Raw genomic sequence first — 72,089 nt, 5'->3', positions numbered from 1 at the left:
AGAAAAGAGTATATACCTTATAATATGAACAGATAAACTTTTGTAACTCATACATAGCTTAATAATAATAATAATAATAATAATAATAATAATAAACTTTACATTTAGAAGACAATAAAGTATACATCTGGTACTACTGACATCTTTTCCAAAAAAATAAATAAATGATATCTTTTCTAAAAAAAGGGGGTCATTTGTGGGAAAAATGATATTCTATGCTTTCTTAATATCAAGAATAAATTATTTTCAGAAGTAATATATATTTCAATATAAAAATAAAATAGAACAAGTTTCCATGGCACACACTTCTAATCCCATTGGATTGGGAGGCTAAGGCAAGATAATCCTGAGTTCAAAACTAGCCTGTGAAATTTAGCAACACTGTAAGCAACTATGTGTGACCCAATCTCTGTGTGCCCCTGATTTAAATTTCCAGTAAGAAACAACAACAACCAAAAGAATACAGAATATTGATGAGGAAACACAACAAATTCTCATGAAGTAAAGATGGAGTAGAAATTGCTGTTATTTCCTCATGAAAACGGTTTATGTATATATGAAGTACTCCTCTCCAAGCAGCATAGACCTGTAGAAATTATAGTATGTGTGTACCATGACAGTATACAGTTACATGATAGCATAAAGCTAGAGCTATACTTGTCAACACAGTGGAAATCTAGGGCCTAGGAGGAAAGAGGAGGTACATTCAAAAAAATTAAAAATGATAAAGTTTGAGAAAATTGGTTTCTAGATGTCAGAAAGATTTTTCATTTAATCAGAGTACAAAAAAACCACAGAAAAGTATTATACTGAAGTTACATCTGTTAAATACATTACATGTATAATGGCTTTCAAGGAATATATATATATATATATATATATATAAAATTTTAAAATAAAAACATATTTATTTGCCAAGAGACAAAAATAAAATTATATTACTTCTTTTTTCTCAAATAATTCAATGGAATACTGGTTATCCTTCAGGTTCACATTATAACCAAACCTAAGCAGAGCCTGCCTCACCAACCAGTTGCCCCATTTTACCCAAGGGAGTAATGCCAGACAGAACTCAGCAGTATGTCTTTCTCGCCCCTCACTTCCCCATTCAGTGCACTGTAGGAAGGGAAAATTCCACCCCAGTCCAACACTCTGAGTCACCTACTGCAGGCATCCTGCAGCAGTTACATTGGACCTGGACTCACAGACACTGCTGGGTGAAGAGGTGGAAGTACACCAGCTTAAACCTGGAAGCTGCCACATTGAACTTGTTAGAGTCTGTAAACAAGTCGGGATGGCTCCTGGCATTTTGCCAGAGGGAGTGGTTTATGAAGTAACGCCAGCAAACCTTTAAGTGTGGAGATTCCTTATTGGTTGACTGCTGTATGGAGTTTATGTTAATTAGATAAGCTGTGTGGAATGTATAAATACCTCTGTTGTCCTACAATAAATGGCTCCCACTCTTGCTGTATCAATGTACACAATGCTTGTCACCCCCTGGTTATTTTGCTGCAGCCAGACTGCAGCAAAACTTTCCTCAGCTGGGCCTGATCAGGGTGAAGATGCTGGATTTCATACTTTCAGAAAAACCCAGAGGGAGGCAGAACAGAAAGGGCAGGGGATCATAACCAGGAAACATGCTCATCCATAGAGGGTATAATTCTTTCTGTACATATCTAATCCCAACTTCAACAGTTGCCAAAAAGCTCAGTCCTTGTCCCTGATGCTGACCCAATAACAAGGGCACAGTTTTGAGAAAAAGGAAAAAGCTGATTTATTTCCTTGCTAGTAAAAGAAAAACACAGGGAACTCCTGTCACAAAGACTGTGATTCTGCCCATTTTCAGAAACAAGGGCTTTTATAGAGATAATTCAGAGAAAATGAGATTATGAAGGAGTGATCAGGAAAGAGAAGATCAGGGAGAATAAGATCAGGGAGGAGAAGGTTAGGAAAAAGAAGATCAGAGAAGATCAGGAAAAAACATGATCAGGGAGAAAATGAGGAAGGAAGTTTAGTGAAAAGAGGATCAGAAAAGATCAGGGAAAAGTTAAAGGAAAGATAAAAGAGAAGATCAGGGAGGAGTAGGTTAGGGAAAAGATCAGGGAGGAGAAGATCAGAGAGAAGATCAGGAGGAGGTTAAGAAAAACATTAGAGAAAATCCGGGAAAAGTTTAGGAAAAAAAAATTTGTAAGTTTCAAAGCCAGAAGGGATATAGTCAAAGCATCAATGGAACCCCTGTTATACAGCTGCAAGGAATGGGCCAAGTCATTCTGTAGAGGTAGGGGAGCCTCCCTGAGGGGGATCAGGGGTCTTTCTGGAAAGAACAGAGGACATATGTTGGCCATGCCCACCCACGTCAGCCAACACCAGGAACCCCTTCCACTCATGGGCAACCTGGCAATTACAGGACACTAGGGCTATCTTTTGGCCAATAACAATGTTATTCAGAACAAAAAAAAATTGGATCATAAAAATCTAGAATTAGTGTTCTTCTGTTGAACACTATCAGCAATGTTACAACAAAATAAAAAAGAAAGGAGAGGGAGAAGATGAAGACCCAAATGTGATTTGTTTTACTGGGAAACTCAGGCAAAGCCCTTGCAATTCCAATATAAAGAAAAGTGAAGCAAAGACACTCACTCTGTAGGAGTTGTAATTCACTTGTTAATTTTTTTTTAAAGAGAGAGTGAGAGAGAGAGAGAGAGAGAGAGAGAGAGAGAGAGAGAGAGAGAGAGAGAATTTTTAATATTTATTTTTCAGTTCTCGGCAGACACAACATCTTTGTTGGTATGTGGTGCTGAGGATCGAACCCGGGTTGCACGCATGCCAGGCGAGCGCGCTACCGCTTGAGCCACATCCCCAGCCCAGTTAATTTTGAATATAGTAATTTCTGAGATCTGTAGCCATTCCCAAAGTCTGAATTATTTCATTCTTAAGGTAGGTGTGTGCTCAGGGACAGATAACTCCGCCTAGCATGGGGAAGAAAGGTAATCTTGTTTCCTTTGGGATTAGGGATTAGGTAGTAGAGATTAGGGAGGGGCTGGGAGAGAGGAAGAGATAGAAACAGGTCTGTTTTACAAATATGTTACAGTGCGACAGCAGTCAGGGTTATGTTCAAAGCACAATATGGACCACTGTTACAATGGAGCACATTTTGAAAGGTTAAAGTGGCAGAGAAGAACACTTACAAATAGCTTCTGGGCAGGATCTGTTCAATATTAATAATGTTCTAAGTTGATTCTTGGAACCTAAAAGAAAAAGAGGGGCTCTGTCATTAGAGGAGGTCCCAGAGAGGGAAACTTGACTCAGGACAAGTGGTGTTCTTGGCATACAAGAATGAAAAAAAAAAAAAATCAGTGCACGCCAATCAGAGACACAAATTTATTTAGGAAAGCAGATAGATATCCAAGGGAGAATGCAAGGCATTTTCAGAGGGAGAAACAGCAACCCATTGGTTGCAATAGCTAAGGGCTGAAGACAGAAGACAGAGCTGTTACACAATTTCACACCAGTGTTTCTAGCACTAGCTTATTTTCCTTTTGTCCTGTTACATTTTGCAGGCAAGGACCTGGGTCAAGGGCATGGATGGGTTGCCCAAGTGTTTCCTGTTTTGCATGTCAAATGTTCATGGGTGTTTCCTGCATTCTAGAAGTTCTTGGGCGCTCTCTTTCTCACTCTCCTCCCCCTACCCCCCCCCAAACCTCCAGTACTGGGGATTGAACCCAGGGGTGCTTTACCACTAAGCTGCAGCCCCAGACCTTTTTATTTTCATTTTTTTAAATTTGGAGACTAGGTCTCACTAAGTTGTTGAAGGTCTCCCTAAATTATTGAGGCTGCTTCAACTTTGGCATTCTTCTGTTACCAAAAATTTGCTTCTTGCCCCTGTTGCCAACACAATAATGAGACATGGTTTTTGATGAAAAATAAATTTTATTGCTTTGTTAGAAAAGTAAAAACACAGGGAACTTCTGTCTCCAGAGTCTGTGATTCTACCAATCAGTGGGAACACAGGATTTTTGAAGGTGATCCAAAGGATACATTCTAGATGTGTCCTAATAGGGGTCATAATTCACTTGTTAATTTGGGAGATTTCTTAGATCTTCTGGATCCAACTCCCCAAATCTGAATTACTTTATTCCTGAGATAGATGTGTGCTCAAGGATTGATAACTTGGTTTAGGATGTGGAAGAAGTGCAATCCTGTTTCCTCCAAGATTAGGGATAAAAAAAAAAAATGTCCATTTAAAAATAAGCCTTCATGGGCTGGGGATGTGGTTCAAGCGGTAGCGCGCTCGCCTGGCATGCGTGCGGCCCGGGTTCGATCCTCAGCACCACATACCAACAAAGATGTTGTGTCCGCCGAGAACTAAAAAATAAGTAAAATTCTCTCTCTCTCTCCTCTCTCACTCTCTCTTTAAAAAAAAAAAAATAAAATAAAAAAAATAAAAAAATAAAAATAAGCCTTCAATGGCAGAGCAGCAAAGCATGAAATGGACAATTATACTCCTGTGTGTCTCAATAGTCACAAGTATGTGCCACCTGTCCATTTAGGTGCTTCTCCTTTGAGACTCAGTAGTAGCACTGCAAAAAACCAAAACAAAACAAGGAGAAGAAAAAAACACTTTCACTTATTTTCCAATGCACTTTGGAATAAAATCTAAATGCTTCATTATGCATTAAAATTGTTCTTAAAAGCCAGCTGCAGAGACACATGCCTGTAATCCCAGCAGTTTGGGAGGTTGAGGGAGGGGAATCACATAATTGAAGCCAGCTTTAGCAATTTAGTGAGGCTGTATGCAACCTAGTGATGCCTTGTCTCAAAATAAAAAATAAAAGGGCTGGGGATATAACTCAGTGGTTAAACACCCTTGGGTTCAACCCTTGATTAAAAAAAAAAAGAAAAAGAAAGAAAGAAAGAAAGAAAGAAAGAAAGAAAGAAAGAAAGAAAGAAAGAAAGAGAGAGATGGTACTTAAGGCCATTCATGTTCTTGCATTCACCTACTCTTTAGCACTAAGCTACTTTCCTCGCCCATTTTGTGACAGGGTCTTGCTAAAATTGCCCAGACTGGCCTTGAACTTGTGTTTCTTCTGCCACAGCCTCTGAAGTAGCTGAGAATATAAGCATTTATCATCATGCCTGGCTGCATTTTCCCACTACTTTTGACATCTTCTTTTGCCTGTCTCCACCATAATAAAGATGCTGCGGCCTTTGTTTTTCTTTTTGTCTGTCTTTCTTTTTCTTCCTTCCTTCCTTCCTTCCTTCCTTCCTTCCTTCCTTCCTTCCTTCCTTCCTTTCTTTCTTTCTTTCTTTCTTTCTTTCTTTCTTTCTTTCTTTTGTTCTTTCTTTCTTTCTTTTCTTTCTTTTTTTTTTTTTTTAAGCTTAGAGTTTCAGTACATTTCCTTTCCTTGAAAGGCTCTTTGCTTAGCTGGCTCTTTAAAGGTTCCATCTGAAAAATCGCACAACACTGGGAAAATTTCCTTCACCACTCAACTGCATCTTAGTTATTCTCCATCACAGCTCTGGTCCATCTTTGCAGCATAAATCACATTTGTCAGTGGATTTCATGACATAATTTGGTGCCAATGAAGACAGATTTAAAGATAGGTAGTCAGTGCAGTTAGGTAAATCAGGTCTAATATCTAGTAAAATCCAAAATGAATGCCACATTGAGAATGGAGTCAGAGAAAAGCAGAACAACTCTTGGAATGTTAATGTCCCCCAAGGCCCAGAGCGGATCCCCAAGAAATGTTAATGAAACAGCTCCCAGCAAACTTGGAGATGCTAATCCAAAGGTCTTTCCTGCCCAGATTACTCCTTTGGCCCACCTGTGCCCCACACTTTGGGCCTTCACACTTATATTCCATCACTGAAAGGTAACAGAACAGAGGACAGGAATGTGGGAAAGTTAAAAGAAGACCTTGAAGCCAGATTTAAAGTTAGGTAGTCAGTGTAGTTAGGTAAATCGGGTCTAATACCGAGTGAAATCTAAAATGGAGGCCATGCTGGGAATGACTCAGGGAAAACAGGACAACTCATGGAATGTTAATGAAGTCCTGAAGAGGCCCTAGGCCAAAGTCCACCTGGAAGAAGTATTAACCAACAGCCCCAACAGATCTGGAGATAGCCCATCTCAGAGAAGTGATAATCCCATCCCAAAAGATGATAATTATGTCCACCTGTGTCCCACCCCTCGGGCCTTCCAACCTACATTCCATCACTGAAAGAACTATAAAAAGGGGAGACAACTGCACTTCCACGGATTCCACCTCTTGGGTCCCCTTCTTCCTCCGGGAGAAGTCTTTTCTTCTGTCCTTTAATAAATTTCTAATCTCTACTCTGACCTTGCCTCGGCGTGCTTCTTTGGTGTTATTCTTCAACATCGGGGAGCAAGAACTCGTCACCGGTCAACAGCGGTCACATATTGGAGGTCCCACCGAGATTCTACACCGAGGTAAGTGCACGCACCCCATGTCTGTTTGAGGTGCATCTTTCTCTCTTTCTTTCTGGAGGGTAAGGTGGGCACCCGTCGGCTACTTAAACGCAACTAGTGCAGCCGCCACTCTACAAGACTCGGGTGAGAGGTTTCTCGGCCTAGGCAGCTCTCAATCACCTGTTCGGTACAGAGCAGGCATATTGGGTTCTGTCAAAGCCGCTTCCAACTTTTCTGTCTGAGGCCCGGAGAGCAATTGGTGTGAGTACACAGTGTCCGGAATCCCGATCTGCCTCGGATGCGTGGAGGTGGAGGAAGGAGTTTGGAACAACTGCGGAATCCCGGTCTGGGCTACTCTCAGACGTTTCCAAAGGTTCCTTTCTCTTGAGCCCCCTTCCGACAGCCCCCAGGGGTATCTAGGGTGATCGGTAGATGAACGGCATTGAGGGAAAGCCCCAATCACATTTGCCTCCGTATGGGCCATGCAACACTCCCAACCCCGCATCCAATCCCTCCTGGATGTTCCCCTTCCTTCATAGGTCAGAAATGTTAGCAATTCAGGTTGTAAGGCTGAGAAAAAGGCATGGGATAATTAGTGAGATCTGCCCAGGTTCCCTAAGGTGCATAGGTAACTTTCAATAGTCTGTTTTACCACCCAATGTTTAAAATGTGCTGTGGTCCTTAAGCTGCTAAGAGAAGCATTTTTTAGAATCAACTCCTCCAGTAATCTGCTAGTCTACAGAGCACAGGCAACAAAGAGCACACGATTCAAAGGGATTTTAGTGGTCGGGAGGAAAGCAGTAAGGCCCTTAAGTCTGAATCCTCCCAGGGTCTCTGGCACAGGGCAAACTGAGACCCTAGCACTTTGCTAAAGGGGACCAGAAACCCCTTGGCAAAGCCAGGTGAGAGACGGGTTTTCTGGACCGTTTAGGAAGCTCAAGGTTAGGGAGACGTCCCTAAGGAAAACAGTTTTCTCCGGCGCAGCATGGGCGCCTGAGTCCTGTTTTCTTCTCACTCAGACAGGAGCTTCTCTCTCCAATACGCTAGGTGCACCACTAGCCTGCGTATTGAAAAATTGGGATAAATTTGACCCTCAAACACTCAAGAAAAAGCGCCTCATTTTCTTGGCCTGGCCTCAATACAAACTCTCTGATGGAGAAACCTGGCCACCAGAGGAAGATATCTTTTTACAGTTTGATAAATTTTACAAAAAGAAAGGGAAATGGTGTGAGGTGCTGTATGTTCAGATTTTTTTGCTCTAAGGGAAAACCCTAAATTTTGCCAACAATGTAAAGTAGACTTAGCTATGATATCTTGGACTCACTGAGGAAAAAGAATCAGAAAATTTGGGCTGATCAAAGTACATACACCCTTCCCCCTTCAAGACTTTAGGCAGATAAAAACTGACTCTACTGGAAGGTTAGGAGATATGCAGATTGCCTAGGATTGGATCTATCCAAAGGAGCTAATCTTGCAAGTGAAAGGGAAACTGAGGAATTCCCAGCAGCTGCCAGAGCCTTTTTCGCTTTGGGGAAATTTCCTCATTCTTTCTCTGCACTGTAAGGATTACTCCACCCAAATGCAGTAAAGTCAGTCACACTGAGACCCTTGATTTTACACTTATAGTTGCCCCTATGTGAGAACATCTGGTCCACTCATGGGAAAATCTAAGGTGCCACTGATAGGAGTCATAATTAAATGGAAGTTCAAAACCTAGAGAGGTATTTTCTTATCTGGTCTATTTTAAAGGTTATTATAGATTGTTTCTTGGGGATAATCTAGGCTAAATGTGTGTCTAAATGATATTTCATCTGGTATCTAAATGAGTTTAAAGCATTGCATAATCTTGCAGTTAAAAGTTAGGGTTAGGTAACTGTTTAGTTTGTGATTTCAGATAATTCATGCCAGAGAACTTAAATACTTAGGATAGAAAATTAAAAGAACTCTACTTCCAAGTTGGCAAGTAACTCCCAATCATTCAGTTTTATTTTTTATCAATCTTTGAACTGGGTAGCCTAAGGAGATTTCACAAGGTATACAGTGCATTGATTTGGGCAAGGATAGTAAATTATGATTTGGTATCTGTTTCTCTCAGTGTATAAGATTTAGGAAAAAGTGTTGAATTAAAACGTTGGTCTGGCTTATTGAAATGACATTAATTAGCAACAGTCTTGGGAATTTTCAAAGCTTAATTTAGATATACATGGTAGTGTGTGGTTCTCATTTTTCAGGTGATTTAATGTAACTTAATACTACTTTAGGAACTTCAGGACAAAGAAAGTAGCTTAATGATCCTGAAGGAACTTCTTCTGATGGTGGCTTTTATATTATCAAGAAAAGATCCTATTTTCAGTTTTGTGTGAGCAAGTTTTTCTAGCATAGGAAAATAAATTGTGACTTATGGTTAAAGTGCCTCAGGCATGTAGTTTCTGGTCAGAATTCCGGTTTCCCCAGGTCCTTCCAGACCTCAGCCAGGACTTAAGTTGGTATGCAAACAAAAGCAGCTTGGAGCTCAGGCCCAAGAAAAAAAAAGGGGTAAAAGTGTCTTTTACCTGAACTCAAACTAGACCAAATCAAGAAGTAAATTGTATGGCATTTACTAATTACTGGCCGGTCAATTTTTTCTAGGACTTTTGCCTTTTCTTAGATTCTATGTTTTTTGAGCTCATGATTTTGTTCCTACAGACAAGTTAATGTTTTTCTGATAAGTTCTATTTTTGATCAACTGGATTTTTTTTTACATTGCAATGAGATTTCACCTGAGAAATCTACAAGGCCTTCACCATTGTGCTATGTGTTACACTTGTGTTACGTGTTGTATGTCGATATGTCTGTATGTGTATGTCCATATATCATGCAGTGATTGACAGACAAATGACAGATGAGGAGCGCTCATGAAAAATTAAAAATGGATCCAAATATCTTTGATTCACATGATTCAAATGGCTCAATTTAAATTTGGTAAACAGATGAAAGTAAGGAGGTCTTAAATTAAGCTTATAAGTTTTTCTAGGTGTTCAGAAAGACCCTAATAAGATGTTGATGTCTATGAAGTAATCTGCTTAGATTCAAAAGTTTACAGGTATTGTTTCAAAATGTGAACAGAAGGAGGTTAATAGATAAAAGAGAAACTAGAAGGTTCTAGGTATGGATTTAATAGAGGGAAAGTGTGTTTCTGGATAAGAGTCTATATGATTAAGCAATTAAGAGGGTTTAAGTAAGTGATAAGGAAAGGTCTGTGCAAGTTGGTTATAAGTGTAAGTTTTTGAGCAAGTAATCTTAAAGAAATTAAACAACTGGTTAAACAAGTGCTGTTGTTTTAGAGAATTGTGCTATGTTATTTCTTTAAAAGCTAAACTTGGTTAATATAAAAACATCAATGTAATTGGTGCCATTTTTGTGTTCATATCTTCCAGGTATACAAGTCTGTAAGGTAGAAGCTTTAGAAAGAGCATTATATCAAACTGGTGTTCTAAAATTGTATGGTAATTTTAGGCTTAAAAAAACGTGTTGGAAGTTTATTTATATCATTTGTGTTCTATAACTGAACTTGTTATCAATAAGTTATGTAAAGTTCCATGTTACTTTTTACACTGAGATACAATTTAAATGTATTTTTAAGTTAATGAGAGCCTAATCTATGTAAAAGTTTTATTGCAAAACACAAAAGTACTTTGCTACTTTTCTACAAAGGGTTAAAAGCTTTCAGCCTTTCTTTAATTCTTGTTTTAGATGTGATATTATGTTGTGTTTGCTCAAGTTCACAACAATTTATGTAGGCTTTGTAAAATGATGTCCAAAAAGCAAAGATCAGCTTCAGAGCTATAGCATTTAAGACTTATCATGAGCCCTGCCTTACTTGAGATAAGGCTCTATGTCCCATCTTATGTGAAAGTGACTATGAAAGAAGTAGACTAGATTTCAGTGCATTTAAGGTTGTGTCCAAAAGTTGGTTTTTGTCACGATTGCCAGGACATCAAACAGGGGATTATAATGTATAACTTTGCCAAAATTCAAGGTAGCTATTACATAAACTAAATGTTTTTATCTTAGTTAGTTTTGTTTTGTAATTTGCTTTTAGATGATCTAAGGAGTGCCTGTTAATGTTTTAAAGAGGTACTCCTTTAAGAACTCACAACCTGGGTTAACTTAAGATAAGGAGTTATCACCTACAGGATAGAGAGATAGGTACTAAAGCCCAGTACTTAGTATAAGGCTGTTAAAACTTATTTGCTAGATGTTTAAGATTAAGTTTTAAAATTAAAGTTAAATTAAAGGGCCAAGAAAACCAATATTTGGCTCTTGCCCTCTGAGTCAGTCTGAATCAGGGATAGGGTACTTCTCCAAAGAGCTCTGCAACTCTAGGCCACATAACCTCCCGATCAGGGAGATTAATGAGACCAGTGGAGGACAGAAAGCCAATCAGTGCATTTGCTGTAAAGAGGAGGGTCATCAAAGAGGGGAGACATCCCTGATGCTTCCGAGGGAAGCCACGTGGTCAAGCAAGGCCTGGACCCATCCCAGCGCAAATGGCACTAGCAGAACTGAGAAGCTGCTGTGAAGTTCCCGAGGACTCCCAGGAGAGACTCAGCTGACTATTAACAATAGATGGAAACAAAGTCAGTTTGACTTACTTCATCTTAAACACTTAGCAAAGACAGTTAAAGAGCCAAAACACAGCTATTCCTGGACATTTTAAATGATAATAATAGTTAAATGTAACTTCCAAGAATAAGTAGACTGGAGGCTACAAAAGAGATTCTTAGACAGAAATGCCTGATAACTGTCAAAGGGACTGTTAGAGTAGTTTTAGTTTAAGGCCCACAGATATTCCTAACCTACACAGGTAGGCTTAGTGTTTGCTAGTATGAGTATCCAGCCCTAAGTAACAGAATTAAAGATTTCTCTATTAGACACAGGTCATACTAGTAAAAGGATTTTGCAGGATCAGATGACATTAAATTATTATTGAACTGTACCTTAAGGAAAAGGACAACTGTAACCCTAAAAGTTAAATGTTGTGTTTACATCGCTGACATTTCTGGTAATGTGACAAATATCCTTAAAGATTTACATGCTCAGATAGAAGCTATGTCCTCAGCAACTTTGTCATGGAAACAATATCTTAGCTCCTGGTTCTTGGTACTTCCTGGTGGAAAACATTGTTAGTGTTTGTCTTTGCCATCATACTCATTGGCATATTCCTGTGCTATGGCATTTATTGCTGCATCAATATGGTTCCAGTACTAATGAATTCTTGTTTCTCTTATAGACCACCCATCACTCAAATGGCCCTCCAGCCTATCATGGACCACTCGATAGACCCGATTTTTAAAGGGGACTCCAAACTGCTTGCCCCAACATCGCCCCTTTTGTCAGCCTGAAGAAGCCAGAAAGATCTTCTTCGCCCCCTTTCCTTACAGCAGTAAGGAGCTCCCCAAATTAGAGGGGGGAATGAAGCCAGATTTAAAGTTAGGTAGTCAGTGTAGTTAGGTAAATCGGGTCTAATACCGAGTGAAATCTAAAATGGAGGCCATGCTGGGAATGACTCAGGGAAAACAGGACAACTCATGGAATGTTAATGAAGTCCTGAAGAGGCCCTAGGCCAAAGTCCACCTGGAAGAAGTATTAACCAACAGCCCCAACAGATCTGGAGATAGCCCATCTCAGAGAAGTGATAATCCCATCCCAAAAGATGATAATTATGTCCACCTGTGTCCCACCCCTCGGGCCTTCCAACCTACATTCCATCACTGAAAGAACTATAAAAAGGGGAGACAACTGCACTTCCACGGATTCCACCTCTTGGGTCCCCTTCTTCCTCCGGGAGAAGTCTTTTCTTCTGTCCTTTAATAAATTTCTAATCTCTACTCTGACCTTGCCTCGGCGTGCTTCTTTGGTGTTATTCTTCAACATCGGGGAGCAAGAACTCGTCACCGGTCAACAGCGGTCACAACCTTAGCTATAAAAGGGGAACACATTCTCCCTTTCATGGATTCCACCTCTTGGGTCCCCCTTCTTCCTCCAGGAGAAGTCTTTTCTTCTGTCCTTTAATAAAGCTTTTACTTTCCACTCTAACCTTCCCTCAGCATGCTTCTCTGGTGTTACACTTCAACATTGGGGAAGCAAGGACTCATCACCCACCGGTAAACACCGGTAACACCATGGCTTAGAATGTAATTGTTAAATGCATCATTATACTTGGCTATTTGTAACACATGCTATTTTATTAGTTTATGTTCAACTTCAAGGCAGAGACCTGCTGAATAATTCACATTAACTCCCATCATGGCCCAGTTCAGTATATGGTTTAACTTTGCTCAAATTTGCTTTTTTAAGTTGTATATGGACACAATACCTTTATTTTATTTATTTACTTTTTTTTTTTTTTTTTTTTTTTGTGGTGCTGAGGCTTGAACCCAGTGCCTCAGATGTGCTAGGCAAGCAGTTTACCACTGGGCTACAACCACAGCCCTCAGATCTACTTTTTGAAAAACATCAACAGGTACAAGGATAAAGGTGGGTACACAAGTGCAAGAGAGGATGTAGCTAAGCAGAGTGAATTTCAAAAAAAAGTCAGGTGAGAAGGAAATGAGAGAAGTCAATATTGGAAGATAGCCATCTTAAGGTACTAAAAGCCTGCACCTCCTCACAAAACATCTGACTACCCTTTCAGAAGATATTTCACGGGGAAAAACAAAACAAAACTCTTGAAGCAGACATCAGCCGATGCCCCGCCTTCCGTGAGCCCCACCTACTCCTCGTCTTCACTCCCACCTAGAGTCAGCCACCTGTGAGTGACATCAGAAGTGGATGTGGCCACAGCAACGCTCAGGGGGCGGCCCGAGGCACTGGAAAAGGAAGTGGTAGGGTGGTCGCTGCTTTTGCGCCTACCACAGTCTCTCTGGGCTCGCTGCGGGGCGGCTGTCTCCAAGGCTTCCTCGGGCTCTTTTTCTACTTCCCTCTACGTGCCCTGGCGACGCTGCTCCGCCGGGTCTTTGGAAGTAATGGAAGCACCTCTCAACCTGGTAAGTGGCTGCGTCCACAGTGGGTGCCTTTGCCTCAGTCGTCGGGTACAGTCCCCAGAGTGCAGGTAGACCCTTGAGGCCAGGGGGTAGTCTTAGCAGTGACAGTCGCAGAGGCTGAGGACCACCGGCAGGCCCTCAGTTCAGAGAGGCTCTGGGCAAGCCGCCTCAGAGTTTGCCCTCCTCTGAGATCGCAGGGAAGCTCCCCATGACGTCGGTCGCCCCCTGTTGCAGGGCCCCTGGCGAGGGGCTGCCGCCTCCTGGGGATGCCCTCTCCTCTGCTGCAGTGGGGGAGATGCCTCCAAGCGCCACGCAGCAGCCTCTCTGAAACCCGGGAGGCACGGAATTTGGCTAGGACAGAAATAGTGTGTATTGCTGATTGTAAGTTTCAACACACGGGGAGTCTAAGCTCCCCGACTTTGGAGAGGTGGAGTAAAACCCCTAACTCAAGTTTTCTTTTCACCTACTTACTGTATTGGTTCTGGTTCATAAATAGTCTCTCTTCTCCCCGAATAAATTAGGGATAGCTGGGGGAAGAAAACACGACCGTTCTGTTTTTAGCTCAGTTTCATCACTTTAGGCGTCATAAAGTATAAAAGCTGTTTGTTGTTCTCAGAAAAAGTACTGGTAGTCTAAAGTCTTTTAAGCAATAAGAAACGGTTCTTTCCAGACTGGCCGCTGCATCTGTGAGTTTTCTAATCTAGGAGATATATAGATATAGATATAGATATAGATATCTATAAAACTTACAACACCTAAAGTTGTAGACAGGACGAACTTTTTAGTCATGGGCTTGCAGTTCATTTGTGCTGGTGGAATTGGGAAAAAGGACTATGGAGGAATAATTTCTCACATAGGTCTTCTCAACCCTACTGTGTTGGAAGAGCCTTGAACTGGTTCACACTATATAGAGAAGCAATGGAGCCTGGTGGTTTAGGAAAATAGTTTCTGAAGCCAGACTGCTTGGGTAAATTCTGACTTTGTCACTTAATTGATGCCTAACCTGGGGTAAATTACTTGACCTCACTCTATTTCAGGTTTTTTGTTAGGGTTAAAGGAGGAAATAGGTGCAAACCACTTAGTACTGTATCTGATACATAGTAGAGTATGAGTTAGCCATTATTATAATGAGACCATAAGCCCATAACTTAAAGTCTCACTTATACAGTTTTGAATTTGGTGAGCTTTAAAGCCTAAGATTCTAACCGGCAGCTGTGGTTCAAAGTCACTGGTATCATCTAAAATTATTATTCCAATTTAACTTTGGCAGGTTAGCTGTTCTGAGAAACTCTTCCAGTTTTATTACTTTGGCCCCTCTCCCACCCCCTCCCCCCTTTGTTGTTTACCCTTAAAAACTTTGGACTACATTAGGGAGTTTTTTAAAGCCAGAAAACTGTCTTGTACCTGTCTTGTTTTAAGGTGACATAGTTTGCAATGAAACTTGGGTGACTCAATACTGAAACTTAATAGGGGTATTAGAAATAATCAGCCATTTACAAAGTGCTTCAAAGTTCAAGTGTCCTTGCAAAATGACCACTGGTTCAGTTCCAGTTAGCTTTGCTTTATTTGGCTACAGCCTGTCGCATAGCCCCAGTCAGCTGCTCTACAGGTGTGTCATGGCTTAGGAGAAGACTGAAACTGGTGATTGTGGTAAAAATAAAGCACAGAGTCAGCAGTTTAGGAAAAATTAGTGGGGGCATGTAACCACTGAGCCAGATCCCCAACCCTTTTTTGTAATTTTATTTAGAGACAGGGTCAATATAAGTTGCTTAGGTCCTTGCTAAGTTGCTGAGGCCAGCTTTGAACTCAAGATCTCCTGCCTCAGCCTCCCCAGCCACTGGTATTACAGGCATGCTTCAGCATGCCAGGCTTGTGTAATCTTTTGAAAATAATTATATTTAAAAGATTAGCACAATTTCATAATCCATAAAGTATGTGGCAAGTAGCATGTTTGACATCTTGAATTCTTAAATCATTTGAAAGATCTGATTTATTACCTAGCTATTTATTGGAAGATAATAGTGGAATAGAGGTTAATATTTACTTGAAGGGTTTTAAAAGTGAGCCAGGCTCTGGTGGCTAACACCTATAATTCCATCAGCTCTGGACTTGGAGGCAGGAGCATAGGCAATTCAAAGCCAGCCTCTGCAATTTAGTAAGGCCCTAAGCAATCTAGCAAGACCTTGTCTCAAAAAAAAAAAAAAAATAATAATAATAATAGCAGGGCATGGTGATGCACGCCTGTAATTCCTGCTGCTGGGCTTGGGAGGTTGAGGCAGGAGGATTGGGAGTTAAAAGCCAGTTAAAAGCTAAGCAACTCATTGAGACCTGACTCTAAATGGAATACAAAATAGGGCTGAGGATGTGGCTCAGTGGTTGAGTGTCCCTGCCTTCCATCCCCAGTACCTCCCCAAAATAAAAAGGATGTGGCTCAGTAGTTAAGTGCCCCTGTGTTCAGTCTCTGGTACCAAACAAAACAAATAATTGTGTTACTAAGTAAAATTGAGAGGCCTCTATCAAAATTTTGCTAAACACATTCTAGTATTGACCAAGTTTATTGTATAAGGACTTAGTACAGGATTATTATTACATGGATTTATAATCATGTGTCCTCAGGGATCCTTGGGGTTTAGTAAGAACTTTTTCCTGGTTTTACAGATGAACCTACATTGAGAGAAATTAAGTAATTACTTAGGTATTGACCTAATATATTCTTGGGTACTGAGTAAAATATTGATCAAACTCATGCTTTGGATGCTTTTTTAGCAGTGCTTCTCTATTAATTTTCTCATTTTCATTTCACCTTGGCCCTTATCTATATTGAACTCTAGATCCTATGTCAGCATTTATTGCCTCTGCTGTAGTATTGATTCCTTTATGTTAGTTTTACAGTAAGGGCCCTAAGGCTTATTTCTCACAATTAAATTTTCTAAGATATGGAAGAATTTGAAATAGTCATTCCAATGTTTAACTAGAACAAGCTGGGAGTGGTGGTGCATACCTGTAATCCAGTAGCTTGGTAGGCTAAGGCAGGAGAATCACATGTTTGACACCAGCCTTTGCAATTTAGTGATACTGTGTCTCAATGTTAAAAATAAAAATGTCTGGGGTAGTTCAGTGATAGAGTACTCCTGATTCAATCCCCAGTATTGCCAATACAAGGGAAATAAAGGAAATTTGTACAAATAATGCATCTTTCCCCCAAAAGTTGTTAAAAAGAAAAATAAATTTCACTTCCATTGAAGAAAAAATAGTCTTTCAACTTTGAATATGTTTGTTTCATCTGGTTATTATTTTTTTTTCCCCAAAGGGTTTCCTCTCCTTTTTGTCAATATGGAAAGATTGTAACATAAAACTTCTTAGTGTCTATTTAGGCATTTCATTTCATACATTTAATTTTGGTATTGTGAGCTGGTAAAATGTTAAAACTTAATGTGCGATAAATGGTGCAAAGCACATACCTGTAATCCAAGCAATTTGAGAGGTTGAGGTTTCTTGAGCTAGGCTTGATAATTTAGGGAGACCTTGTCTTAAAATTTTACAAAATTGGGAGAAAGGACTAGTAGAATGTTTTTTAGTTTTCCAGTACTGGAAAAAAATTACATGAGATTATTTCTATTTCTTGGTTTGTTTGCTTCCAGTTTGGGAGATGATGTAAGGTTTTAATTTACATATGACCATTGGTCATGATTTACTCACCTGTGCTGCAAAGGCAGGTCAAAGTGTTTCCTACATGTTTGTCTCTTAAGTGTTTGGAATGTTTCTTGAGTAACTGAGCTTCCCTCCAGAGTAGTCAGTTCTCTCTTTATTTGAGGTAAATGAATCCACTTGCTTTCGAGATTGTAATCCAAGAAAAATAATTATATGATGGTCCAAGGAGGAATAGCCTTGTATTTTCCTGGAGTCTTTGTGATTTTAATATGCAGTGAAATTTTTAAGGTAAAGAGGGCTATTTGAATCCTTTCCTTGTCGCCCTGAAAATATTAGGGAAAATTAACCTCCTGTCACAAGTGAGGCTGGGCTTCATGGAAATACTCTAGGAAAAGGCAGTGGAGCACTAAAATATGTCCAGCAATTACTAAGTGATGGGATTAGCATTATCTATATTATTTATCTTGTCTTCCTAATAGCTATATGAGGTATTTCACATTTTAAAGATGAAAACATTGAAATTGAGAGTGGATAGTGATTGTGAGATTTAAACCACCACTCCTGACTTGAGTGTCTTAAATGTAATTTTTAGTAGTCCTTTCAGTGCTTACTGGTTGTAGATACTGCTTGCTAGTTGTCTGTACGTTACTCTATTGATTAAGAAAGGAAGGGGGAAGAGGATGACTCCCAACAGACAACCCTACTATAAAGTCAGGAGTATGGTATATTTTCCTCTGTGGACTTTTTGGCATTTTGTTTCTTTTCATTTGTCTTTACAGCTTTCCCCTAAATGAACTAATAAATTGAAGGTTATAGAAGATAATACTGTTTTCCTTTGGGTAAGAGTGCAGTGTGGAATGTGTATTTTAAAAGTGGCCTATAGCCAGGTGCACATTCTTGTAAATCCCAGTAACTAGGGATGCTAAGGTAGGAAAATTCTAGGTTCTAGACCAGCCTCAGCAAATTTTGAGACCCTATCTCAAAATTTAAAAAGATAGTGAAAAGAGTTGGGGCTGTAGCTCAGTGGTAAAGTGCTCCTGGGTCCAATCCTCAGTTTCAAAAACAAAGCCGGTAGAGGTAGAAAGAAAATATTTGTTAGTGAGATCAGCCACTTAGTAACATGTTATATTTGCTAGGTTTTTGTTGGTTGCAAATGATGAAAACCCATTTGAAATCAGCTTAAGCAAAAAGAGATGATTTATTGGACTCTAAACAAAGGAGCAGGAAAAGCAAGGGTACAGTATACATGGGTCTAAGAACATAGGGAGCCTCAGATTCAGACAGGAGTCTCTGACTCTTTAGGCCGACTGCTTCACTTCTCTTTACAGACCTGTTTCTACCTGTGTTTCCAAGTTTCTGAATGTCACATTATTTACAACCTCTTGAGACATTATTAACTTAGTATCTGATTCTAAGATTGACATTTGGGGGCTGGGGATGTAGCTCAGTTTGTAGAGTGCTTGCCTCTCATGCACAAGGCCCTGAGTTCAATCTCTAGCACCACATAAAACAAACAAAAAATACCCAACAAAAATCTGGATGGGATTCTTTATGTGTCTAGTGGACAAGGCAATATGATTACTGTAACATAGGAGTCTTGGATTATAAAAAATTTCATAATTTTTACTTTGAAATAACACAAATTTTTACATGTACTTCTTTTCTTTTTTTTTTTCTTTCTTTCTTTCTTTTCTTTTTCTTTCTTTCTTTCTTTTTTTTTTTTTTTGAGATTGGGCCTTTCTACATTGCTGAGACTTGGATTACAGTCCTGCCTCAACTGGGATTACAGGTTTTCGTCATTACACCATAGCTACTTTTAATGACTTGATTCTATTAAGAACAGTATTTAAGGAGATCAGTTTTAAAATGGGAAATCTTTAATGATTCTTTTAAAAATAAGAAAATTACTACCAAAATAGGTTTCCTGCAGTATCTTTAATTATTAAAATATGTACTTTAATGTAGTCTGTTGTCACTTTTTGAGGAGGGGGTACAGGGGATTGAACCCAGTGGTGTTTTCCATGGAGCCACATCCTTGGTCTTTTTAAAATATTTTATTTAGAGACAGGATTTCCCTGAGTGTCTTTGGGCCTCACTAAATTGCTGAGGCTGGCTTTGAACTCAGGTCCTCCTTCCTCAGCCTCCTGCACTGTTGTGATTACACATGTGCACCACATCACCCAGAGGTTTTTATTTTTTATTTTTTTTAAAATTTTGATTACTGGGGATTAACTCCAGGGCACTCGGCCACTGAGCCACATCCCCAGCCCTGTTTTGTAATTTATTTAGAGACAGAGTCTCACTGATACACTGAGTGCCTTACCATTGCTGAGGCTGGCTCTGAATTTGTGATCCTCCTGCTTCAGCCTCCCTAACCTCTGGGATTATAGGCATGTGCCACCATGTCTGGCTTATTTTTTAACTACCCCCTCCCCCAGTTTTGAAGCAGGATTCTCTTAAATTGCTTAGGGCCTCTCTAAATTTTGGAGGCTGATCCTAAACTTGTGCCCCTCCTGTCTCAGCCTGCCAAGTCACTGGGATTACAGGTGTGTCCCACTGTTCATTGTCAACCTCTTGGTGATAAAAAAAACCCAAAAATCTCCACTTTCATTGTCTATCACGGTACTTAGTATAACAAACCATTTAGGGGGTGCTAATTAGTTTAATTTTCACAATAACTCTCATTTTATAGATAAGAAAATTGAAACAGATAGTTAAAGCCAAATTCATGTGTTTATAAAAGTGTTCAAACTGAGAGTTGGAACGTCGGCTCTACCCTGTCTGCACTTGGTAGATGTTTAATAAGAATTTAATAGTAACTATACTTTAAAAAAAAGGAATTTGCTGTGGTTTGAAATAACCTAAATTGATGAGTGTGTTTATTAGAAAATTTTATATCTGAGACTATAGTGAGAGGTAAATCCTGAATGGGCAGAGTTGGAGATTAGATTTTTCCATGGGGAAGTTTTAGGGAAGATGGAAGAGCTAAGAAGTCCTGACTTCACCTATTGGGAACTTTTTGTTCTTGTTCAGAAATTCAAGTCACCATTTATTTTGTCATCAGAGCTTGAAGTTTAATTATGGAGGCACACAAATATCCATAGCACAAAGAAGAAAGTGATTGGAGTCCCCAAAGGCACAAAGATCATAGAGACAGTACTAGAGTGCAGTGATCTCAAATACCATCTTGTTTTTGCCTCTTAAAATGTGTCTGAGCCAGCAGCTATAAAACTAGCTACATACCTTTGTAAAATCTTAAGCCTTATTCCAAACCTAATGACCCAGAATTTACATCTTCACCTAGTTCTTATGCTTTGAATTCCATTTAAAACCTCAGGACCGTGGAACTAGTCCAAATCCATCATTTTATAGGTCAGCAAATGGGCCCTGAAGGTTGGAATAAATTAACTGTTTCAGTGGGAGAGCAAGAATTTGATAACAGAGCCCCTGATTCTTGGGAGGGATAGGTCTACAATGTGCTACTCCTAGTTATGATGGTCTGTGGGGTTTCAAGGAAAAGCCTTAACAATATTAGAATATATTCATTAGAAAAATAATGTTAATCATAACTTCTTGTATCTACTAGTTTTCTTCATTATGTATATTCTCTTTCCCCAGAGCCTGTCATTTCTAGTTACCTGAAAACATTTATATGTTTTAAACATATTTTTTGCTTAGTCTGACTCTGTGGTTAAAATTCATACAATAGCCAGACATGATGGCACATGCCTATAATCTCAGTAATTTAGGAGGCATAGACCAGAGGATCACAACTTACTGAGGTCCTAAAACAAATTAGCAAGGCCCTGACATAGAACTTTAAAAGGACTGGGGGATGTGGCTCAGAGGTAAAGTGCTTCTGGGTTTGATCCCTAGTACCATGAAAATATATAGATAAACAAAAGGCCAGTATTGCTTATTTAATCTGTTTACCTTTCAATGTGGGGATCCTTAAGTCATTTGCTTATAGAATTTTGTAGTTTCCCTTTGTTCTTTTGGTGAGTTGTATCTGATTAAAAAAAAAAATCACTTTAATACTAGGTATTGGTTTCATAGTGCCTCAAGTGCAAACATTTTTTCTTCAATTTTTTAAATGGTACCAGTAATTGAACCCAGTGGTACTTTAGCACTGAACTACATCCCCAGTTCCTTTTAGTTTTTTGAAATAAGGCTGACCTTGAGCTTGTTATTCTCCTACCTCAGCCTCCTGAGGAGCTAGGATTATAGGCAAATACCACCATGCCCAGTACAGACTTCTCATTTCTGAGACAAATAGCAGCTTTATGTTGAAATGGAAGAATGAACTGATAATAATAAAAGTTAAATTTTACCATATGATAAGTGGTTCTCTGATAATAGCTTTTTTTAAATTATTATTTTTTATTTATATTTGACAACAGAATGCATTATAGTTTTTGTTACACATATAGAGCACAATTTTTCATATCTCTGGTTGTATACAAAGTATATTCACATCAGTTTGTTTCTTCATACACGTACTTTGGATAATAATGACCACCACATTCCACCATCATTTGTAACCCCATGCCCCCTCCCTTCCCCTCCAACCCCTCTGACCTATCTAGAGTTTGTCTATTCATTCCATGCTCCCTCTCCCTACCCTAAAGTCATGTTTTGTACTTAATAGTAATTTATAGATGTTTGTCTTCTAGGCTTATCAGCAGAGCAGACGAGCAGACCGTTTATTAGCTGCAGGGAAATATGAAGAGGCTATTTCTTGTCACAAGAAGGCTGCGGGTAAGTTGTCTTTTTAAGAAATATTGATTGTAAAAATGAAGAGCAATTTGTTTTTCCCAGTATCTCTGACCACTTTATTTAGAATGGAAATCACAACAGTAGTGTTTGTTGTCCTGCATATTATTCTGCTGATCACCCAGAAAATTAGCTTAAGAGTATTTTTTCAAATATGATGGATTTCCCAGCTTCTCCTAAACCAGTCTTCTGTCTGAAACATGAAGATGGCATAAATGGCACCTTGGTATATAGTTCTTATACACAGCCGTGTTCCTAAAGACTTATGAGCCAATTGCAAGAAGTCTGCCAATTCATAGTAAATATTGTTTAAAGGAGTCTGAATTTCAAATACTTGACATTTGTGCTTCAAGATGGGCACATGGCAGGTACCACATAAATCTGTATATTTTATGGTGAGTTTTATGGGGGTTTTGTACAATATTAACTCTAATGAATTCAGTATTGTTAAATCTTTCCTAAACTATATTTTGTTATCCATTGAATTATTAAATTTTAGTCATTACAAAAGCAACATATTGTTTAACTATTTAAGTCATGTTACATATGAGTTCCATAAGCACACATCCATAATCCCAGCAATTTGGTAGACTGAGGGTGGAGGGTTGCAAGTTCCTGGCCAGCCTCAGCAACATGGCAAGGCCCTAAGCAACTTCAACCGTGTCTCAAAATAAAAATTAATAAAGCACTGGGGATGTAGCTCAGTGGTTGAGATGCTTCTGGGTTCACTTCCCAGTACCAAAACAACAACAACAAAACCAAAGATTCCAGCTAACTGAATAAATAAAAGGAAAAAACTTGCATTCCTCTTAATCTTTTATTTGAATAATTGAAACTGCTGTAGGGCTTCAAATATCACCCTGACCTGGTCTAAAATCTGTGACATTCTTAGGTTAGAAAAGATGATAGCTTGTTAAATCATTAGCTTTAAATCATGGAGATAGAACTTAATGTGATTAGTAAATCCAACTGGGCTGATTTGGAGTTTAGACTTGGTTTTATGGCCTGGTTGTAGCACACTCCTCTGGCATGTGTGAGGCACTGGGTTTGATCCTTGGCACCACATTAAAATAAATAAGTAAAATAAAGGTATTGTGTCCACCTAAAATTAAAAAAAAATATTTAAAAAATAGCCATGTATTAGAGTTGCAAAATCGATGTGTTGGAATGAGCTCATTGTATTCTAAATTGACTTATTCACAATAGTTTTTTTTTGTTTATTTTGATACCTGGGATTGAAGTTGCCTATGAACCACTGAGCCATATCCCCATCCCTTTTTATATTTTGAGCCAGAGTCTCCCTGAGTTGCTTAGGGCCTCACTAAGTTGCTGGGGCTGGCTTTGAACTTGTGAGCCTCCTGCCTCAGCCTCCCCAGTCTCTGGGATTATAGGCATGCACTACCATGCCTTGCTGGAAGAAGTAGTAGGTTCTTCAGATTTTCTTAGTTCCTGTCCCCATCATTTCTTAATGTCTACTTTAAATATTTGCCTTGTTTCCTATTTGGAGGAAGCAGTTTAATCAGAATTGTTAGTTTTCTTTTTTTTCCTGAGATGCCTATTCTTTTACCAAATTTCTCTTGGTTAGCATTTGTTCCTGTTTTGAATTTGTGAAGGAAATCTATGACCATGCAATCAGATTGAAAGTTTTTTTTTTTTTTTATCCTCCTAAAATAACCTTTAAAACTTTCAAATAGAAAACAGGCATGTGGCACATGCTTGTATTCCCAGTGACTTGGGTGGCTGACCCGAGGATTGCAAATTCAAATCTAGCCTCAGCAACTGAGGATGGCCCTAGGTAAATTACCAAGGCCCTGTATCAAAATTAAAAATTAAAATGCTGGGGATGTGGCTCAATGGTTAAGTGCCCCAGATTTCAATATCTTATACCACATGTGGCCTCTGCCCCAATTCCCAGTTGTGAGATTAATTAATTAATTAATTAATTACTTAGGACTTAACCTAGGGGCACTTCATCACTTGGTTACATCCTTAGCCATTGTTTAAATTGAAACAAGGTTTCACAGAATTTCTTAGGGCCTTATACTAAAATGCTGAGGCTAACTTTGAACTCCTGATTCTCCTGCCTCAGCCTCCCTAGCTGGTGGAATTATAGGTATGCACATATATACTGTTTTAAGGCTCTACAAAGGGAGGCATTTCTTGAGTTTTGCAAAAGCTATTCTATTTGATAAGAAAGTAGATAAAACAGCTGATGCTGTGGCATACTGCTGTAATTCCAACAGTTCATGAGGCTGAGATAGGAGGATTGGGAGTTCAAAGTCAGCCTCAGCAAAAGTGAGGCCCTAAGCAACTCAGCAAGGCCTTTTCTCTAAATAAAATTAAAATAAAAGCTGGGAATGTGATTCAGTAGTTAAGTGCCCTTTGCTTTGATACCTGGTACCAAAAAAAAAAAAAAAAAAAAAAGGAGTGGATAAAGCAAAGTGTAGTTCAGACAAGGAGAAAAAATTTATGCAGGTAGATGGTAAAAATTAAGAAAATTCATCCACAATGTATCTGAACAGTTGCAGAGCAGATAGAACATCTCAACAGATTTAAATGTATAATGAAGAAAAAATACCCAAGGTATGCAAAATTAATAAGGAACAAAAGACGAGAACAAAGTGAAGAAAAATGTAAATCTGGCATGTAAGGCTCTATCAAAACTATAATCACCTAATTTTCTTTGAACAAGGAACACCTAATTAATTTGCTTCTTAGGAATGGTAGAACCTAGCAGACACTTCTAAGCATGAAATTGGAAAATCATTAAAATACAAATAAAGATCAGGCAGAAAGCAGTGTCTTGTATCTGCAGAAGGGGGAAAAGAGACTTAATATAGGAATGAGGCATACCAAAAGGTTTATAGTAAACAAAATATAAGAAAATTTATACCCCATCTTGTTCAAAAACATATTTTTGAACAAGAGAAACAATGAAATACAGAATGTAAGTAAAAATAAGTAAATGAAGAAATCCATAGAAGCACAAAATGAAAAACAGATTGATATTATAAACCTCAAAATGTACTATGAGTTTGAATATTTATAGAACTTATGATTAGTTCTTTGTGTTATTTTTGACATTGTCAAAATTCCTGAGAAAATCAATGTAGAAGGAGAAAAAGTTATTTTTTCTTAACAATTTCAGAGGCTTCAGTCCATGGTCATTCAGACCCATCTTTTTTTGTGTCACGTGACTTGGGTGGCTGAGTTGAGGATTGCAAATTCAAATCCAGCCTCATCAACTGAGGAAAGCCCTAGGTAAATTAACAAGGCCTTGTATCAAAATTAATGGTAGGAGGAAGAACTTAATGGTAGGGAGTGTAGTGAAGAAAACTGCTCATCTCATGGCCTTGAGAAGCAGAGGGAAAGGAAGGAGATGTGGCCAGTATCCCCTTCAAGGTCATGCCTTCCATGGCCTAACTTTCTTCTGTTACACATCCCCTTCCACAGAGTTTGTTACCTCCCTCCCCATAATGCTATCAGTTGGGGATCAAACCATCAACAAATGAGCCTTCAAGGGGGCATTCAAGTTCTAAACCATAACATTCTGCTGCTGGCCCCCAGAAGCTTATGTCCATCTCCTGAAACAAAATGCACTTATTCTATCTTAAAGAGTCTCCAAAGTCTTAACAGTTCCTTTATTACTCAAATGTCCAAATCCGAAGTCTACTCTGAGACTCAAGGCAAACTTGGTTGTGAGCCACTGGAATATTTAACAAGTTATATACTTGTAATATTCAGTGGCATAGGATAGACATTCCCATTCCAAATATGAGGAATAGGACCACAGAAAGAAGAAAGGGACTTGACCAAATAAAGGTGGAAACCCAGCAGGGCAAATACTGAGTTCTGTAGCTTCATGTGCTGCTTTTGGGACACAGTGATATGATGTGAACTCCAAAGGGTTTAGGCAGCCCTGTTCCTGGCTTTGCCAAAAGTAGTGCATGTGGCCACTCACTTTGGCTGGTTCTACTCTCTGCCTGTGACTTCCATTGTCAGGCATTCTACATTCCTGGCATCTCTGACTTACTGGGGTCTCCATTGCATCTTTAGCTTCACTCTCACAGCTTCACACATTGCCTTCTCAGGGGCTACTTGGCAGGGGCTTTGACTGCCATATGCTGATTGAAGTCTTGATGGGATCCCCCAGGATCCCATATAATAACTCCTGTATTCATGTTTGCAAAAGCACCATTGTATGGATGACAAAGTCTGCTACCAGCTGGAGCAGTAGATGGCCTGCTTCAACAACAGCTATGGCAGACTCTGATTCCTTTGAAAGATGAACACAAGGAAAACAATTCCCTGGCTCTGTGGGAGTAGGGCTCATCTGGGCTCTCTTATCAAATAGAAGTCTTTGAGTCTATGATGGGTCTTGCTGATTCCTGAGGTGCAAAGTCTTTAGCTTCTTTTTAATGGCATTGATCTCTTTAGCAGTGGTACCTTACTTGGCCACAACTTTAAAAGTTCTACTTTTCTGTCTAAAGTTTTTCAAATCTCTCTTTTCTCTTTTTTGTTCCCATTCTCAATGGTATATTAATTGAAAGCTACACACACAGACCACTGCCTTGAAATTTCCTCCACCAAGTTAATTAGTCCATCTCTTTCAAATTCAGCCTCACAGAATCTTAGCATACATAAAATGAATACTAGTTCTTTTCCAGAATGTAACATGAATGGCTTCTAGTCCAGTTCTCAATAGGGTCCTTATTTCTGTTCGAAACCTCATGAGCTTGGCCTTTAGTTTACACAATCTTATCAGCATTCTGGTCTTCTGAGTTCCCACCAGAATTGCACTTTAAGCTCTGTTTACAACATTACAAGCTTTCTGTAGTCAACATCTCTAATCCATGACACCTCCTCCATCTCAATTTAAAAGATTTCTCAGCCACTATCAGGTATAGTGATAGCAAAGACCTTGCTGCTTTTTATTACCAAATTTCTGTTGTAGATTTTCATAACTGAGAGATTCAACTTGAAAGGAGGAAAGGTTTCATGGGTTCATGGTTTCAATTCATGTTTTATTTGCCCTGTTGTTTTGGGGCCTGTGGCAAGGTAGAACATCATGGTGAAATATGTGGTAGAAAGCTGCTCACTTCATGGTAATGGAAAGCAGAGAGGGAAAGGGGATGGGGACACATATGCCTTTCACGTCAAACCCTGAGTCACCCAATTTCCTTTAACTAAGCCCTACCCCTTACAGATTCCAATACCTTCCCATGGTGCCAATAGCTGGGGAACAAACCTTCAACACTTGTGCTTGCTTCCTGGGGCATTTAAGATTCAAACCATAGCAGACTCCTAGCAATTTACTAAAAGAGGAAAAGTAAGGATTTACTTCAAATTAAGTCACCCAGAGTTTGATCCTGAGATCAGAGAGTTGTGGTTATTGTTGTTTTTGGTACCTGGGATTGAACTCAGGGTACTTAACCACTGAGCAACATCTCTAGCCCCTTTTTTATTATTAGAGACAGGGCCTTGCTAAGTTGATGAAGTTGGCTGTGGACTTCAGATCCTCCTGCATCAGCTTCCAGAGCTGCTGGGATTATAGGTGCTTGTCATTACACCTGGTCTGAAAGTTTTTTTAGGGTAGCTGGGGCAAATATCCATGGGACATACATCTTAGTTTAAGCAAAGGTTTATTGACAGAGAATATTTACTAGACTGCTCTTCTGTAAGGTGCTGCAGCCTGCTGGAAAGAAAAATGTCTTTTAAATATATAGTCAGGTACAAGCGAGTAGTTAAAAAAACACTGTGATTGTTATTTGGTACCATTGCTATAGTTTTAGTAGTTAGGGAGTCTTTGGGGGTGGGCCTAAAAGGAAGGTCATGCTTCATTGCCAGGTGCTAATTTTCAAAATGGGAGTTATTTTGGACTAAGTACCTAACAGGTTCTTGTTATTTTTTTTTTTTAAGTACTGGGAATTGAACCCAGCCAGGTGTGCTTTACCACTGAGCAATATCTCCAGCTATTTTTATATTTTTTGAGACAAAGTCTAAGTTGTCCAGGCTTGCCTCAGACTTCCAATCCTCCTGCCTCAGCCTTCCGAGTTTCTGGGATTACAGGTATACACTACTATACCTGCCTGGTTCTTATTACTTTTTAATCCTTCCTACACATTATTTTTCAAATGAAATCATCTTCAGTTCTTTAATTGTAAAATCTGTAGGGTTTCTGTTTTTGTTTGATGGTGGGGATCAAATGTAGGTCTCCACCTGCTAGGCAAGTACTCTACCACTCAGCCACATCCCCAGTCCTTCCATAGGGATTTTAAAGCATAGAACCTGCCAGTTAAGATATCAAATGCCTGTAATCCCAGAGACTGGGGAAGCTGAGGCAGGGATATCAGAAGTTCTAGGCCAATCACAGAAATTTAGCAAGACTCTATCTCAAAGTATAAAGGGCTATGGATGTAGCTCAGTGGAAGAGCTCTAACCCTTGTTTAGTCACTGGGATCATTCACCAGTATTGAAGCAAAAAAAAAAAAATCCCTCCAAAACCTAATCATAGCATTACTGCTTGTAAGATCATTTTTTTTTTCTGTATGAGAAGTATTAAAACTTCTTTTACCTGGTAATTATAGGATGATACTCATATATTAATGTTCCTCTTTTTTTGGCTAGCATATCTTTCTGATGCTATGAAGCTGACCAAGACTGAGCAGGTAAGACATGTTCTTAAGGTTTACAGAAAAATTTTTAAAAGATTTTTTAATGGAGACTTGAATTGTGTGTAAAAAAAGCATTTTACCCCTTTTTAAGTTCTTTGATTGTAAAATCTGCAGGGTTTCTGTTTTTGTTTGGTGGGGGATCAAATGTAGGTCTTTAAGTGCTATATTAAAAATGTGTAAAATGTGAAAACTAAGTGAACTGTTGATATAACAACCTTCTCCCCCAACCTCATTCCTGTTCTTTTAGACATGCCAAAACTTGCTTCTTGTTAGTAGCTCATATTTGACCATTGTTGGGCTGTTTGTTTGTTTTAGTGCCTGGTATTGAACCCAGGGGCGCTTAACCACTAAGCCGTATCCCCAGCTCTTTTTATTTTTTTTATTTAGAGACCGGGTCTTCCTAAGTTGTTGTGGCCTCCCTAAGTTGCTGTGGCTCTCTTTGAAACTGTGGTCCTCCTGCCTCAGGCTCCTGAGCTGCTGGGATTGCAGATGTGCACCACCATGCTGGATCCAATTGGATAAATCTGCTTGTTGAAGATTTTTTAAATATGAAGTCTCCCATTTGTCTGTTCTTGAATTCTTAGACAATTCTTTTTTTCTTTATTTTTGACTTCCTTCCTCCCTGTACTGGTGATTGAACCTAGGGGATGCTCTACCTGTGGACCACATCCTTCCAGCCCTTTTTATTTATTTTTATTTTGTGACCAGGGTCTGGTTAAGTTTCCCAAGTTAGCTTTGAACTTTTGATCTTCCTAAGCCTCCCAAATGGTTGGAATTACAGGCTTCTTGTACCACTATGCCCCCTGCCTTACGTTAAAAAGTTCTTAACTTCAAAATATGTTTCACCAGTGACTTTATTTCTTATGCTAGGGGAAGGCTTGTTGAGGTTTAAAAAATACTTTTATCTAAATACCTTTTTTTTTTAACAGTGGTCTGAGTTGAATTCAGGGCATTATACATGTTAGACAGGTGCTCTATCATTGAGCTACATCACCAGCCCTATTTTAAATTTTGAGACAGGGTCTTGGTAAGTTCCCCAGGCTAGCCTTGAATTTGTGATTTTCCTGCCTTAGCCTCCTAAGTAGCAGGGGTTATAAACATGTGCCACCAAACCTGGCTTCTGATTTCTTGATTGTAAAATATCAGGTACCTAGGAAGTCCTTAGTACATATATGTCTAATTGAAATAAGGAGATAATTTCTGAGAGGGATATCAGTGGCAAGGAAAACCCACTTACTTCTTAACACTGAATCATAGGATACTTAACTTTGTGTCTTTGATACTATAGAACCTGCTATTGGTATCTGCCTGCATTGAGCTTTCTAAATCTCTGTTAACAGGAAGACTTTTCATTTTGGTTACTATAGAACTGAGTTCTAAAGAGGAAGGATTTCTCCAATTCTAAGATGAATACAAATGGCATGGCATTGCAGATGGAGGAAGTGTAAGGCACAGTCAGAAAAAGTCTGAATTATTGAGATTAGGATTTTAACTTAATGAATGGTGCTTTCACTTAAGTAAAACAAAATACACCATTCTCTAATTTATGTTATTTTGATATTGTTATTGAATCTTTACTAAATTGCAAACAGTATAAAAATTTTAAGTGTTAAGTCAGAAAGGCTCTTGGAATAGCATATATTAACAGTAAAAAGACTTCCAATATTAAATTCTGCAAATTGTAATTTTCCTTTTATGAAATAGGCTCATTTATCATTGGAATTAAAAAGGGATAGCCACATGAAACAGTCCCTCCTTATCCAGGAGAAGTGGAAAAGGGCAAAGTGTGAAGAACGATCAAAAGCTCAGAACACAGACAAAGATGTAGCTACCCAACTTCAGGCATCTCACAAACCCTCTGCTGATGATGCAGAGTGTCAGAGTCCCCTTCTTTCTCAGAACTACAGCCTTTGTACAGAGAAACACCTTTCTGAAATTCATGGAGTCTTTGACAGGAATTCAGAAACACTATTATTTTTACTTCAGCAAAAGAGTGAGCCAACACAGCCATGTATTGGAAGCAAAGCCCCGACGGATGATAAAACAATTATTGAGAAACAGGCAACCAAAATTGCAGATTTGAAAAGGCATGTGGAGTTCCTTGTGGCTGAGAATGAAAGATTAAGGAAAGAAAATAAAGCACTAAAAGCTGAAAAAGCAAGACTTGTAAAAGGTCCAGTAGATAAGGAGCTGGATGTGGATGCTGATTTTATAGAAAAGTCAGCATAATGGAGCTTGCCACTACATTCAGACACTGCTACAGCTTCTTCAACCTGGCACAAATTTGCAGCAAATACTGGGAAAGCCAAGGATATTCCAATACCCAATCTTCCTCCCTTGGATTTTCCATCTCCACAACTTCCACTTATGGAGCTGTCTGAGGATTTTCTGAAAGGACTTATGAATAATTGAAATGGAAGGCTTTTAGAGAGATCCGAAGAAATACAGCAACACAGTTAATCCAGAAAAGAAGAAAAGATAAAAAAGGGAAAACCGCATACAAGGGTAATTCCAGATGTGATTTACCATCTGGCTGATTGGCAGGAGCAGCATTGCCAGGATGTGAGAATCAGTCACTGTGAAATATATTGAGTAGCTGATCTACCCACTAGAGCTAATGGTTCCCACCTGGCAGACAGTAAACTCTTGGAGGTTCACTTTCTCCCGATGCAAACCAAATGGCTACCTAGAATAATTTTCTCAAGCACCAATTAATTTTCTTCAGGGTTAAAATGTATAAAATTGTGTTATGTATAATTAATCTATAATGCCATAAATGATAATGTAAAACCTAATTAATATTGTGGCCTGAGGGCCTGCCATATATTTGAAACATGCCATTATGTAAAAATGTGAGTATGTAACAGATGTGATTCTGCTATCTGTATTTGGGGTAGAAATGGGAGTTCAAAACCCAATAGAGTCAAATGTATGAAAGATGATTTATCAAGAGCTCTGTAATGTTTGGAACAATCAATAAAAAAAAAGAAATAAAAAAAACATGCTTTCTATCATGCATTGACTGTATGCATTTTGTTATGCACATTTTGTTTGTTTAAGTAAGGTGTATAGGATACACACTTTTCTAGATGAAACTACAATACCCACATTTTGCACTAATAACATAATGCTGACCTCAAGACTATCAGGAGAAATATTTAAATTTCCATTTTATGAAGAAAGGAGCTAAATTATTTGTTATGCTTTTTTTTTTTAAATAGCAATTTACATAATTAATCAGGGTGCATTTTAAATTCTAACTTTGTTATATAATGCATCACTTAAAAATACTAAGGAATGATCCTTTGTTTTTAATGATGCATAAGTGGAAGTAATGCTAGTTGGCAATATTTGATTGTAAGAAATCAATAAAGTCATTGTGTTTTATACCCTTGTTGACTGGTTGGTGGTTGAAAAGCAAGGAACTGTGTGGTATCTGGCTATTGTAAACTTTGAATAGGAATTTAAGCAGATGCTATCAAATTATTATTTTGGTGTGTTAAAGATTTTCCACTGTTGTTTTGCAATCCCTTTCCCCTTTAAAGGTGTTGAAGGAGAGTGTAGAATTTCCTGAGGAAATTTTGGGCAAAATCAAGTGAAAATCCCCAAGAGCTAAATGTTCCAAGCCTTTCTTTGGTGGAACTCACCTGGAAAGTGCCCAGGGCTGCTCTAAGCAGCTTGCAGCCATTCTTGTAGCACCTTTACCCAGTGGAGCACAGTGAGTGAGTGCTTTTTTCTAGGAGAAGGGGTTGGAGAAGAAGAGGATGTAAACAAAACATTTCTTTGCAGATCACTAGGTATGTTAAAGCATGGACTTCCTGTGTGCAATTGTGGGACTGAGGCACATACTGCCTCCTGAGGGAGTGAGGACTTCATTGGGCTCAGTGGGTAGGGTTAGGCTCCCATGTTCCATGAGGAAACTAGCCTAAGTAGGAAGGGTGGAGAGATCATGCAGAAGTCATATTTTTCCTGTCTTATTGTGTTGCAGATGAAACCATCTTAAAAGTTATACTACTTAATTTGTTTATCTCAGTGTTATAACATCCCAGATTTTATAAACCTAGCCTCATAATTGTTTTTTCCCTTTGACAGGGTCTTGCCAAATTGCCCAGGCTGACCTGAAGCAATTCTCAGCTTCCTGAGTTGTTGGGATTACAGGCGCGTGCCACTGCACCTGGTTTGTGTGTGTTTTGATTAGGACTGCGATGGTTCCTTTGCAGCAGAATAACTTCCAGAGTAGATTTAAATAATGCTTATTTATTACATGGTTGTCTCTGGACATTTCCTGGGTAGGATTACTAGGTGTTCTTATATCTTTTCTGTTTAGTATAAGACACTTAAAGGGGTTTAGAATACCTTGCTTCCCCTAAATAATTTGTTCTGTATGAGTAAGGTGGGTCTTGTCTCTTCTTAGTGGTGGTCTCTCGCTGTACTGTTCCTTTCTGGGTGTTGAACCACTGAGCCACATCCCCACCCCTTTTAAAAATAGGGTCTTGGCTAAGTTGCTGAGCCTGGCCTGGGAACTTGATTCTCCTGCCTCTGCCTCCTGATCTACTGGAATTACAGGCTTGCATCAAGCTTGGCAGTCCTCCTGGACTTACCTGTTGAATCCAGATAAGTAACTGGGTGTTAACACCTGATACCGAGTTCTCATTTTCATCTTTTCAGAAAACATTTCTTTGAAAAACTCAATAGTATGGAGTAATACTTTTATCTAGATCATATTGCCATGGTAATCCATACAACCTGGAAATCTTATTTAAAGGAAATGTAATAGGAGGAAGTTATTTGGAAAATAATCAGTTTCTTGCCGGGCACAGTGGCACATTCCTGTAATCACAGTGGCTTGGGAGGCTGAGAAAGGAGAATATTTAAGTCAAAGCCAGCCTCAGCAATGGTGAGGTGCTAAACAACTCAGTGAGACCCTGTCTCCAAATAAGATGTAACAATAGGGCTGATGATGGGTCATTTAGGCTTTGAACTTGGGATCTTAGTGCTTCAGATTCAGGGACACTCAACCACTGAACCGCAGCCTCAGCCCTATTTTGTATTTTATTTAGAGATAGGGTTTCACTAGGTTGCTGAGGCTGGCTTTGAACTTGTGATTCTCAGTCTTACAAGCTGCTGTGCCTGGCTTTTTTTCTTTTTTAAGGGTATTTTCACCTTAAAGTGGGAAGTGTGCCTCCTTTTATAAAAGCCATTGCTGACCAACAGTGCCATCTGGTGGACAGTGAGAAACTGGTTCCTTTCTGGTCATTGCCAGATTGGCTGTGGAAGAAAAGGATTTGATTTATATCTTAATTAATTTGCTTTGTCTAGAATAGATACAGAAATCTGACTTAAAAGATAAAATGTCTTTAAGAACTGGGCCTACTTAGCTCAGGGATGAGAGGCTTGCTCACTTATTTTCTGTCTGCTCATACTTTTCATGTTTTGCTGCTAGGGTTTACTCAAGGCTGACCTGTGCCAGGTTCAGTGGCACAGGCCTGTAATCCCAGTGAATTCAGAGGCTGAGGTATAGGGTCCCATTGAAGACCAGCATCAACAATTCAGTGATATCCTATCAAAAAATAAAATGGGGACCTTGGGCATGGTGGCACATGCCTATAATCCCAGCAACTACTGGAGGCCATGGCAGGAGGATTACAAATTCAAAGCCAGCCTCAGCAATTTAGTGAGGCTCTGAGCAAAAATTAAAAAGATCTTGGGATGTGGCTCAGTGGTAAAGTCCTCCAGTATCCCCCTCTCCCTCTCAAAAAAAGTAAAGGAGTCTTAAGTGGATTATCCTTCCATTTTTCTAAAAGTGAAGGGGGCACAGTTAGGCACTGGGTCTGGAGAATCAAATATTTGGAATAGTCTTGTTCATTAGGATTTTTCAGTAGTCATATGAATTGGAGTGAGGGTTGGGTAAATTTTTGCAGTTCTTAGCCTGCTTCTCTAACATAGGTACTAAATCAGGAATAGAATTAAAAAGGGTGGGGCATTACAGGTATGATAGGATTAAGGGTAAAGGAACCAAGGATACAATTAAAAATGAGAATCTTTCTTGGTACTAGTGATTGAATCTAGGGCATCACATGTTAGGCAAGCACGCTACATTGAGTCACACCCCGTAGCCCTCTACCTTTGAATCAAACCCCTCCCCAAGGTTTAGTTGACAATACTGGCTCCTGGCCCACTGAGCACTGTGGAATATATGTTCAAATACTGGAACACACTAGACTGACTCTGAAAAATTTAACTACTTAAGTTTGAGAGATGTGAATGGAATACTTCTAACAAAGTCATCCCTAACTCTTAATATGTAAAAGTAACAAATATTCTGCAGTTTGTATAGTACTTAGAAGATATGTGATGACACTGGCACTTGACTTAATCTAAATGGGTTGAATTGCTACTCATATCTCATGGGAGGTAACATGAAAATGATAGATTATATTATATGGTGACCAATAAATAGATGTGCAAAATTTCTAATGTTTGAGATCCTATGGCTTCATCAGCTTAGAAAGCTTTGATTCAAAGTATCTCCTGTTGTATAGTCAGGCCATGGTTTAGTTTGAACATGCAAAATTGGTTTCAATATGATTAATATATAAGGGGACAACTTTAGCAGAATGTGAATTGTTTACTTGGCAATTTCTCCTGCAAGAAAAACTGAAACGAATACACACAACTATTTTTTAGTTATGGTGGTAGTAGTGATCTGTACCCAATTATGTCTGCTATTACCTTTCCCTTTAAGCTCACATAACCGTCCTCCTACTAGTTACTTCATGACTCAAATCAACCCTTACTACTTCCATAAGCAAACTTTAGGTCTTCAATGTAGAAAGCCTGTATTTGTAGTATTTATAATTTTTAAACATTCGATACACATTGTGACTTAGATGGAAGTTGTTCCCTAAAAAGCTCACATGTGAGAGGTGAAAATGACTGGGTTTATGAGAGCTTACATATAACTAGTGCATTAATTCACTGATATGGTTAACTGTAGGCAGGTAGGGTGTGACTGGAAAGCTGCTTTCCTGTCACATGTTCTGTCTCAACTGGGCCCAGAGCAATGGAGATGGCCATCTATGGACTGAGACCTCTGAAACTCTTGAGCTCCAAATAAACTTTTTCTCTAAAATTGTTCTTGTAGTGCCTTCCTCTTATAGTGGTGAAAAACTAAAATATTATAGGACTGGGAGTGTAGCTTAACAGAAGAGAGCTTCCTTAGTATGCTTCACAGCCTGGATTCAACCCCTAGTATCACCAAAAGTGTAATCCCATCCTTGACATCCCTTCATTGACTACAGGGCTGAGGTATTTTCAAAGACAAAAACCACAAAAGGGTAATCCTCCAATCCTGACTGCATCTGGATGGCTCATTTACACTGAGTTGACTTTTGATTTTGATGGGGCTGGGGATTGAACCCAGGATCTTATGCATAGTAAGAAAGTACTGTACCACTGATCTATATCCCCAGCCTACTGAGCTTATGTAAAAGCTGAGTCTGCTTTGAAAACCACCCTATTAACAAAAGGGAACTCAACTTCCTATACAGCTAGTGTGACCTGGATGTAGCCTGCCAACGTTTTTCATTTTTTTTAAAGAGAGAGAGAGAGAATTGTAATATTTATTTTTTAGTTATTGGCGGACACAACATCTTTGTTGGTATGTGGTGCTGAGGATCGAACCCGGGCGGCTCGCATGCCAGGCGAGCGCGCTACCACTTGAGCCACATCCCCAGCCCCCGTTTTTCATTTTTATGTAACAACTTTCATTTAAAAAGATAGCTGGGGTGGGTCCGGTGGTGCACACCTGTTATCCCAGTGGCTTGGGAGGTTGAGACAGAAGAATTGCAAGTTCAAAGCCAGCCTCAGCAAAAGTGAGACTTGGTAAGCCTCTGTCTCTAAATAAAATACAAAATAGGGCTGGGGATGTGGCTCAGTGGAGTGCCCCTGAGTTCAATCCCTGGTACCAAAACAAAACAAAAAACCCAGGTACCTGGGTGTGGAAGTGCATGCCTGTAATCCCAGCAGCTCTGGAGGGTAAGGCAGGAGGCTCACAAGTTCAAGTCCAATCTTAGCAATTTAGAGAGGCCCTGGGTTTGGTTCTTAGCACTGCATATAAACATGAATAAAATAAAGGACCAACAACATGTAAAAAAAAAAACATTAAAGAATTGGAGATGTAGCTCAGTGGTAAAGCACCTCTGGGTTCAAACCCTAGTACCAATAAATAAATACAAAATAGGTTACTGTGGGAATCTAAGTACTTTATTACTCAGCTTTCACACTTCCCATGTGACTTCAAGGTATAATTTTCTAGGTAAACCTATTAAGGAACCAAGGTTGTAATAATTTTGCAATTAGGAAGCTTCCAAGTCTGACTCTTGGTAACATGAGAATGGTATAAGCTTTGTATCTTGGTCAACGTGCTACACCTTAATTCATAATGCCCAGTGTATTGAATGTTAACTAAACCACTTTCTCTTTTTTTTCCTCCACAAGGATGAAAGTGCTTATCTAATCAGTTCTGCAGAATATTTTTGATAGGTCGGAATCTAGAACAGAACATACTGAATCTATCTATCTCTATATATTCAATATATGCATATAGAGTAAAATAAAGGTATGAGAGCACTTTTCTTCTTAAGTTCACCAATCTTTCTTATCTCATAATTAAACCCATACCCACAAAATGGAAGTAACATACTGATTTCTTATGTGTTTAAATTCCCACATTAGAAAAGAAATGGATTCAAATACTCGTAAATTCATTAATCAGAAAAAAAAATCCATAAAACATTATATACTAAAGTAGGAAGGTCCTAACTATTCAGCACAAGTTTCACTCTGAACATTTCCTTGATCTTGATATTTCTGTTTTACACATTTAGCCAGGCAAGGTAGCACATGCCTACAAATCCAGTGACTTGGAAGGCTGAGGCAGGAGGACCACAAATTTGAGGCCAGCCTCAAAAAAAAAATAAATAAATAAATAAAAGGGGCAAGGATATACCTGAAATTCCCCATCCTTCCAAAGTTTACAAATATCTTTTATGATATAAGCACAACAGTGTTCTCTCTCCACCATAGACTTAGCACAATTTAGTTCACTAGCATGAATTTCAGAGCATGGCAACTTTCTTCAGACTATAGATAGAATAATCTCATCAATCAAGTTTTCAGCCACTGCCTGGCCAGAAATTCCTTGGCTTCAGATATATGAAAGTGGTTGTAGTATGGTTAAGATGTGGCTTAAGCAATACTGAAAGAGGCAAATGCTTTGGGGGAGAAAAATCATCATAGACAATTGACTCTTGGCAGACCAGGGGACCAGCAGGTGGTAATATCCAGAATTATCTTGCCTTTAATTTCATATCAAAACTTAAATCAGATATCACATACAAAAGCATCAGGCAAAAGAAACTACAATCAGTTGAGGCATATTTGAAATAATGATTATTAAAAAGTCAAAGCTCATGGGGCTTGGGATGTAGCTAGGGGTTAAAGGCCCTCGGTTCAATCCCCAGCAGCACAAAAATAAATGTGTAAAAATTAGTGAATCAACAGGGAAGTCTTGTTATTGTGGTGCTGGGGATTGAACCTACCTAGGTCCTCACACATGTTAGGTAAATGCTCTTCCACTGGGCAACATCTCTTGTTCATCAACAGGGAAATCTTTAAAAAGTCATAGCTCACCAAATCATATTAAGTATTTCTTAGCCCAATTTCCTTTCTTTAGACAGTTTTCTTTCCTGGCCAGTTAGCTATCTCATTAGTCCTTGTGCCAAGTGTTGGGAGTTCACATGAAAGGTATTTGCTCACAATCCTGGCTGAACTTTGGGGTAGACAGTGACAAAATAGTCTATGTGGAGATAAAAATTGTAGACAAAAAAAAAAAAAAAACGCCCCCACAAAAAAAACAAAAGAAAACAATCAGTAAAATACCCAGAACTTGGGCTATCAGAGACCCTCCCCAGCCCACCCCACCCCCTTTCTTCTACAGAGGATTAAACCCAGGGCCACTCACCCTCCCATCCATATCCCAAAGCCTTTTTATTTTGAGACAGGGTCTTGCTAAGTTGCTGAGACTGGCCTTGAACTAGTGATCCTTCCAAATCACTATGATTACAAATGTGCACCACTGCACCTGGAACTGTTTTTTAATAATATTTTGCGTAGTTAGGCCTATACACACCTCAAGTAGACAGCTGATAATAGTCATCAGCTATTAAAATCAAGATTCTAAATTAATGCTACTTACTGGGGCCACACAGTTTTTTATTATGCATATCCAAACTCTCAACTGCAAGCTCTTTTCTGTCCCAGTAGTATGTATGTCAAAAGAGGACGAACTAAGTAATCCAATTTCTGATAAAGTCTTCTTAATGGAAGATGTAAAACCCCTTTTAACTTTAATGTACAAAGCCATATGTAACACTTACACTTTAACAAAAGCAAGCTAATGTTTTAAAAAAATACATCATTAAATGTATATATGTATATATTTATATAGCATATTAAGTTTCATATTTAGCTTTTAAACTTCACATAATTTTTACCAAAATGAGACAATTTTAAATAAATTACACCTTTTGAAAATGTTTAATTATACAGTCAATAGCTTCAACAAAATATTGAAGTGTCTATATTTAGTATCTACTTTATATACTTTATATCTTACAAATTTTACAATTATTTGGCAGTAATTTTCTGATTATGACATGACTGCTGAGCGATTCAGCAATTTCCCAAATGCAGGCAATAGCTGGTGTTTGTGTCCTATTCTCACAGTAACTGTCTCAATGTAGTGAAAAATATCAGTTATCTTATTAAACTGTACAAGCGCACATTTACACTTGATCAACAGTATAGCATAGAATTTTTTTTTTTACCAAAAATAAATACATCATTTTAAATCTGACATTTTCACAAACATCATATACACTATGATACAGAAACAGCTCGGAATTGCTGTTTTAAAATTTACCTTGTTTTATGACATTGAATGACAGGAGCTGTGACATATGCTATACTGCTGTGGTGTCAGTAACAAGAAATCACTACGAAGAGAATTTCTTGGCACTGAAGGTTTTGTGAAGCTTAAATCAGTGTGCACAGGTGTCATCATTCAAGGGGAGGTAATCCTAGTTCTACGATCTAAAATTATACAACAGGACACACTTATTTTTCTTCCATATCCTCTACTTCATCTTCATGTACCTTCAAAGCTCTCACCATTTCTCTGACTGCATGATACAGGATATTTTTAAGCTGAAAGAGATATTGACATTTCTCATCACTTAAGCTGGAGAGAAACTGACAAATGACAACTACCATGCTAAAAATATTAATAATTTTAATATGGGCTGGGGATGTGGCTCAAGCGGTAGCGCGCTCGCCTGGCATGTGTGCGGCCCGGGTTCGATCCTCAGCACCACATACAAACAAAGATGTGTCTGCTGAAAACTAAAAAATAAATATTAGAAAAAAATTGTAATGGGGACCTAGGAAAGCCAAATTCAATAACAAAAATGTCAAAATCTAAAAATGTTTTTAAGCCAAAAGTTATACTAAGGGCCATTAAAATTCATACAATTAAATATATATTAATATTTACCTTCAGTTAGCTTGTTGTGACAAACCAGAAAATGACTGCCTAAATCATTATGCATATATTTTAATTTCTGAATATAAAAGGACTGAACATTCATTTCTTACCTGGAGCCTATCATCATAATTGATTTCTTCCTTCAAAAGTCTCAGTTCCTGTGTTAAGTGAAATGACTGTATAAAATGTCCTGGGGACACAAAGTCTTCAGTTACCTGAATACAGCTGTGAAAATTCTGTACCTATTTCCAAAAGAAAACTTGGGTAATATAAATCTAATGATATAGGAGCAAAGAAAAGCCACAGTCTGAAACCAATAGAGATTTAATTTTATCCAGAGATTTAATTTTTAACTAGATTTAATTTTTACTAAGTATCAAATGGATTTCAAGGCAGAACACCACACTTTCCATTGAAAATCTTCATTGAAAGTGACTTGGTAAAGGAAATATTTTTAATTGATAAAAAACAAACAACAACAACAAAAACAACTTCAGAAACCCTTTGGAAAACCTGATAATTGGATCCTAAATTTTGTTAAGATGGACTTTTTAGACTGGTAACTAGAAAGAATCAACAAAGCAATCAAAATCTGAGTATGTTTGATGCTGTTTCTTTGGCTTTTACTGTTAACTTATAGCAGAGCATAAAGAAAAAGAAATGTGGTTCAGTTTGTTAGGAATGAGTAAGAAAACTGACCACAAATGAGTTTCAAATTTGTACTATAATTTTGGTTATTTGCGTCTTTCTTTCAAATTAGCCAATTAAATAGACTCCAATTTCCTGTGACTTTAGTACAACAGTTTTTCAAAACAGCTTTCTCTTTCCTGATTAAAAAGTTTTAATAAGAAACCAGCCAATATAGTGCATTGTGGATGATTGACAGTTTTATCTGTTCTGTACAGTTTTACTGGCTCTTCATTTGTTCATAGAACAGATAATCTGTTTCACAGAACAGCCTACTATGGGTGAGATGTTCAGTGCTTGTTCCAAGACAAATCAGCCAATGAAAAGCAAGTCAACAGAAGCCCAACTTCTCTGACATCTTGTCTAATAGATGTTTTATATTAGATATTATTAACATCAACTTTCATTAAGTGTCTAATTCCATCACAGAGCTTCTAAATGCCCTTTCTCTTTTTACTTACTTGAAGATGCTGCAAGGAGGGTGAAGAGTATGTCCTTAAAAAGTTTTAGTATAGGGGCTGGGGATGTGGTTCAAGCGGTATCACACTCACATGGCATGCGTGCGGCCCGGTTGGATCCTCAGCACCACATACAAACAAAGATGTTGTGTCCGCCAAAAACTAAAATAAATAAATAAATATTAAAAAATTCTCTCTCTCTCTCTCTCTCTCTCTCTCTCTCTCTCTCTCTCCCTCTCCCTCTCCCTCTCTCTCTCTCTCTCTCTCTCTCTCTCTCCCTCTCCCTCTCTCTCTCTCTCTCTCTCTCTCTCTCTCTCTCTCTCCCTCTCTCTCTCTCTCCCTCTCTTTTAAAAAAAAAGTTTTAATATATACCTTTGGCTTTTGGTACTGGGGATTGAATCCAGTATCCTATGCATGCTAAGCAAGTGCTCTACCAGTGAGCTACTTCCATGGCCCTTTTTAAAATGTTAATTTTGAGATAGGGTCTAAGTTGCCCAGGTTGGCCTCACACTTGTGATCTTCTTGCCTCATGAGTACCTGAGTAGCTAGGATTACAGGTGTGTATTACCCATGCATGGTTCGGTATATGCCTTTTGGTAGGTCTAGTTCTAGTATGTCTTAAAATCACTTATAGTCCCAAAATTTCTAGTAGGTTATACAAGTTCTTTATTTGTATTCTCATTTTGGTCATCCATCATTCTCCTGGTTTTCTTTAGTTATTTATTCAGACTTTCCTTAAGCTTTTTGAGTATATTTGACTGTTGTCTAACTTCAATATCTGGAATCCTCAGGGAATATTTCTGTCAATATATCTTTCTCCTTTGAATGAGACACTTTCCTTTTTTGTGTGCATGCCTTGTATTTTTTTTTAAATTGGGTATCTGAACTTTGTAAATGTGTTAACTATAATAATCAGATTCTCCCTTGCCTCCGAGTTTGTTGTTGTTTATCACTGAGGACCACAGTCATTGTTTAGTAAATTGTACTAATTTCTTCTCAAAGGCTGAATTTCTTGTTTGGTGTAGTCATTGAAGTCTGTATTCCATTATTTTAGTGGTCATCAGTGCCTAAAAAGATTTCCCTCGATATCAAAAATTAGCTGCCCTTTTCTTCATTAGTCTCTTGGTTACTAAATGTTTTGGATTAAATTCCAGATTCTAAAAAAAAGTTGATTCTGTCCATTTTTGACAGTTTATGGTTATTTAAAAATGACTTTCAGAATGTTCAGTTTTAGCTGGGTGTTGTGGCATACAGCTATAATTCAAGTTCGAGGCCAATGGCAGCAACTCTGAGGTCCTGAGCAAATTAGTGAGAGAGACACTATCTCAAAATTTAAAAGAATGAAAAGAGTTGGGGATGTGGCTCAGGGGTTAAGTGCCCCATAACAAACAAAACCCAAATCCCAGAATGTTGAGTTCTATTAGCACTTACAGGAAGCTACTGTGTTTTCACATGATATATTTCCTTAAAGGACTGAGAGTTAGTTTTAAGAGGTAAGGGTTCAGTTTTAAAGACATCAAACCTTCCCATTCCATTTATTCCCCACCTCTTTGTCGTATTGGGGTTTATAGCTTCCTTTACGACTGAGCTACATCCCCAGCTCTTAACTTTTGAGATGAGGTCTCATTAAGTTTCTCAGGCCTCAGCAAGTTGTTGGGGCTGGCCTTAATTGTGATCCTCCTGCCTTAGACTCCCAAGATGCCAGGATTATAGGCATGTTCCTCTACAGATGGCTACTCATCCCTTTTCTCTGCCATGTCTTGAGTAATTTGTACTTCACTTCCTAGACACATACTATCTTTCTTATACTTCTCTTAAAGGATCAGTTGTAATTATATATAACTGGTCATATAAATGCAAAAAATATACATCTTTAAAATATTATAAATTCATTATGAATATCTTTTAAAACTTCACATAAATTTTTCCAAAATGAGACAATTTTAAATAAATTACACTTTTTGAAAATGTTTAATTATACAGGCAATAGCTTCAACAAAATATTTAAGTGTCTGTATTTAGTATCTACTTTATATCTTACAACTTTAACAATTATTTGGCAGTAATTTTCTGATTACGACATGACTGCTGCACAATTCAGCAATTTAAGCAATTTGGGGAAAATTTATCATTAAAGATGTAAAATCCACATGGTTTGAGATCACAAATTCATTACTCATTTTTTTGTAACATAATTTCATCCTCTATAAAATGGGAAAGATTTTACTTTTTACCTTGTAGGTTCTTCAGAAAATAAAAGAGAAATGCATGGGAAAAAATGTAATTATCTATCTATCTATCTATCTATCTATCTATCTATCATCTATTTAGTTTGCCAAGGACTGTGTTAGAGCACTGGCTGTACCACTCCCAGCTTGAGTTTTAATTGTTGCAGTTTAAATAAAGGTCACTCAGAAGCTTTGGCTGTGACAAAGTAAACATTGGAGGTCAAGGTCTAGCTGTTCTTTCTAGGGATGTAAAGGAAGAGTTTCACACACTGAGTTGTTGACCAACAAAAGATTTGGGCTGGGTTTTGGTACTGGGAGTTGAACCCAGGGGCACTTTATCCCTGGCTACAAACAGTTTTGTTTTTTGTTTTGTTTTGTTTTGTTTTGTTTTGTTTTAATTTTGAGATATGGTCTCTTTAAGTAGCTTAAGGCCTTTCTAATTTGCTGAGACTTGCTTGAGACTTGAAATTGCCTCAGCTTCCTGAGTCCCTGGGATTAGAGGCATGTGCCATCATGTGTAGCCCTACAAAATATTTTTAAGTTTGTCATTTTACAGTGGTTCATACAATAACAGTGCTGTGGCTACAAGACACACACCAGAACTCCTCTTTTAGTTTAGCATCTGGAAGCACTTACTGTTGACAGGCAAAAAATGGTGTTTCTTCCCTAGCATTACTGGATCTTGTCATGAATATCACTTGGTTGAAAGTTTTTTGATGGATACCTTGGGCTTTCAAGGGCTTCTAATTTGTATGGTTTTTCAAAGTGTAGTGCCTGACAGTAACATTAAGCATTCCTTGGGAAAAATTTCTTTCTTCCATAGATCTAATTAATTAGAAACTCAGGGTGGTGTATAGAAATCTGTGTCTGATAAAGCTGCCCAGGAAATTCTAATGTATGCTAAAGAATAGAAATATTTATTTAGAGTCTGTACTATTTTGAGGACCACCTGTTTTGAACCATCAATGAACATTTGCAGTACTGCTAAGACCCTAATAGACTGGAAATAATGTATATCAAATCAAAATTAATATTGTAAACAGAGTTATTATCATTTTCCTTGAATTCTCTCTAAAAATAACATTACTATTGCCCAGCCTGGTGGCATATTCCTGTATTATCAGCAATTTAGGAGGCTAAGGCAGGAGGATTCGTGTTTGAGACCAGCCTAGGCAATTTAGTGAGACCCTGACTCAAAATAAAAAAGGGCTGGAGCCAGGTGCAGTGGCTAGTGCCTGTAATCCCAGTGACTCTGGAGCTGAGGCAGGAGGATTGCAAATTCAAGGCCAACCTAAAAGACTTAAAGTTAGTGACGCCCTATCTGTAAATAAAAAAATAATAAAAAAGAGTTGGTGATGTGGCTCAGTGGTTAAGCACACTTGGGTTTAATCATATGTACCAAAAAAAAGTGCCTCTGGGTTCAATCCTTACTTCTGCCAAAACAAACAAACTACAACAACAAAACAAAACAAAAGAAAAACAAAGCAAAACATGTTACCACTATATTAAATAAAGGACAACAACCTCTCAACTTGTGACTGTGCTGTCATTATCATACTACATAGGAAAGGGAAAGTAGAATTTCCTGCTTTTATAGCCAATTTCTTGCCAAAATATGGAGCACAGAATTAAAAGTTTGATCATTCATCACTTTAGTGGCAGACATCAGAATAATATGAAAATTGCTTTCTACAGATTATCTGGCTTTTCTATACATTTCCAAAGAAACTATATCTTTTGATGTTTATTTGTTCCTAGTGAAAATTAAAATTAAGTTCCAAGTCAGGTGAATTTTCCACAGTACCCAGAGAAAATATAGAAAGAAGTAAAACTCTGTGTGTCTATACAAAGAACACTACACACATACACACACACACACACACACAAACACAAACACACACAAATGTGTATGTTTATACATATATACAAATTTTATAAAAAAAGTACAATTTTGTTGAAAAATATGTTGTATATGAGAATATATTTTTCAGGTCTTTACAAACAGAGTTTCTAATATTTATTTTAAATGTATTATTCTAAGTATGGCAAAGGGACATTGAAAAACACAAATGTTATGGCTTGGGTTGTTGCTCAGTGTAGAAAGTTTGCCTAGCATGTGTGAAGTCCTGGGTTTGATCCCTATCCCTTGTATTGCAAAAAATAAAAGGTCAAAACCAAACCAAAACCAAAATTCTCTGACTTTATAAAACTTAAATTATATTTAGACATTAAGGAAGTACAAATTGCTGAGTGTGGTGGCACTCACCTATAATCCTAGTTGACTAGGGAGTCTGAGGCAGGAGAACTTCAAGTTTAAGGCTAGCCTCAGTTACTTAGTAAGACCCTGTCTCAAAATAAAAAATAAAAAGGCTGAGTATTTAATTTAGTGGTCAAGTACCCATGGGTTCAATCACCATACCGAGGGGGGAAATACAAATTTAAACCACAATGAGATGGTACTACAAAGTTATAAGATTGGTTTTGAAACAAAACTGATAGTAACAAGCATTGAGAGAAGACATAGAGGAACTAAAATGCATATAGCACTACTTTGGAGAAAGGCAATGGTATAACTACTTTAAAGAACAACCTGGCAGTTTATAATTCACATTTCTAGGAATCCCACTGAGCACTAACAGAAATGAAAAGCTGTGTTCACCCACAAGCTGTACGCAAATGTGGCTTTATTTTCTATAGCCTCAAACTGAAAATAATACAAATATACTTCAGTTAGTAAAGAGATTAAAAAAACAGTCTTTAAAATATGAAAAAATAAATAAAAGAAACAAATACCCACACATGAAAAGGAACCAAATATTACATACATAACATGGCTGAATCTCAAATGCATTTGTTAAGTAAGAAAAGCCAGAATGAATGAATACAAATTATATGCTCCAATAAATAATGTTTTTCAAAAAGGTACAATTGTAAGGGATAAAAACTAGACAACAGGTTGAAGGAACTTTGGGTAAAAAAGGAGGTATTTTACTCCAATCAGAATGACAAATATCAAGAATACAAGCAAGAACAAGTGTTTGTGAGGATGTGGGGGAAAAGTTACACTCATGTATTGCTGGTGGAATTGCAAATTGGTGCCAACCACTCTGGAAAGCACTATGGAGATTCCTTAGAAAACTTGAAATGGAACCACTATTTGACCCTGTTACCCACTCCTTGGTTTATACCCAAAGGATTTAAAAATCAGCTTACTACAGCGACACAACCACAGCAATGTTTATAGCAGCTCTATTCACAATTATTGAACTATGGAACCAACCTAAATGCCCTTCAAGAGATGAAAATGTGGTAGACATACACTATCAAATATTACTCAGTCTTACAGAAAAATGAAATTATGGTATTTGCAGGTAAGATGGAACTAAGAATACCATGCCAAATGAAATAAGCCAATCCTCCCCAAACCGAAGGCTTAATGTTTTCTCTGATAAGAGGGTGCTGATCCACAGTGGGGGTGGGAGGTTGGTAAGGAAGAATGAAAGAACTTTTTTTTTTATGCAAAGACAACATTTATTATATTTCTGGGTGAAATTCTTATACATTTTCTGGGTCTAATCTTGAATCATTCAAGGTCAGATAGGTGAAATTATACAGACAGATTACAATTTATTATATATACTTCAAACTTTATTGCAATTTTAGCTTGCATTCTTAGCAGTTTGAATTATTTAATATTTTATATCAAGTTTTTTGAAATGACTTTTTTGTTTTATCTTTTTCTTCTGCAATATAAGCTATTAACTGCACTGAAATTTATGTAAGCAAATTTACCCTCTTAAAACTTGTCCCATGAGATAGTAGAGAAATAATTTGAAAGAGAATCCAATGAACTATACTTCTCTTTAAAAAGCCTGAAGAGAAATGAAAACATGGATTTCGGCCAAGATAAGAAATAGAGTAATGGAAAAATAAATTAATTTTAGAAGCTATAAAGGAATAAGTACCAGTAATTGAAAGATATAATATTAAAGTAATTTATAAATATACATTTTAAACATTTTTTAAAATGAGAACTCCTTTGAAGCATCCTGTATGTATGCTAAGCCTTTTATAGACACAATATTACTATCATTTTAAAATAACTTTGTTATCCTTTACTTTCAAGATAAGTTTATATGGAAAATAAACATGTTTTTCAGAGTTATTATATTGGATCCAATTCTATGTGGAATACACCTTTCAAAATTTTTCTTTCTTTTTATTTTGATACAATCATAAATTTGTTATTGAAAACTTGAGATGAACTGAAATTGTATATTGCCTGATAGAATGAGAAGAACATACCATTATTTCTGTGCTAGTCCTGTGAAAAGATATATGATCTTAATATTAAAATGAGAACATATCTGATAAATGCACTCTGAGATACAAAAGACTGGTTTATAGTATTAAAATATCAAGGTAATGAGAGTCAAAGCATCTGCTGCAGAATTAGAAAAAACACCTAAAGATTTATGGCAAATAAATGTAAAAGATGATACTGTCTTGATCCCTTAAAGCATAGAGGACATTATTGAGAAAACTGGCAAAAACAAATGCAGTCTTTGGGTTAAATAGTAATAATGTGCTATTTGCAGTTGTTATGTATTTAGATTCACATGTGAAGGGACTGATATCAAGGCAGCTAATTCTTAACAGTTTCAAGAAGAATGAAAGAACTTTGGATTATGCAAAGGAATGAGGGGAAGGAAAGAAGGGAGGGGTGGGTTTGTAGGGATGGGAAGGATGGTAGAATAAGATACCCAATATTACCCTATATGCATGTATGAGTACACTACTGGTGTGACTCTGCACCGTGTACAGCCTGAAGAATGAGAAGTTGTGCTCCATTTGTTTACAATGTGTCAAAGTGCATTCCACTATCATGTATAACTGATTAGAATTTTAAAAAAATCAAAAACAAAAACAATAGAATGGAAACCAATAGAATAGAATAAGGGGATCTGGGCAGGAAGAGGAAGGAAAGGGGAGGTACTTATAAAATGTGAGAAACTATATTTGGTAAATGAATACATATTAAACATATGTCAATTATTTCCTGGGTGGTGGATGGAAGAGGTAGCAAACAACCTGTGAGACAAATTAGACTAGGCGAGTGTTCCTCATGTTTCCCTTGTACATTTTATTACTAACAGAGTAAAACTGGGCTATTTATTTGCCCCATTAGTTGTATAGGAATCCATTGTGTGCTTTAGATTTCATCTTTCATACCCTCCAACAGCTATTCTATGTCATTTCCACTATACACATCAAGCTATATAGTTCTGTGGATTGATAACTATAAAATTTACATACCATATTTTCTTAGATAGGCTATTGTTAGCCTATCTCAAGCCTATTTTTAGCATGCTCAAGAGTGACAGGAGAAAAACTTACAGCCTGATAAAAGAAAGCTTTGATACACTCCCCTCACCCCTTTCTGGCCAAACTAATGAGATATGAGTACATAATATCTTTATGCTTCTCCTGAGAGGTCTTAAAAATTAAATTTCAAGTTTCTAAAATCAGAGACAACATATAAATGCAAACCTGGCTCATGATAAAACAATTTAAGCTCTCAAAGTATTCAATTATTCCAACTTTTTCTTTAAACAATAGAATGCCATTTTTGCAATGTAATTAATTAAAACAGACTGTTTCATCAGATTATTCTGTTACTTCTGTTTTTCTTTTACATCTACACCCAGAACAATTTTTCAAAATTTGTTCTTTGAATAACAGATGTGTCAAAAAGTTTGTATGTACCTGATGAAGTACTCCTGCTGGCAAAAAAAAAAAAAAAAAAAAAATGGCATCACCAAGGAACTGAATAACAGTACAGGTCTGACTCCATATTCTTCTAGCAGTCTTTGGCAGAGTTTTTTTGTTTCCATACCAGCTTTGGTCACATATTGAATTTTTTTCAGGTAGAACTTCAAGGCTTTGTTCTTTTGAAAACTGAAATATGGATTAAAATAAAAACATATACCTCATCTATATAAGGCAAAGGAAGAAAAATGCTCTTTAGCTAAATATCTATTTAGTTTACAATAGCATATTCTTTGGTCTCAGAATATTACAGAACCAGCATTGTGCTTATGTTAAAGAAAATAACAGTCTGCAATAATTTATTTTTATTTATTTATTTATTTTTTTTAAAATATTTATTTTTCAGTACTTGGCGGACACAACATCTTTGTTTGTATGTGGTGCTGAGGATCGAACCCGGGCCGCACGCATGCGAGGCGAGCGCACTACCGCTTGAGCCACATCCCCAGCCCTGCAATAATTTAAAAAGCAAAGGATATTAAATAGAGAACACAGAAATGCTATTAATAGAGTGAATCATACTCCTTTCTCACTATCTCCTTTTCATCTGTCTGGTTTCCTTCCTTACCAATTTTTTAAAGGATCCAACATCTAGATGAGGCAAAGTTTAGTATGGTTTGTCCCCCCAACCACCAAAAGCTAAGCCTTCACATGTATGAATTTTATAAATATTTCTGGATAGTGCCCTCCACCCCTGCATTCCCTTAATGCATATACAAAGGTAAAAACCATTTTAGGGTTAACATTCTAACCCTTGAAATATCTACTTGTGATCTTACAGAAATTACTCATTAAAATAATCTTTTGATTTGCAAGACACACATTATAGATTAAAACATTGGTAGTTATTACTGGGATAAGATATTTACAATGCTAAAGTCCTTTCACTTTCTTTACATTGTTTCATAGAAAGTACTTGAAATCTTTAAAAAGAAGATGGAGTATAGTAAAATAAGCAACTTATGTTCCCTTAAAAAAATCCCCCAAACTACAAAAATATAAAAATATTTTAGGAAAGTGTGTGAACCAATTATTTCAGGTTGATGGGTTAATTTCTTTAAGAATGTCTAAAAATTAAAGGTATGATTACTCAAAATTTCAGTCTAACCAGAAAGTACAACTGAGAAATCAGATGTCATAAAGTAGAATCACTACCTAGGTCAAGAGCCAAACATATCAATCAGATTCTAAGGAAATTTAAAGAACCGACCCTTTTATAGATGTTTGTATACCACCCAACTAATACCTAGCTCATCAACACATTGGTCCTTTACTATAAGGTGGTAAGGAAGATAGGATAGCACTATGAAATGAGAAACTACTACACAAACCTCAGAATAAACAGGCCTTTAAAAGAAGCAAGACAAAGGAGCTTTTCATTTTCAACAAAAATTCCATCCCTTCAAACTAAAAATCACTGAGCCCTTGCTCAAAGTGAAGAAATATATTGTCTGCAACATAAATTAAACCATTTGAAGAAATTCTCTTATCTTACCCACATCTTTTCAAGCATAAATATGCCACAGGGCACCAGGAATTTCACTTGAGTCCTTCAATCTTTTCCTTAAAATGTCATCCACATCTTCTTCCTCAAACTTCTTGAGTATTTCTAAAATATAGAAGAGCATTTTCAAATTGGTCAGTGAAGACTATCAGAAAGCCAAATCTTTTAAAATCGATTTATGAGACTAGCAGAATGCCTGACTAGATCAGTATTCTTGAAGTTGTCAAACCCAGTTTTTTATTCAAAACTATTAAGAGCAGAAAACTGGAAATGTTTCCTGTGTGCTACAGGAAAGTTTAATAGTGATTTTCCTGGTGTGTTTTCTGTAAAACAAGGGAAAGGAAATAGAAAATTCAAGAGTTTTTACTCAACCAGCATTCTCCCTGTCCTCAAAGAGGTGATCCTAACAATGGTTTGGACTCATAGCATTTCATAATTTATAAAGAACTTTTATGACCATTATCATTTAGTTGGTTCCTATAACTATAGAGTATGGTTGTCAAGAATCATAACCTCTATTTTACACTTGAGTAAAAAGGTTCAGTGAGATGAAGGGATTTTCTTATTTTTGTGACTAATGAAAAACATTCTGATTAATTCCTATGGGATCTCGTATTCTATTATGGTCAATATGTAATCAAAAAATTATTTATCAACAAAGCTGTAGTTTTGAAGAAACAAGGTCATTATTCTAAAATGCTGACAAACTAAAAACCTTATATTTATGTGTAAGCACAAAAAAATTGGAAGCATGCAAACTTGATTTCAATATGGTGAATATTTTTTTTTCCTTTTTTTCAGTATTACTGAGAATTGAATCAAGGGATGTTCTATCACTGATAATGCTCGGCCTCTAATATTTTTTATTTTGAGGCATGGTCTCATGAAGTTGCCCAGAATGGCCTTAAATTTGTGATCATCCTGCCTCAGCTTCTGAAACAGAACAGCTGGCATTACAGGCATGTATCAGTGTGCCTAACTTACTACAATGAGTATTTTAAATAAATCTTATTCCCTTATTTTTGTACTGGGGATTGAACCCAGGGGCACTTTACTGCTGAACTACATCCCTAGCCTATTTTTTAAGAAAATTATTTGAGACAAGATCTTGTTAAATGGTTTAGTGATTCACTAAGTTGCTAAGGCTGACCTTGAACTTTTAATCCTCCAGCCTCAGCCTCCCAAGTTGCTGTGATTACAGGTTAGCACCTAATCATCTTTTTTTTAAAAAAAAAGAAAGCAAGTCTTTATTACAAGGAATATAACAAATGTCTACTAACATCTGTGATCGTGAAACATTTAAAATATTCAAACCTGACTACAAAGATTTTTTATGTGTTCATTTATTTTTAATTTATTTTTATTAGAGCATGAAAATTATACATAGTATTTGATATATATATATATATATATATATATATATATACATATATATATTAGTTGTCAATGGAAATTTGTTTTATTTATTTATAATTTATATGTGGTGCTGAGAATTGAACCTAGTGCCTCACACATGCTAGGCAAATGCTCTACCACTGAGTCACAACCTCAGCCATGTATTTGGGGTTCTTATTGTAAAAAATCATACATACTATAAATCTGATTTCAATTTCTAATTCCCCCATTTCCTTCCCCTTTTCCCCCTCCTCTACTTATCTTAGTTTTACTCCTTTGGTTAATACTTTCTATCTATACAGAAATTCCCTCAGTATATTTATCTATGTATATGATTCTGTTAAGTTTAATTCCATATGTCTTTCTCTTCCCCTTACATTTTCTCTCCCTATCATTCTCCCACTTCTACTATACTGATCTTGCCTATGTCTTTATCATATCTTATCCCCTCCACCACTCCCTTTCCCCCTCATTTTGCTTTAGCTTCCTCATATGAGGCAGAAGATTCAACTCTTGTTTTTTTGAGTTTGGTTTATTTCCCTTAGCATGATTTCTAACCATTTATCAGCAAATGCCATGATTTCACTCTTCTGGGTATTTGGATTAATTCCATAATTTGGCGATTGTGAATTGTGCTGCTATAAATACTGAAGTGACTATATCACTATAATATGCTGATTTTTGTTCTTTTGGGACAGCTGGGTCATATGATCATTCCATTCCTAGTTTGCTAAGGAATCTCAACATTGCTTTCCAAAGTGGTTGTTCAATTTTCAGTAGGATTTCTTAATTCAAATATGTATTAACTTTTTAACTGTTTACTATGTGTCAAATGCAGTTAAGATGAGAATTAAAAAAGATCTAGCAAGACTTCTTGGAGTTAAGAATGGTCTTAATAAATTCACATGAATACCATACTTGGTAAAAGAATTCTCACAGACTAGTTCAGTCCTCAAGTGTTATTTGTGACAAAGTTTTTCCCATTTCATGATAAAACAAGAAAATAAAGAACAGTGTTAAAAGTTTATCATAAGCCACGTGTAATCTCAGGAATTCAAGAAGTTAAGTCAGGAGGATCCTAATTTAAGGCCAGCCTCAGCAACTTAGTGAGACATTGTCTAAAATAAAAAAAAATGACATAAAATGAGATGAAAATGAAGATTAGAGGTTAAGCACTCCTTGGTTTAAATCCCCAGTACTGGAGTGGGGGAGATTTCATCATAAAGATTACTCTTTAATTTAAAAAAATAGCTGATAGTTTAAAAATGTGTTTTCTTAACAAATTATAAGTTGCAAATCTTGGATTATTTTCCACTGTTTTTTCCTTTAAACTTTACTGCTCAATAAACTCAAGAAAGGAGAGAGATTTATCATATAAAATAGAATGACAGACTAAATTTACTTTTTAAGTTTACACCTCTTGGGTGAATTTATAATCTAAATTATATTCTGAAGTATGAATACAGTAATTTGCTAGGAAGACAAGGAGGAGGTCAGAAAGGCTTTGTAGGTAGAGGAAAAAGCATGTGCTTCAAATAGGCTAGTATTTCTTGATATTTAAGTATTCTTTTTCTGTACTGGGGAATGAACCCAAGGATGTTTTACCACTAAGCTACATTCCCATTCTTTCTTTATTTTTGAGACAGGATCTTGATAAGTTGCTGAGGCTGGCCCTCAATCTTGTGATCTTCCTGATTCAGCCTCCCAAAAGTTGCTGGGATTACAGGTGTGCACTACCACACCTGGCTGTTAAGTATTACTATAACTTCAAAATACTGCTTTCTATGTGACACCTACATCATAATGACAAAATTTTTAGGTAAATACAGCAAAGAGAATTATTTAGAATTTTAAAGTTTTGTCAAAAGACCGATTATTATTACTAGGTACCAGAGGTAGGCAATACACAGGAACAAATATGAATAAGAAGGCTGAGGCTATAGCTAAGTGGTAAAGCACTTGCACAGCATGTACAAGGCCCTGGGTTCAATCCTCAGTACTGAAAAAGAAGTGAAGATGAATAAGAAAGTTTCAGTAATTAAGTACATGAATGAATAGTAGTGGGAAAAGCAGGTATAATTTCTAACTTTTAGAATACATACAGGGGATGATTTTAGAATAATATAATGATACAAAAAATAGTAATTATTTGTCTACAGAATCATAGGCTCAGAAAGGACAAATAATGTTTACATTATTTGTAATAATGTCTCTGGTAGAGCTGGGAAAACTCATGTGTGCCAATGACTCTCAAATCCTTAGAGTAGAGGTAGAAAGCAGAGTAACCAATTAATTCTATAGTTCTGAGGAAATTTAGGTTGTATATTAAAGAAATTGTCAAATGTACATAAAAATACAGTGAATATTATAACGAATCCCTATGTCCCCAGCACCTAGCCACTAAGTCATAAATTCATCCTAATTTCTGGATACAGAATGTTGTGATCTAAAGGCTGGCTACAAGTCACATATATCACAGAAAGTGCAGGAAAAGCAAAAAAGAGAACATTTGTAACTCTAGATGTAAAAACTGAGCATAAGAAATTAATCTGTGGTATCATCTGATCCTTGACAACAATGTTCTATACTCAAACACTAGAAATTTACTAATGCATTTTCTAACTTTTTAAGTATAGTTTTATTCTAGTCAGCTTTTAAAGAATTTTACTATTCTGCTATTGTTTGCAGTATTCAGGACTGAACCCAGGACCTTACCTCCAGCATACAAGGCAAACACTCTACCACTGAGCCAAACCCCCAACCCAGGATTTTACTATCTGAAGCAATATAAAAAGCAAATGTAACAGGTCATCCAAGGTATTTGTCAAAACAATGCAGTATTTTAGTGAAAGTTAATACATACATATGAATTTCCACGTCAATTATGCTCAAAACATTAGGGTTTGAAACTAACATTCACTGCCCTGTTTTTAATGTCATAAAATTCAGTTCTGCTGAAACTTATTTGACCTTAACTTCACTGTTAAAACTTCTATTTTAAGTTAGGGCCAAAGCATTCAGGTAATTAAAATTAGATTATTCACAATTTTATCCTCAGAACAAGGTGGATCTAGGCCATAGAAACAATCACATAGTCACATGGTTTCCCACGATCAGCTGGTTCCAGGGCATCACATTCTGTTCTCTTTCTCTTAAAGCACCTCTATTGCACCTGCCTTTGAGATTGGCTGCAGGAGCTCTAAAGTTAACTAGTGAGAAAATAGCACTGTCACTTTGGGACTATTTTAAATGTAGACTGGCAGATTATGGAAATAGTGATTAGAAAGGAGCTAAATCAGGAAACTATACCTGGTAAATAAAAGAATCTAGCAATTTGTGGGGGCAAAAAAAAAAAAGATGGATTAAGCAGGTCATACTGTACTCCTTTGTTCCAAAGTCTATCCAAGTAAAGATTTGCCTTCTCATCCATCAGTGTTTTATGATACTACTCTACATTTTTGGAATAATATTGTGGTAAATATTCTATCTGATATGTCTCTTATATCTAGGGAAAGACAAAGGCAAAAGGAAAAGGTGAAGTAATTGCTTTTTTTTAACCTTCTTTACCCTCCATTAATAATATACTATAGCGATCAGGGGATGAAGCTCAGTGTTGAAGCATATGCTTAGTATCCATGAGGCTCTGGATTCAATTTCTCAGCAACAGAAAGAAAACAATAGTAAAAATATACTGTTCTATTAGATAGTCTCATCACTTTTAGAATAGAGACTTTCAAAAGTTCTACAGACTCTAGCCCTCCTGATACATATTGACTGACAGTTCAGTATAGTCATATCCTAAATATATATAAATTTGAATAGGAAACTTCTTTTTGAAAAAAATCACCATTTTCAGATTTCTCTGACAGCTACAAATTCTACCACAATTATCTCCACTTAAGCTTCCATACATACACATCCATATATCTATTATCTACATAGAAAGTTATAGCTACTTATAAAGCAGCATTATCAACACCTTACAATAGCCTATGTTAAAATTTTAGAACATATAACCACTAGGATATAAAATTGATTTGTTCAAATATATTTGTATCAATTCAACACATTAAAGTAATGAGCTGTTTCCAAAATCATTACACAGCATACATATCTGTTAAACAAAAAAAAAAAGACTAATTTTCTACTGGAAAAAAATAACCAAAAAATAAATGAATATTGTGAGTCCCTTTACTTATATGACCTTACTTACATAAGCTCAAATTTCTGTTATCAGATTTTTCATCTACAAAGTAGAGTTACTAATATCTGCCTCCATCCTGTTTGTTATAAGATGTTTAAAGCTCTGAAAATGAGCACAGTGGCACATGCCTGTAGTCCCAGTACACAGAATGATCTCAAATTAGAGGCTAGCCTTGACAACTGAATGAGACCCTGAATCAAAATTAAAAGATTTTTTTAAAGTACTGCAATTAATTTTTATTGTTTTTTTTTTTTTTTTTAATTTAGTTTTTGTGATACTACTGAAGTTATACTCACAAGCTCTTTTTTGTTTTGATACCAGGGATTGAAATCAGGGGTATTCGACCCCTGAGCCACATCCCCAGTCCTATTTTTAGTTTACTTAAAGATAGGGTCTCATTGAGTTGCTTAGTGCCTCCCAGTTGATGAGGCTGGCTTTGAACTCACAAATGGGATCCATGGTAACAGCTGACAGGGGGAGAGTAGAAAGGGGAGAAGAAGTTCTCCCCTTCTCAGGTGTTGTCCTTGAAGGGTTAACATGCCCAGAACAGTGAAAGCAAAAGCTGCTTTTATGTGAACTTCTGAAGACTGTGAATTTCAGAGCCCCTTTTCTAATATCCTGGGTATTAAACTATGAAAATACCTGAACTCAGGGTTCAGGGGGTTAATTGATTACAGCAAAAGCTGTGCACTCAGATCCTGGCTGCATTTAAATAAAACAGTTTCCTGATATCATTGGTGTGTTGCATCCTTTGTTCCTACAACACATCCATGCTAGGAAGACAGTTCCACATGGCTTTTGGCCACCACCACCACCACCACCACCACACCACCACCACTACCCTCTTGTCCCCTTCTTCTTTGTAACTGAGAGGTAAGATCTGAATTAACATGGGTCACTCAATATGTAATGAATACCAATATTTTTTTTCTGTTTTTTTTTTTTTTAATTACAAACAAACCAAAAACCATGAATAGGATAAACCTTGTTACTGAGAGAAACAAAATGTAATTCATTCATGTAAATTCAGAAATTCGGTAAGGTGGTTCTTGTTGTGGTTTTTGCCATTGTTGTTGTTGTCTGTCTTTTTTTGTCTTTTAAAAAAATTTTTCCCAACTGTCAAATGAAGGAAAAGTGGGGGGGGGGAAGGTGGTGGTTGGAATCAGAAAATGGAACAGGGGTCCACTTTATATTCTTTGAGCATAAGTCTCACTGCTCAGCCAATGAGGCTCACATTAAAAACCATATCATTTTTTCTTTTTCTTTTCCCTACCCTTCCCATCTCTAATCATAGGGGAAGCAACATTGACTTCTAGGATAGGTTATCTGCCCATTGGCTAAAAAATATTTAGAATTTCTTCCAGAAAATCATTTTTCTGTTTGATATCTTTGCTAGGCCTTGCATAGGTTAGAACACCAGAGTGTCATCAGAGTAGTCAGAGTTTTGTTTCTTTACAGGTCTTGTTCTTATGTTTTCTTATTATAGTAAACTTCCCTTCTTCCTTCTGAGATGCTTTGCCTCTGAGCAACACCCCCAACACACACACACACACACACACACACACACACACACATTTGTTACTTATTTATTCATTTATTTTTGTTTGAGACAGGTTCTTGCCAAGTTACCACAGTGCTCCATAAGTTGCTGAGGCTGGTCTTAGTCTTGTTATTCTCTGAGTCACCCAACATACCTGTCACTGGAGATGTGTGAACACCTGGGGACTAGGGTAGTATGCTGTGTGTGAGATATTTTATATTCAAAAGTCGGTATACTTAAAGATGTAGAGGTTTCCTACATGAGCGGTCAACAATTAGTGCCCATTTTATGATAACATGTATTGTATCAAAACCCTAAATCTATTACATATTCAGTGACACATGTGGAAGATCTAACACATGCATTCAATGTAACATTCAGATTTATTTTTTAAAGAAATATCACTACCATTAATGACTAGTTTTCACATCTGTTAGTTTTGATTGAATAAGTACAGATTTTATGATCATTTATTGAAAGAACACTCCTATAACATGTCATTGGCAGTGTTTCCTGAATGCATAAGAGTATCCACTTGAGTCCAAGCTGCTCACCTAGGTACAAATGTTGATGACCAAAAACCACATCATGCCAGTTACCTGGCCAGTCATAGATTCTGAACATGGCTTCAAAAATGAAAAGTAATTAATGTATGTAAGACTTCTAGGCAACTGTGATGTTAAGATCTCTGTCTTGTTGTTTAATAAATGTCTGTGTTCCTTCAGCATAAAAGGAAATATATGCATTCTAGAATGCAAAGTTTGGACTAGGGTTTTCCTTGGTAGTGGAGCACTTGCCTGGGACATGTGGTTGCTGTATCTGATCCTGAGCACCACATAACAAAAAGTAAAGAGACAAACAAACAAAGAAGATAAAGATATTGTGTCCATATACCAGTAAAAAATTTAAAAGCGAAACAAATTAAAATGCAAAGCTTAGCAAGGCATGGGTCCTGCATGTCTAGCCTCCCACAAGATCAGGAAGTGATTGAGAGAAGGATTGTAATTTCATAGTGAAAGTAACCTCGTGAGACCCCTGTCTCAAAAAGAAATGTTGTGATAATAAAAGCAAATGAGACTCCATTTTGTTTGGTGACTCCATTCTGTAAAAAAAAAAAAAAAAAAAAAAAAAAAAAAAAAAAAACAGGCCAAGAAGAATGGTCATGCCTGGGCCAAGATATTCTTTTCCTTTTTTATAGAAACCTTTAAGGACATGGAACTAACTAGGTAACTAGGTAATGGGGCTATGTTTCTGAAACTGGGGCAACTAGGCTTATTGTAAAACTGTAGGATCCCAAGTTCAAGGCAACCCTGCATTACCTGGCAAGAGACCCCTAATCAAAACAAAAACAACAACAACAACAACTGGGAAGACAACATAAAGGATGCAAAAAAGAATCAAACAAATAATCCAATCAATAGATTGGCCAAGGACCTGAAGAGACATTTTTCAGAAGTGGATATACAATCAATCAACAAATATATGAAAAAATGCTAATCGTCACTAGCAATAAGAGAAATGCAAATCAAAACTACTCTAAGATATAATGGCAGCCATTATGAAGACAAACAAAAAGAGTTGGTGAGGATGGGGCAGGGTGGGGGGCAGTGTGTGTGTGTGAGGTAAACTCATACACTGCTGGTAGGACTGCAAATTAGTGTGGCCAATTTGGAAAGTAGTACACAGATTCCATGGAAAGCTGGGAATGGAACCATCATTTGATCCAGCTATTTCTCTTCTCAGACTATACTCAAAGGACCAAAAACATCCTACTACAGGGAGACAGTCACACTAATATTTATAGCAGCACAATTATCAAGAGCTAAACTGTGGAGCCAAACTAGATGTCCTTCACTTGATGAATGGACTAAAAATTGTGGCATTTATACACAATGGAATATTATTCAGCACTAAAGAAGAAAAAGATCATGGCATTTTCTGGAAAAAGGACGATTTTAGAGATTATCCTAAGTGAACTTAGCCCATCCCAGAGAAAAAGAAATGCCAAATGTTTTCTCTGATATAATGGGGGTGAATCAAAGTGGGGTAGGGAGAGAGATCATGGGATAAAAATTACTTCCAGATAGGCAATAGCGAGTGAGGGAAAGTGAAGGGGAAGGGGAATAGCTAGGAAGTTGGCTGGAGACAGTCATAATTATACAATATACATGAATGAAGATGTAAATTAGGTGTCAACATACCTTCTGTACAAACAGAGATATGATAAAATGTGGTATAAAGGTGTATATTAAGAATTGTAAATCTTCTTCTCAAGCTCTTCGTCCCTACCCTGTCCTTGTTTACTCCCCTTACATTAAACAGGGATGAGAGGTGGGAGGGAAAGGGAGTGAGAAGGGGAATCGCATGGAAATGGAAGGCGATCCTCAGGGTTATACAAAATGACATATAAGAGGAAAGGAGGGGTAAGACAAGATAATACAAATGGAAGAAATGATTTACAGTAGAAGGGGTAGAGAGAGAAAAGGGGAGGGGAGGGGAGGGGAGGGGGGGATAGTAGAGAATAGGACAGACAGCAGAATACATCAGACACGAGAAAGGCAATATGTCAATCAATGGAAGGGTAACTAATGTGATAACAGCAATCTGTATACGGGGTAAAATTGGGAGTTCATAACCCACTTGAATCAAACTGTGAAATATGATGTATTAAGAACTATGTAATGTTTTGAACGACCAACAATAAAAAAAAATAAAAAAAAAAGAATTGGATGCAAAAAAATAAGGGAGCTCATGTATAATTTCAAAATTTGGTGGGAACATACTTTATATAAAGTTTTATGAAAACTGCGCTGTGAACAGATAATTATGAATGTAATGCACTCCACTATTGTCATGTAAATAAGGAATAAAAGAAAGGAAGAAAGGAAGAATCTGTGGCTTGATCCAGGACTTAAAGATATATTCTTATGTTTTCTTCTGTAACATCTTGTATATTAGGTCTTAACATTAGGTCTTTGATTCATTTTGTATTAATTTTTTCTATAGCAGATATCTGCAATCATCTATTTGCATTTAAAAAATCCAAGTATTTCAGTACCATTTGATGGAGAGACAATTCTTTTTCCTGTTGAATACTTTTGGCATTCTTGCTGAAATAATCCATGTCCATCCAAGTCTGATCATATATATACATTATTTCCGAACTTTAATTACATTACATAAATCTACATTTCAATCCCAATGCAAGAACCAAAATCATCTTGGTATTGCAGCTTTGTAGTAGGATTTGAAATTAAAGTGAGTTCTCCATGGTTTTTCTTTTTTATCTTCATTATTTTTTCTTTTCGAAGTCTGTGGAAGTCAGCTAGGATTCTGATAATGCTAGCATTTTTTCCCATTTTTAATTGTAATATTCATATTTGTTATAGGGCTTACCATGTACATCTTAATTTATGAACAACTACTTCAGGTTAATAATTAATCAACTACAATCATACTCAGAAATATTACTCCTTCATTGCCCTATTCCATTTTTTTTCACTTGTGTGCTGTTTTTGTAATACAAATTACATAATATGTGATATAAACCCAAAAGTGCATTGTTATAACTTCATGTAATTTTATGTCAACTAAAAAAAAATAATGAGAGAAGAAAAAGTAAAGAATTACATAAGAATCAATATTGTCCAAAGTTAGTAGGTGAAGAAGCATATTTTAAGGATCCTATGAGCCGAGCAGTGGGCCACAGACCTGTACACCTGAAATCAGAGTATCTTCAAAAGCTGAATATGCAGGATTTCAAGTTCAAGACAAGCCTGGGTGACCCAGCAAGAGACCCCTTTTTCAAATCAAAAAGGGGGGGGGGGATGGAGGAAGAGGCACCAATATTGCCTGTGGATATAAAGTGGTTCATCCAGTTCCCTTGAGTTCCATCCACCTCCAGGACCATAAAAATAGATGAACGTATAAATAATAAAGGTAAAGAAAAAAATGGGAGGAAAAGAAACAAAAATCATCATAAAACGTAGACACAATTTATTACTATTATTATTATTAATATTAATACTATTATTATTGTTATTTGAGTATGTGAGTGTGTGTGAGACCTGGGAATGAACCCAGGGCCTTATGCATGTTAGGGAAGCACTCTAAAAACTGAGCTATATCCCCAGGCTATTATTATTAGTATTATGATTATTATTATCATTATTTGTCGCGACCCCTTGCCCACAAGGAAGACACAACTCAGGAATCTTCTTTCAGCAGTTTATTCAGGCCCTTGTTTTGACATGTCTTTTAGCTTTTACTATTACTACTACTACTACTACTCCTACTACTACTCCTACTGCCACTACTCCTACTGCCATTACTCCTACTGCCACTACTACTACTCCCGTGTGCCCCAGCCTTAATAAAGCAGATAAAGCCCCAATGCACAACTGCCACGTGGACTTCTCTCATAGGGTGCCAAGTCACAGCGTGCCAACTCATTCTGATAAGGAGTTGTTTGTCACAGACTACAGCAGAGCCAGTGCCATCTTTTTTTTTTTTTTTTTAAAGAGAGAGTGAGAGGGGGGGGAGAGAGAGAGAGAATTTTTTTTTAATATTTATTTTTTTTTAGTTCTCGGCGGACACAACATCTTTGTTGGTATGTGGTGCTGAGGATCGAACCCGGGCCGCACACATGCCAGGCGAGCGCGCTACCGCTTGAGCCACATCCCCAGCCCCAAGTGCCATCTTGTAATGGCGGCCACAGTACACAGAAACGGCTCACCACAGTTCCCCCTTTAGTTTTCTTAAAACAATACAGGCGAGAGTAGAGGTCCTATCCCACTGTGCAGAAGTGGCTGCATAGTATGGTTCAGTCCTAAGGAGGGCCCTTCCCCAGATCTGGCTCCATATCAGCCGACGCCTTTTTTCGTAGGGCGGGACGTGGACGTCCAACCCGCATGCAATAGGACATGCTCTCCTTGAGGTCCACTTCAAGGATCACTCAAGTGCAGTGCCTTGCCTCGCATCCTGTATCGTGATGATGGTAGACGAAGGGGGACAGCTGAGGCTGTCTTCGTAGTGCAGACAAAATTAAGTTGGCAACACCCCAAGAGAAAGGCACGGACAATAGAGAGGGGGAGAAATTCGGTTGTAACATCCGACATTGTTAGATAAAGGTCAAGATGTTCCCGTGGAGCACATATGTCATGGCCCTGTGAGCTGGCCACCTTGACATGCAGAACAAGGAATTGGGGGCTGGGCCCCGGGGGCCAGGGAAGGCCTGCTTCCAGTAAGTTAACCTCTCTTGCATGTCAAGGGGAATCAAGTAGCCCCTGTCTTAGGTCGTCCACCGCCCCTGCACTGCTTACCCGTCTCTGGGGAGGCCCTATTCCCCTGTCTTAGGTTGCAGTGAAAGCGTGGAAGTTGCCCGTCACTGGGTACTACAAGATCAGCTCAGGGTGTTGTGGCCAACAGGACATTGTTATGGTAACCGCCTCCATAAACAGGACCCATGACCATCACCATCAAATGGCAGGTGTAGTTGAACCGTAAGATTAGCTAGCAAAGATCCTAGTGCAGAAAGGCAGGGAGGAGAGGTATGCACAAAGGAAAGATATGGTAGAAGTTCCAGCATTAGAAGAGTGACAAAAGAAGGACATGTCAATCCCATTGCAATGTTATAATAACTTGGGGTGCAACGACCATGTCAAAGGTTTACTGTTTAAGATGCGCAAGCCAGACTTGAGGTGAGTTGCCATTTTCTAAAGCAGCAAGAGCTTGGATGAGCATTGTCTTGTCCCGAGCATTGTGAGCCTTGAGACGACAGAGAAGCCACAAACAAAGAATCACACCACAGCAACACACAGTACCAAAAATGCTTATTTTCACCCATTCCTTAAAAAAGGAAAAAGCAGAGGATAGCCAACTGGTGAATTGACCCAAAGTCAGTGGTTCGACACGGGTGCTATTCAAAACAGCAATCTGAGTTAGTTGAGACTGGATCAAGTTTTCTGCTTCCATGGACCAGGTTCCGGATAGATACTCCCCGATGATGTGTGAGGCATTTCTGGAATCATAAAATCTGACAGAGGTTATACATAAATGTGCATGGTGATCAATGCAACCCAAATGTACTAGGTCAGACAATTCCTCAACTTGAGCTTGAAGCAGATCTATCCTTTGATTAGCAGCCAAAATCCCAGATAAAATGTGTTGATTAATTCTACTTTGAGATTCAAGTATGGTGGATGTTTGTTGAATAACCTGATTAATAGTGGCAGCAGTTTGTACTTGGCTAGCCATGGCAACTCCAGCCGTAACTGCTGCAGCAGCAAGGCCTGCATTAGTTAATGGCCCATCTATTTCCCTACAGACTTTCCCTCTATGCCTTTGTTTTTATAAGGAGTAATAGCTGCTTTGCATTCTTTAGTACATTGTTTAAAAACAAGTTGTTTAATTAGGGGCATTGCTCTATTGGGGTCACCAAAGATTTTTCCTGCGGCGTCCACCATCCTAGCAACAAAGTCTGAGAAAGGTTCTGTGGGGCCTTGTATAATTTTAGTCAAATTGCTAGATATTTCTCCTCTATTTGGGAGTGATTTCCATGCACGGATACAAATGTTACTAATATCCAGTTTGTTGATTAGCAAACCTGCCTTGTCCCAAAAGCATATCCCAGGCGGGGCGTCCCGCTGCATGATTTTGGGCAGCTTGCTCTATTGCACCCTCTAACATAAATGCTCTCCAATCCCACTATTTCTCTGGGGAAACACAAGCGTGGACTAGACTAGCCCAATCTGAGGGAGTCATGCAAAATATAGTAGATCCCTCCACCTGAGTAAGGGTGAAAGCATCATCTATGCCGTAAGTGCGGATGGATTCTGCCAAGGTTTTAATTATCTTAAAGCCTAAAGGCTCATGATACCTTCCCCTGTTATTGTCCTGAAACACCGGGTACGTAAGTCCCATATCTGTATTGACTGTCCTCCAAACTTGCGTATGAAAAGATCTCCCAGAACTTTGGCTTCCCCCCACATACGGGGGTGGGGCAACAGGCATCATACTTTCTTCTAGATTTTCAACCTCTTCCTCCTCAGAATTCTGTTGACCAAGATTAGATCTTTCCCCCTTCTTACAGTAGGCTTGTGTGCCCTGTGTTTCCCTTTTGTTCTTTTTCATTTTTATCTTACGTAGTTGTTGCAACAATATATCAAAGTCCTCAGAACTCTCTGAGCCGTTTGTGTTCTCAGATGTTTTGAATTCAGTCAAGTCTGGATAGAGCTTGCTTCTATTTTTATTCTTACTCTCAACACTCTTTGCCACTTCGCTATGTGACCCTTCAGATTTTTTCTCATGTAGCTGTTTAAGGACTGTTTGACCTTCACTCACAGCTTCTTGGCATTTACCATCTGTTATACATCCTCTAATTAACTTCCAAAGTAGTGTAACACCACCCTTCAAGATACCCTGCTCACGAGCGAAATCCAGGTCCTTCCCTAATTTGTCCCAGCTGGGAATCGTTAGACTCCCTGAAAAAACAAACCAAGGAGCCGCTATATCAGCTTCTCTTAAAAACATCTGCAATGTGCTTTGTTTCACTTTAAGTTCCTTAGAACGTAGCAGCCCATCCAAGGCCAGCAAAATTGGGCTTGAGGAGTTAACACCCATAATGTTTTCAAAACTATGAAGATGTTTTCAAAACTATGAAGAAAGTGAAAGTACAAAAGCCCCGCTCTCTCTTTATCTACAGAGTAGCGTCCCGTTTAATTATTTTTTTGCTCTCTCTTCATTTACCGAGGAGCATTTTATTTTATTATTTTTCCCCGCTCTCTCTTTATCAAGAGAGGAGTTGCCCCGCTTTGATCTCGGATCCCACTTACCTGGGACTAACCCCGCTTTGGTCGCGGATCCCACTCACCTGGGACTAACCGGTGCACCACCCCTGACTGCTGAAAGTTCTGGTTCCCGGGTTTCGGCACCACTTGTGGCGACCCCTTGCCCGCAAGGAAGACGGAACTCAGGAATCTTCTTTCAGCAGTTTATTCAGGCCCTTGTTTTGACATGTCTTTTAGCTTTTACTATTACTACTACTACTACTACTCCTACTACTACTCCTACTGCCACTACTCCTACTGCCACTACTCCTATTGTCACTACTCCTACTGCCATTACTCCTACTGCCACTACTACTACTCCCGTGTGCCCCAGCCTTAATAAAGCAGATAAAGCCCCAATGCACAACTGCCACGTGGACTTCTCTCATAGGGTGCCAAGTCACAGTGTGCCAACTCATTCTGATAAGGAGTTGTTTGTCACAGACTACAGCGGAGCCAGCGCCATCTTGTAATGGCGGCCACAGTACACAGAAACGGCTCACCACAATTATTATTATTATCATCATCATCATCATCATCATTATCATTATTTTTAAATGGTGGAGTATTTTAAATAAACAATATTTAAGGGGAAAAATGAAGGAAGTAACAAAAACTCTGAGAAGATAAAAATGTCAGGCCCCCATAGCTTCAAAATAAAGGCTTGGGGAAATAAAGGAAGTCAGAATTCATTTAAGGTAGGAGATTAAACACAAAGAAAGTATCAACTTGTACATTCAGAAGTATCAGAGAGAAATAACAGCATCCATGTTTCACAAATTATTGACAGGAGTAGGTCAGAGGTCAAGGTGAGATTGAAATACTCCTTACAAAATGTCAACTTTATCAATCCAGTAGCCTAGATAAAGTAGATACTTGTACTATTCCTTCTAGGTGCCATTTTTCTTTTTTGGGGGGGTGGTTGGGGGAAAGGTGTGATTTGAGCCATTTTGGATTTCTACCACCTTGTCTGAAAGGGAAATTTGTTTTCTGCCAGGCTGGCATGCAAGTTATTAAGGAGGGGAATTAAGGTTCTTAGAATAAACCAGGCTTGCTTGGGCAATCTCAGTTCTAATTTACATAACAACAGGCAGTGCAAAGTCTCTCCCACTGCCCCTGAAGGAAGATAAATGTGGCCTCTCCAGTATGTTCACAATTCTCAACCTGTGCCAAATTCCAATATGGTTTAATGTATCTGTTTTAAGGGTCACTTTGTCTCTCTGCCTCTGCATTTATGCTGACTGATGGGATTAAACCTAAACTAAAAGGTTAATTTCAATATTATTTTTTTCAGAGCTTTTGATTAATGTGTCCACCAGCATATTCTCATGTTCTTTAATAACCTGATTGCTTTGGCCTCCTTCTCCTGGATCATATGTTACTTGCCCCCTTTGGTATATAAAGAAACCTAGGCCGAGATTAATCCTAAAGAAAAGGGGTGCACCACTATGTGAGAAACTGAAGCTATTAAAAAGAGATTAAAAAGAGATCCAGAGATTTAAAAAAAAGATTTAATCAAGAGATCTAATCAAGAATTATTTCAGATTTAATTAAGATTTATTTGAGATTTAATCAAGAGATTAAATAAGATCAACAGATTAAAAAGACATCAAGAGATCAAGAGATTAAAAAGAGTTTGGTGTGGAGAAAGAGAGAAATACACATGTGTGTGTGTATATGTGTGTGTGTGTGTGTGTGTGTGTGTGTGTGTGTTCTGTCTGTGTGTATAAGTTACAGAGAGGGAAGGGGAGAGTCTCTCATACACCAGGGTTTTCTTTTAGTCCAATAATTACACTGTTTCAATAGGAAGCTCCCCCCTGGGTAAACATTCTAATTCTTAGAAAGCAGTAACTGTGGTTTTGTTCATTTCTGTTAATGATTAAATCTTCCTGCCTTTTAAATTTATTGATCACCCAGAAATTTTTCATTGGGGCAAGAGGGGTCAAGGTGCTTAAAGAATTTTTTTCTGTGTTACTTGAATGGAGAGATGGCCCTCTGACTAAAAGAAGATTTCTAAGAGAAAAGATTTTTCAATATCTTGCTTTGTAGAAACGTATTTTGGAAAATTCATCTTAAGATGATTCTGCCATTTTCCAAAATCTGAGTTCAATGACAAGAATTAGATTGTACAAACTAAAATCTACATTGGAACATGGCTATTCTATTTGCTATAACATTATTGTACATGAAGCCTAACACTAACCAAGACAACATGATGCAATATGGTGGATGTTATGAAGTAAAAGCAATCAGTATGAACCTCATAATAAAACAGAAAATGGTGAAACTCAAGATAAAATTCTTAATAACTCCCTTGCTGTTTAGGCAGTGATACATTATAGAGGTTGCAGTGCAGGTAAGAGGAAAAATGGCATTACATCAGAGGAGAGATGTTAGGATATTGGAATATCTGTGTGATAATAAAATGCTATTGTATCTTTAGCTCATGCCACCTAACAACTTATTTTAATACATTAAATATTGAATATAAAAATTATGAATAAATAATACTAAAATATAAATGAAAATATAAAGCATTCAGAAGTTGAAATTAGAAAGAGGGAGACAGGATGCATGTGGTGGTGCATACCTGAAATATTCTGAACTCAGGAGGCTAAGGCAAGAAAATCACAGTTCTAAGTCCAACCCAACAAATTGAACAACACCTTACCTGATTAAAAAAAAATGAAAAAAAGAACTGAGGATATAGCTTAGAAATAGGATATTCTAGTTTCAACCACTTATATTATAAAAGGAAAAAAAAGAGGTATTTATTTTCAAATTTACACAAAATAATATCTTTAAACTTATAAATTGTATGATACTTAAATAAAATTCTATTTATCAAAAGATTTCACTAAAGGGTCCAAAGAGAAGTGAGAGAGTGAGAGAAACTAATTGCCTCACATCAAACACTTATAAAAAGAAAGAAAAAGAGAGATTGTAATAAAAAAGGAGGCAAGTTACTTGAAAGGCCACTTTAAATTAAAAAAAATCTAAGTATTCAATAATCATAAAAATGCAAAATTTTTAGAAATTAGGTGATGTGAAATAATATCACATCATATACACAAATTAAATATTATTGATGAACATGTTGAATAAATATTCTCATAAACAGAAAAATGTTGTTTATGCTGCTATTATCCATTGTAGAAACCCTTGTTATCAAACATACATGATACACCCCCACCAGATAAAGAGACTGAAATTATAATCCCTGTATATATGAGGACACAGCCATATTTCTCTCTAATTAAAATCCAGTGGCTTGGTTAAAGAAGATGTAATATTTAGAAAGATATAAATATTAAATCGTGGAAAATAATGGTTCTAGAAGACAGATATGTTTTTTTTCTTGTATTACTTCCAGTTTGAAAAATAGTATAAACCACCATGTATATTTTATACATATGTCACATGAATGTTGCATTTCAAATGTAAATACTTTAAAAAGGAAATGTGCAGATTTGAGAAAATAAAAATAAAGAGAATCACATAAAAGAATCAGTTACACATCATGAGAAAACCATCATTATAAAGATTGCCATTTTCTGCAAGCTAATTTATAATAATACCCTGTAAAATTTTCACCATATTTTATTTTTAGTTAAAGAAGGAATCAAAGCAATAACTTCAAAAATGTCTTTGGGAATTTAAATGTGTATAATATTAGCCAAGAACTCTGATATATAAAAGCAAAAGTATATACTATCATTACCTGAAACTAACATAGGTTATAAAATTATAATATCATGGTAATTTAAAGACCAACAAATCATTATACAGAAAACTCTATAGGTAAATTCGTATGTATATATATGTCATTTTTTAATTAAGTGCAATAAAAGGCCCTATATAAATCCAACCATACCACAAAAAGTATTAAATGGAAATTAATGCTGCAATTCAACCGAATGGTGGATGTTAGAAAAAGACACAGAGATCACATTTAGAGCTTGTGTGCAAAATGTGGGTGACACTGGAATTATACGTAAGCACCCACCAAAAAGCAGATATTGATAGGGTCATTTTAAATATATAGCAGAACATGAGACTCCTGACTCTCTCTCCATTCATTGATATAACAAATAAATATCTACTCCTGTTTTAAATACCTCTTAAAGTTAAAAATAAATTAGAGTCATAAACATTGAAAAACTGAAAAAAATACCTACCATCAGATGAGTAGGAAAAGTTGAGGTAAACTTGAACATTAGCCTGCCTTAAGCAATGCGTAATATAACTTGGACAGAAAACCAAAATCCAGTGTTACCTGAGTAGAAGACTTATTGGGGTCAAAAGTATAGCACATTTAACTCTAAATTGCCTGAAGTTTGAATTTCAGTTAATCTGGTGCACACAGAGGATGAAAGTAGATATACATGAGTATCAACGACAGAGAAAGAAGAATGATATTCTATGGCCATGCAGGATAAATGGGCTTCATTCCAAGGAATCAAAGCAGGAAAGGAGCTAAATCTCCAGGATCCCAGTTTATCTCCTAATGGGCTTTTCCAGTGTTCTCTGAAAACTGCTGTTGCTAACAGTTGAGGTATCCTCTAACCAGAACCAAAAATTAACAGGGAAAATAAAGCACACCACTGACCACCCACGTGACAGTTCAGCACATTCTGAGCCCTCTACCCAGCTCACCTTACTAGTAACTCTATGACTAACCAATTTTTTATGAAAGAAACTTGTCCCAATTTCCACTTTTTTTTCATTTTTATTAACTACATACAAATCTCCAACGTTTGGGGGCAATGGCAACTATGCAGGTGCATATCTCCCTAGATCAAAAATAATTGGCTTCACATTTGAGTGAAAGCATTTTCATGAGCTAAAACTTCCAACAAAAGTAATGAAAAATGGTTAAATTTATAAATCCATTTTTATTTCTAAAATTGGTTTACATCAACTTTTTGCAGAGAATATAAGGCAGTCTGTATTCTAACAAGCATACATCAGGTTTTAGTGCACCAGTCAATTATAAGACCTTCTGCAGCTGAAGAACAGCTGTTAGAATGGCTACTGTCAAAAAGATTAACAATAAATAGTACTCCACGTATATGGAGATAAACACACACACACACACATTCACACTGTGCTAGAATATAAATATTGTGAAGGTATTTTTTTAAAGCATGGGAAGTTAAAAGTTCTTTAAAAATTAACACAATAGTGATAATTCTTTTGAATTTTCAAAGTAGGTGAAATCAATAAGTTAAATAAATTGTTGCTTTCTCCTCCTCACTGCAACAGTATTCACAATAGCCAAGATTAGGAAACTTCTATGTCTTTTAGATTAACAGTAAACAAGGAGATATTTTCCAGCTTTTGGGCACTCAGCTAATCCCCTAAGAAAGTATACCCACTACATCTAGACCACTGTCTAACAAGATAAAACCCAAGTACTGATATGCACCAGATTCTCAAGAGACATTAGATGTTGCCAGCTGTGAGATGTTCATATCTCACCATTGTGAAACACAGTACAAGGAAAATATCAAAGTGAAAGATGAGAATGAGAACATTCAGACATAAATTCCACAAGATGGAATCTCAGCACAAAGACACTTTGACAAGTTATCTGCATTTAGAGATACAAAGAAAGAATAGAAACACATGTTTTTATGAATGTTAATTGATCCTTCTTTACTTTTCTATCAGGTGAAATGCTGATAAACACACAAACTTTACTTTTGATTTTTTTTTCTTCCCTAACGGGGAATTTAAAATAGTAGCATGTTAAATTTGAGCTACATTCACAGCCCTTGCTTTAAAATTTTAAGAAAGGCCTTTCTACCTTTTCCAAAATTACTAACTTTACGTAAATTCTGATGTTGACCTTTAAATTGAAATATTGATGCCTTAGCCAGCTGAGTCTCTGGGAATATAGGCATGTTTCATTGCACCCAGTAAAAAAACAAATGCTTCCAAAAGTTCCATTCATTTCTCATTAAAAAAATAAAAATACTCTGCTCATTTGAAAACTAATATAGAAAAAATAATTCATAATACTGGGCAAATGTGAAGTTGTCATTTGTAATGTGAACAGAGAAATGGAATTTTAGAATTTTATTGGGGGGAATAGATGAATAGATAGGTAGATAGATAGATATAGTTTATGCTGGGAGACAAGATTCTAAATTTTAGGGTTTTATTTGAAAAAAATATAGTTTTTACTGGGAGACATATTCTCATTCTTTTGTGTGTGTGTGGTAGGTGCTGAGGATTGGACCCAGGGCCGTGTGCAT

General features: G+C 37.3%; 1 pseudogene; it reads left to right on the top strand.

The window, feature by feature from the left end:
* The first annotated feature begins 13,434 nt into the window (after nt 1-13,434).
* LOC144255487 (nuclear receptor-binding factor 2-like) lies at nt 13,435-30,965 on the top strand (annotated as a pseudogene).
* The last annotated feature ends 41,124 nt before the right edge of the window (nt 30,966-72,089 follow it).

The sequence above is a fragment of the Urocitellus parryii genome, chromosome 6 (assembly GCF_045843805.1).
Source record: "Urocitellus parryii isolate mUroPar1 chromosome 6, mUroPar1.hap1, whole genome shotgun sequence".
In the NCBI taxonomy this organism is placed as follows: Eukaryota; Metazoa; Chordata; class Mammalia; order Rodentia; family Sciuridae; genus Urocitellus; species Urocitellus parryii.
This window is presented reverse-complemented; position numbering and strand designations above follow the sequence as displayed.